At 47.4% G+C, this 72,089-nt stretch overlaps 1 long non-coding RNA gene across 1 annotated transcript; it reads right to left on the bottom strand.

The window, feature by feature from the left end:
• Nucleotides 1-38,711: 38,711 nt before the first annotated feature.
• On the bottom strand, nt 38,712-39,827 carry LOC144766972 (uncharacterized). Its single transcript, XR_013598007.1, has 3 exons — nt 39,654-39,827; nt 39,166-39,550; nt 38,712-38,893 (listed from the first exon to the last, which is right to left on the bottom strand). It is a non-coding gene; the product is annotated as an uncharacterized LOC144766972 (long non-coding RNA).
• Between the last annotated feature and the right edge of the window lie 32,262 nt (nt 39,828-72,089).

The raw sequence follows: 72,089 nt of genomic DNA, 5'->3' as shown, positions 1-72,089 counted from the left end.
TTGTAAATGCGGCGCACCATGGGTGGCGGAGCTGTGGCGCACTGTGGCGCACATTAACTGGCGCATCCCTGGGGATGCGCCAGTTAACATAAATCTGCCCCAGAATGCTTTACAACAAAAATGAGTGTGGACGGTGTTTATCATAACGGACTATGTTTATGTTCACTACTCATTTAGCACCCAGAAGAACACTGAAAGGTTGGAGGTAGGATTAATTTACGGCTATGGAAGGCTGGGAATGGAAATGTCTTGTTCTACCTCAAATTATGCTAAGTATTTATTCACATTGTAAAGATTTTCCTGACATAATAAAAACACTCAAGTCGACTAGCCTTGACAAGCAAAGAGAGTGGTACCCCTCTGTTACTGGATGTACAGTGTCATAATTATATTAAAAAGAAAGCCTTTCCAGAGAGATTTTACCTGTGCTTCTGGTACTTAGAAAAAAACTAGACGTGGGAAGTGAAGAAGGCGCTATATACTGGCCTGTCATCTCTCAGTAATAGAGACTGGAACCCATACTATGTTGAGTACAGGGATTGGAGGGCATTATGTCTGGGAGACAGAGTCTCGAGAGCATTGTGTATTGAATGCAGGAATTAGAGCGGATTATGCCTGGAGAACAGAGACAGGAGAACATTGCTTGATGATTTCAGGAATTGGGGTGCATTTTGTAACTGGTAGAGATTCTGAGGCCCCCACATTAATGCTAGAGTGCGAGGCACGTTGCCACTTCAGAGTGGCCATTGTACTGTAGCGAGCAAAACTGCCAGGAATACATCAGGCTACATAAGGAAGTGGTATTTATACTAAAGTCACACGGAGTAGGTACAGTTTAACCCTTCCACTCCCAGATCATCCAGAGGGTTTTCCACAAAATGAACCTTTGTCAGCTTTTAAGTTTAAAAGAGGTTTTATTTGCAAATAATTACGATACAATATAATATGAACAAGATAAAACCGTACATATAAATTATCATATTAAGAAAAATCTGTCAGAGAAAAGGGGGAGGGAAAAAGGAGGAAAAAGACAATCATCAAGTTCTAAAAATACTAATAAACACATTTGCCCTATCTAATCTGTGGTTGTAACAGGCCGCATACCACCATGCTCGATAAGATATGTTTGCAGAATTCTTCCATTGCCTGGTGATTTGTTGGAAAGCAATGGCTAGAAGGAGATCTATTATGGAGAAACTAGTTAACTGGGAATCCCAAGCATCAGATAAACTCCCTATGAAAATGTTAATAAAAGTAAGGGGATTTTGCGTATGAAATATAGTATTTATTTTTTGCCACACCTGTGTTCAAAAAGTATAAACAAATTGGTCACTTCTCTAACTATTTCTAAGAAAACCCTGTCTGGTGCTGTGAAGGACTTTAGTCTCGGAAGGACCATTAGCTCAGTATCATCAACGAGTCTGACTGGTGCCTTCCTGAGCCATAAGTCCACATACAGCTTTGAACAAGAAATAGATGTAATTCAACCCACTTTAGCGAAGAAGCTGTACTTACAGTTTAGATTTGGAACGCTGCCCCTTTACTCTATGACAGATAGGTGGACGGGGGCCCAGTTCATTTATGCCCCGGCTGTAGAACTGAAAATTAAACCACTTTGCATGTTACTCTTTTCTGCCCAGCCTATTCACATATACGAAAAAAGTGGATAATACAATTATGTAATAATTTGGGTATTAGGGACTACCAAACCTTCTTTAGGAGCTTGAAGTCTGACACGAGTCCTTTGATAGTGTCTGCTATAACTAAATTTCTGTTTTCTATGTGGTCTATCCGAAGGAAATTACTTAATTAATAGGGCACTTTATGTTTTTATCTGAGGAGATGTGAGAACTATGTTGGATCAACAAATGCTATCTTAACTTTTTTTAACAAAATCATTTTAAAAATATTTAAATATTTTAACGGTTTTAACAATTTGCCTTCTCCCCTCCGATTGCATATGATGTATATTAATTTTTATATTTATAAATGAACTGTGGAAAATGAAAATGTATATTTTATGTACTTTTATGGTTAAAACTAACCGAAATAAAGTTTATTGAATGAATGAATAAACAAATTGGCAATCAAATAACATATGTTTTAAATCAGCTTTGTTAGAAGAGCAAGACCAACAGGAAGGAGGAAAAGATTTATTTATTTTATGTAATGAGACAGAAGTGAACATGATTCTATTGTAAATATAGACTAGAGTGTGGGTGGTATTGGATGCTCTGGAAGATTGTCTTATTTTCAACAAAATCTTGTTCCAAATGTGGATAGGAAAAGTAATTTGGAGATCAGTTTCCCAGAGTAATTCTAATTCTGTTTTCTCTCTAGTGGATGGCTGAGGGAGAAAATGTTTATATAGTTAGGAAGCAGAAGGGGTAGATTCCAAAAGTGTAATTAAATTAGATGATAGGGGATCAGAAGATACATGGGAGGGTATGAAAGTATTATAAGTATCTTGAAATTCTTGGGATTTAAGAATTGAATTTAGTTTCCCAGGACGAAGGCAATAAGAATTTTGCTTGAGCAGTAGCAAATGAAATGCAAAGATTCTCATGAAAAATGTTGAGAAACACAATGAAGGCCCTTGGCATGCCAGTCCTTCCACAAGATAGTTTTATTATTAATTTGAATATAGTGGTTGTACCAAATGGAGGAATATAAGAATTGACCCTTAAGGGTTTCATGACCAATGAAAATAGGTTGAAGACTTTTTTTAATATTATAAAAGATAGGAAGAGACAAAGATAAATGTCTACAGGTAAAGGATAAGAATTCTTTAAAGGAGAACGGATGAAAAGAGATATTTTCAATATTGAGCCATAAAGGTAAATCCGAGGCATCATCCTCCTGTAATAGAAAGGCAGATTGTTTGAGGAAAAATGCTGTATGGTAAGAGTGAAAGTCCAGAAAATTAACACCCCCATAAAGTTGGGTCTTTTAAGTTTTTGAAGAGACATACGTGGTTTTAACCATTCCATAAAAAGTTTGATAAGATGGAATAACTTAATTTATATTGAGAGTGAGGAATATTTATAGGAAGATTAGATATATAAAAGAGAATTATAGGGACCAGCATCATTTTAATCCATCCAAAATACCCCACCAGGACAAGAACAAAGGGTTCCATATGGACTTGAGATTTTTCAAGGTTAGTTGTAATTCTTTTAGATTCAAGGATACAGTTTCTTTAAAAGTAGGAATGAACCATAAGCCATAATATTCAATTTTGTTAGGTTTCCAACTGAAATTCGAAGAGAGATAGTCTGCCTGAAAACATAGTTTATTTAGAGGAAGAATTTCACATTTGTCAAAATTTAGTTTGTATCCTGAAACCAAAGCAAAAAGTTGAACCTCCGATAGGAAGGCAGGAATAGAGGTCTGGGGATGCGAGAGAAAAAGAAGGATATCGTCGGCATAGACAGGGGCCTTTAGACGATTCTCGTCATATTGAAAACCAGAGATTTGGGAAAGTGTACAAATCTTTATCAGAAATGGTTCAAGATCAAGAATGAAAAGGAGAGGAGAAAGGGGAGACCCTTGCCTAACACCCCGATATAAAGAAAATGAAGAAGGCCATTAACTAAAATAGATGACGTGGGAGATGAATATAAAAGAGAAACATATCAATAAAAGTTTACCAAACCCAAACCAGGAAAGAGCAGAGAAAAGAAAAGGCCAACTCACACGATCAAATACCTTTTCAGCATCTAGGGAAATAGCTGATTAGGAATGATTATAAGATTTGGATTTACGAAGAACATTAGTAATCTAATATTATCATCAATATGACGACCCTTAATGAACCCACATTGTTCGCCTCCAATTAATTGAGGTAACAAAGATACCAAGATGGGGGCTAATAGTTTTGCAAAAATTTATAATCCAAATTGATCAAAGAAATGGGTTTATAATTTTCACACAGTGAGGGATCTTTATTTTCTTTGGGAATGAGGCAAATTAGAGCGTCTTGGAAAGAGCCACCGGAAGATTTAGAGGATATGATGAAAAGAAAAAGTTGATGGAGCTTAGGAAGAAGTAACTGAGAAAGGTGAGAGTAAAAGTCCATGGTAAACCCATAAGGGCCTGGTGCCTTACCATGCTTAATAATACGGATTGCATTAAGGATATCCTGTGATTGAATTTCTTTATCTAATGAGGAAAAGTCTACATTAAGATGAGAAGGAGGATCAATGGAAAATAAATATTGACAAATATTATCTGGCGACAAAGAAGCATCAGGTGTATAAAGATCTTGATAAAAATTGTACATTCAGCCAGAATGTCATCATTTTTATAAAGCATACGATTAGATGAAGTAAGAATCAAATTGATTTTGGAGCGTTCTTAAGTAAATATGAATTTGCATTATCATTGGACAATGTATTAAATGTGAATTTTAGTTTAATAAGATCTTCCAGAGAGGACTTAGGCTTTGTACGATAATAGGAATGCTCTAGTTGTTTAATACGTGTAGTGAGAAATTTTAAAGTATCTAAAGAGGATTTTTTTTGCAGGATACATAAGAAATAATGAAATCTCTCAAAGTAGCTTTAAACACATCCCATATGATTTGTGGAGAAATATGTGAAGATCCATTTTCAAGAAAAAAGGTCTTAGCAAAAGGGTAAAATTATGATCTAATAAAAGGGAGCTGTTAAATCTCCAACGTCTAGTACCATGAGATGGAGGAAATAGGTCAAAATTTTAAAATACCGGAGCATGATCCGAAATAAGTATAGGTCCAATCTCAGATTGAGTGATGTGTTGTGTAAGGGATTGAGAAAGGAATAAATAAACTAATCTGGATTGAGAACAATGTACCCGGGAAAAGAAAGTATATTCTAAAAGGGTGGGGTTACGAAGTCTCCATGCATCCACTAAAGATTGTTGTGCAATGGTAGAAGTAAATTGAGTGTGCATCAGCGGGGGGATGAATTTAGTTTTGGAATTACGATCGAGTATAGGATTAATCACCATGTTACAATCACCACCCACCAGTAGATAAACATCTTTATAAGTCATTAATTTGGATAAAATTGTGAGCCAGAAGGCGTTATTGGGGGAAGTAGAGCATAAAGATTAAAAAGCGTAATGGGAATTTTGTTAACTAAATGGGAAACTGACACTCATCTACCTAGATGATCAGAGTCTTGTGAGAGCACTTGAACATCTAAGCGTTGGTCACATAGGATAGCTACACCTTTGCGTTTTCAATTACACTAGGGAGCAAAAAAAATGGTTAACCTATTTTTGTTAAATTTTGGCAACTTCTTTGACTACAATATGGATTTTTGAAGCAAAACAATATCACATTTTGAATTAGAAAGATAAGTTAATACTCTCTGACATTTTATAGGTGAACCTAAACCTTTAACATTCCATGAGACAATTCGCAAAGTCATCTAAATTAGAATAAACATGTGAAACAAATTAAGTTGAAAAATAGAAAAAGTGAATAGTAATAATAACAAGACAGAAAATAAAAGAAACATATAGTAAAGAATGAAAAAAGTAAAAAAAAAACTGGAATATATAGGAAATATAGGATACAATGTGACTATAAAGAAGACAACTAATAAAATGAAGTATAAAGGAGAAAGGGAGATGTAGTCTCCATAATATGAAAGAGAAAAAGATTGTCGGGAGAAGAGAAAGTAAAAGAAAATGAGAAAGAAAGAGAGAAAAAGAGAAAGGGAGAAAGGGAGAGGAGAGGAAACAAACATTACATATATGTAAGACAAAACAAAAACATCAAAAAAGACATACGTAAAATGAGAGTGGTGAAACCCAATAAGGAAGGTGACACAGCTGACCAGACACCTCGGGGCAAGATCAGTGGGGAAGACACTCCATCCAAACGAGAATCGCTAATCACAAGGATCAAATAAACAGGATGCCATACCTAGTATTAATAGAAGAAACAAAAGAACAAGGAACTATGAAAAAACAAGTATAAACTCGAACAATTAATAACAATTTCAGAGGAAAAGCAGTATAGATAGCAATGTAAAAGACAGAAAATTATGCATTATTGCATCAAATGTTGGAAATTCTAGAAGCGTCCATGTCTTCCTCTCTACTATTGTCAATGAAGCGTTGCAGCAAAGCCGGATCCTCAAAGTTCGTCTTTTATTTTTGTAAGTTACTTTGAACAGGCATGGGTTAAAAAGGCCAAATCTAGCATTAAGATTTCGCAATGCAGGTCTCATATCTAAGATTTTTTTCCTTTTGTCTGCTGTTTCCTTCGCATAATCCTGAGAAAAGAAGAGGTTAGGACCCTACCAGGATGTTCGGCCTTTCATTTTTGCTGCCTGCAATACTTTTAGTAAGTCACTATATTCTGAAAAGTACATAATAACACCTCTTGGCTTTGTAGAAGGAGTTGGAAAACGTGAAGAGATTTGAAAAATGCTATAGGATCTCAACCTTCTTGCCCCTCTACCAGACCATATAGTCGCACATTTCTATGTCTATTGCGGTTTTCAATTTGTTTTTTAAGGGGTGAAATTTCCGTTTGCATTGTGAGGATCCGGTCCACCACAGTTTGAAGAGAGTCAACGCGTTGTTCCACTTGTACAACTTTGTTTTCTATGTGTGACCATATATCCTCCAAAGCATGTAGACGATTATTGGTTTCTTCCATGTGAGGACGAAGAGCACACATTTCTTCCAAAAGTAAGTCTAGAGCTGTGGGAGGAGCAGAAATGGCAGGAGATGGAGGATCTTTTTTAACACGCTTGCCAGATGAGAGGTTGGAGGAGACTGATGATTTGAGCGAAGGTTTTGTCATTGGAAGAGGAATATTGGAAGACAATGAAGAAGCACCCACTGGGAGGGATACATTATTGCTAGAACTCTATTCCATGTTGGACTGAAGAATATTGAAAGGAATATAGTCTTCAAGAGGATCTGACAAAGCAGACAATTGTGTGGAACGCCTCACTGGTTTTGTTCTCCCTATAAAATATATAGCTTGTACAGACAACAAGGGTGAATAGAGATATTGTGAAAGATTAGTAGACTTGTGAGAGAGAGAAAAATACTTTATAAGGTATACTTTTATGGCAAAAAAGACAAAAGTTTGAAAAACACCTCCTACACATAATGTGAACCAGTGAAAGTCATTGAAAAATTCACATGGATATTACGTCAAGGAGATATGTTAATAGAAAAAATGACAACATTATTTGAGAGGAGTACTTCAACAAAAATAGCAATGTTGCAGAGAGAGCAAAAATTCAGACAGGAAAAACAACATGGTGGACGCGGTACCTGTGAAGGGATACTCGTCGCATAACCTCACTTGGAATCAAGCCACGCCTGGATGAAAGATAATTGCCAAATCCAAGTATTTCTTAGGCCTCTTCAAAATATTACTTGCAAGGTGAGTGACCATTTTTAGAAAAACAAATCTCCATAAGAATAAACTGCCATATTGATGTTTGTAACCTTCAAGAGGTTACAGGTACATGACGAGGTACAAAGACTGAGACTATTAGCAGCACAATTCGATTCATACTACTTTTGACAGCATTGAGAGAGTGAGCAATAGAGTGAGTAATAGAAATAGCAATGTTGCGGTGAGAGCCGAGACTCCATCAAGAAATACAAAATGGCAGGAGCGAGTGCCGTGAAGAAACCACGCCGCACATTTAAAAAAAGGGGAGTCATAAGGCTGCTCACCGATCAGCAAACTTCAGTGCATTGTAGACAGGCAAGATTCACGGGTTGAAGGGTGTCAAATTAGTGGCAAAATATGCAGATAACAGGAACGGAGGTCAAAAACCCTCCCGAGTTACCGCGGAGCATCAGCCGAGAGCAGCCATCTTCTCCTGACTTCAAGCCACACCCCCCAACCTTTGTCAGCTTTGATACATAAGAAGTGAGCTCAGGGACCGAGGTGCTGGAGGGTGGTGGTGGGTGTTGCAGATCAACCACAGAGTACTAACAAAATACATGTATCTGCAGAGGTGTGTTAGTACATAAATTCCAAATGAATAAATATTGACTGTATAATGACGTGAATGATTTCCATATAAAAAGAGTCTGATACACTTTAAAGAGATGTTTTATTTAGCTTGGCCAAACTAGACCCAGACTCCATCTTGAATCCAAAACATGACCATGAATTCTCACTGACTCCACACGTAGTAAGATGTGTACTGAAATATTAATAAATGTAAAACGTTTTGTAACTCTGCTTGCTCTCTGTGAATGCTCTCTGCTTCCACCTCAAAAGTTGCTATTTCTTCTGTTCTTCTTGCCTGACTTCAGTGGGACTATATATTTCATACGTTTGTTATTTTTTATACGTAACTAGGTTGGTACTTTCCCATCTGGCAACATTAGGTCAGAAGCGGAGTAATTATTATTTATTTAGGGGATGGTTGTAGGATGGTGCTAGGTAATTATACATTTTACTCTGTATTGTGATTCGCCGAGCCTATGTAACATTTAGCTTACCGTATGGTGACTGTTTTCACTGTGTATTTTCTCATAAAAGAGGGCTCATTTTGGAGGTGAGCCAGTGTTGCTTTACTGAACCTTACACAGCACACTCATGTGTAATTATTGCATACTCTGGACTTTGAGCATGTTAAAGATTCTACTTTAGATACACCCTAGGTCTCTTGTTGCATCTAATAGCTTCAATGCTACCTCCATCTGGTATTGGAAACTGATTTCAACAATTTTGTGGAGCCTTTTTCTAATTCCCAATACATTATTTTTTTATGCATTTTGACTGATTTGAGAGTAACCATATTTTACCTTCTGTAATGAACTTTAATTATTTAATAAACCTTCATCTTTCACTTGTTTCAAGAAGGCTTATTTAATTGACTAAGTTACTTGATTTCCTGACTGCAAAAGGGCACATTTCCACATATGTTCTTGAGGACACACCGCCCAAGATCCTGAGTAGGCTCTTTATCTCCAGATTAACTGATCAGTTTAATGTGCTTGTTATGAGTAAAGTGAATGTGTGCTGAGCTTAGCTTTGTGTCACAAAGAGAGATTATGCCTCAGTGGCTGAAGATAGGATTCCTACTCTGTTCCTTGTAGTAAACAGTTCTACAGATAACAAGTACTTTTTATACAGAAATAAGCAAAGTATATTGAATACGAAATCCATAAATTCAATGAGACCATCCTTAGCTTCGAGGGTAAGACTGATATTCTATAAAAACCCAAGTTTCAACTCAACAACAGAACAAACTATTTTGAACAGAAAATTTGTTCTTGAGAGTTCAGCTTAGGAGCATATTGAATTGGCAGTGTGCACCTGACACAAACCACAGCATCAGCACGACTGGACTGGGAACTGAAACCAGCCCTGGAAATCAGCTTGACCGGCCCCAAGGGGCAGGGGGCGGAGACAGGGTGTGATTGGCAAACACCACTCCCGCTGCCGCTTTTGTTACAGGCAGCCTATATTCCAGCACTGCTGCAAAACCGGTCACCTGTAAAAAAAAATGGCCCCTGTAGTCCAAAACCGGCTCCCAGACTTCTGGCCCACCAGGGAAACGCCTGTTGCCCGCTATGGTCATTACGACCCTGAGTGTCAGTCATAATGGCATGAGCAAGTCACCCTAATCAGTTGGTTTGAGACTTTCTGGTGGCTAATGGCATTTTCATAGGGAGCTGATGAAGATCTTCTCACCTAAGGAGAGTGAGAGGAGTGAAGGTAACTATCACTTCCCCTATAGGTATAAACATGACAAGAAATGGTATCATAATAAAAGAAATCATAATGTGAACTGTTCTCCAATAAGACAGTTTTATTTGGGGAGCTGGAGAGTGATGGCCGCTCCCTGACTTGGCTCCGCACCTCGTCAGCCATCCTGCCCCATTCAGCCAGTAGTGGAGAGTACCAATACTGGTGCATTTAGGCTAGGTCAGTTCTGGCGCTGCAGTGGGGGGTCCTTTAGGACTCGTCTGTGTCCGAGGCCTGTACGTAGCATTGTTGACCCAGGCTCTCCTTAGGGCCTGGAAAACCACCTCCCTTTCGGAGTATAGCTCCTGTGCTTTCGCCGGTACCATTGCAACAAACTGACATAGACCTGCCTCCTCACTGACCAAGGCTCCTAGGCCCTGGCAGCAACCTCCCTTTCGGAGTACATCTCCAAGACTTTCGTCAGTCTCGTTGTGGCTCCCAGGGAAATCAGTGGGTACTGCGCGGACCAGTCTTACATGGACCCGCCCACCCGCTGATTGGGCCTTGCCAGCGTGGTAACACTACCAGGGGTGAAATGCACATCCTGGCAGTAGCAGAATGACTGGAGTACAGAAGCCTCAACAGACATGGCCTGGGCCCAGCACAAGATGATGCATTAAACCTGGGGTAAGCATTCCATCCATCTTTTTGCACCAACATTCTGCCTCCCCTGGTCCAGCATCCCATGCTACAGATGGAGAAAGGATCTCGTTGATGAGTTGCCCACAGGGGAACCCTCCCTGCCTACATTTTAGCTTGCATCGACTAATTTGGAAACTTCTTCCCTGTTCCTGCTTTTGACTGTTACTGCGAGGGGAGCTGCCTCACACTCCTCTTATTTCTTAAAAGTGGAACCTGCTCAATGGCTACTGCCCCTCTCTGGGGTCTGCATCTCTGCCCAGGGGGTCTTCCAGACACATTAGTCCACCAGAGTTCTGTAGGGCATGCCTGAGCTCTTGACCAGCTTGGGGACTGCTGTTGGGGCACCCTGGCACGTAAGGAGTTTGCCTCGCTGGCACTTTGCTCACTCATGGCAGTGGCTGATGAACCATGCCAGGAAAGATCCACCCACCTTCCTAATCGGATCAATGGGGCACCATCCTAGATCTGTCATTGCAAAATCAGTGGGTTTTATCTCCTTCTATTCTTGGCCACTTTCCTGGACTATGCACTGCACTGGGTACCTTAGCCCTTTGATCTGCTTGCACTATTCTACTACACTTTATTCTGCTTGTTGACTTGTCGACCTCTTACCTCCAGCAGCTTTTCTCAAAAGCAGTGTGATGCTCCCAACAGGACCTGAAGGAGCCCCCCTGCAATGCCGGCAGCATCAGGGTCATACATTGCTGTAATCCATAAGGAGATCTCGTCAATTGGGGCCACCCTCACAGCAATGGACACCAAAATGTCTGCTCTTACATCGAAGGTTGTCGATCCAACAAGATATGTCAGCTATCCACATGTGACTGGATGGAGTGGACGACTGCCTGTATGCCTTTGAGACCCAGTATGACTGTCTACCAGACTGGGGACACAAATTTAAGTTTCTACATCAGAAAGTAATGGACTTAGAGGACAGAGCATGGAGAGATACCTTTTGGACTATGGAGTCCCGAAGGCTGCGGAAAAATCTGACATGATAACTTACCTGATTTCAATGCTCCCTGACCTTCTCTATCTGCTCCTCCTGGAGGCACTCAAATTACAGTGGGCACTTCGAGTCCAATCCCACTGTGCCTCCGATACAAATATTCCCACCCATTCATTGTGCACTGGCCCACTAATGCACCAGATCGATCCTGCAGGTGGCCACATGGGTGAAAGATCGCCTCCTAATTGACAGCAACAGGCTCTTGATTTCAGCGTACTACTCAGCAGCAACCAATGCTCAGTGCAGAAGGTTCATGGCGCTTCTCCCTGATGGCCAGGATCTCAATATGGTCTGCTAGATCCAGTCAGGATGAGAGTGACAGTGCATGGGTGGACCTGGGACTTGTCTGATCCTTGTGACTTAGGAGTATTCCTGTATTCTCTGGGGGAGTCTGAACAGGACACACCTCATTGACCTTGAAATGAAATGAAATGAAAAATTATATTTATATAGCGCTAAAACTACCCGGAGGCCTCGCAGCGCTTTGTATTGATTGTTTAAAGTGGGCTGCCAGAGAGGTTAATGAGTTTTAGTGTACAGGTGGATTTTCAGCGCTTTCCTGAAAGCCATCCTGTTTGGATTCCCTCTAAGGGCGAGGGGAAGAGAGTTCCAGAGCTTAACAGCCGTGTGGGAAAAAGAGCGACCACCCCACCTAGCTTTGTTGATTTTTGTTGTGGTTGCTAGATGCCGTGATCCGGAGCGGAGAGCTCTGGAGGGAACATAAGGCAGAACCAAGGGGAACAGGATGGCAGGGCCAGTTCGGTGGAAGGATTTGTGGACAATGCACATCGCCTTGAACTGAGCTCTAGCGGCGACCGGAAGCCAATGAAGATTGTTTAAGGCATGCTTAGCTGACTGCCAACGAGGGATATTGTACAGTAGGCGGGCGGCACAGTTTTGAGTAACCTGGAGCCTGCGGGTCACAGCTACCGGAGCTCCCAGATATAACGCGTTTCCATAATCCAGGCGAGAGAGGATCAGGGCCTGGACCATGATTCTCCTCGCCTGGAAAGGGAGCAGAGGGAGCACTTTACGAAGCATCTTCATAAGCCCCACGCATGTAGCCGCTGTTTTGGTGGCTTGAGCCGAGAAGTCAAGTGACTTGTCGAGCCAAATGCCCAGGCTCTTTATCTGGGCTTGGGGGAGGGGGGGGCACCCAGGCAGGTGGGCCAAATAGAGGCCAGAGACGTCAATGGAGAGTTGCCCAGTAGCATAACCTCCGTCTTCTCTCCGTTGAGTTTGAGGCAGGAAAGCCTCCAGACAGGGACCTAAGGTGTTGGACGACCCTTCCGTGTGGTCTAAAGAGACCACCAGTTGGGTATCGTCCGCGTAGGTGATAATACGCACACCAAAGGGTTGGACAATCCCTGCTAGAGGCTGCATGTAAATGTTAAAAAGCGTGGGGCTCAGGGACGAGCCCTGAGGCACCCCGCAGCTAAGTGGATGTTTGATGGAAGCTGCCTCACCCTAAAACACCTGGAAGAAACGCTCATCCAGGAAGGAGGACAGCCATTCCAGTGCCGTGCCCGACACACCCAGACCCAATAAACGATGTAATAAAATGGTATGGTTAACAGTGTCGAACGCGGCGCTGAGGTCGAGTAAGATGATGGCTGCCTTTCCTCCCCGGTCCAGCACGGCTCGAGTTTCCTCCGTCACCGCAATGAGAGCAGTTTCGGTCCCGTGCTGGGGGCGGAACCCTGTCTGAGAGGCACAGAGGAGACCCGCTGATTCCAGATAGTCTACTAAGATGGTATTGATGTGCCTCTCGAGCAGTTTACTCATCCAGGGCAGTAAGGAGATTGGGCGGAAGTTGGCCAAGTTGTTCTGGTCCAGGGAGGGCTTTTTTAACAAAGCCTTGACCATCGCGCACTTCCAAGAGGCAGGGACAGAGTTGGTGGTGATGGAAGCATTAAGGGCATTCAAAATGGCCGGGCGAATAGCGTCCAAGGCCTTGGTAAGAATCCGTGGAGGAGCTGGGTCATTGGGGGATCCCGAGGTGACTTTAGGGATAATTTTGTCAACTGTAGTGGAGTCTAACAGAGGAAATCTGTCCAGCGTGCGAGGGGCAGTGGGGGCAGTCTCCAAGGAGGTGGTGAATTCCTCAGCCTCATTACCCCCAGAAAATGAGGAATAGATGGTTTGAATCTTCTGAAAGAAGTAAGAGGCTAGGTCATCACAGCGGGATTGGGTGCCCGTAGGGGACAAACGCTCGGGGCGGGAGAAATTAAGGATTTGGCTATTTTAAAAATTTCTTTGGGCGAGTTAGCGGCTAAATTGATTTTTGAGTCATAGAAGAGAGCTTGCGCAGATTGCACCTTTAAAGACTACACTCAACAGGATTAGTTACTCCCCTTTTGAAGTCCCCCTGGTACCAGTCACTGCACCTGCATATGGGTGGGACCCTCAGGGGGAATCAGACAGAGCCGGGCTTCATCAGGTGGGGGACAGAGACAGGGACAAATAGTGGTCCCCACTGAATCAACCTGTCTGGGCAACCAGAGAGACTGTAGAGAACAGAAAGTATCCTTTCTTTTTGTATGTCTCAGATGGAAATTTGTTTTGGGTGTTTGCCTGTTTGCGGTTAATTGCCACTTGAGCCCCTAGTTGGGACATTCCTTTTCTCCCCGCCACTCTCTTCCTGAGGCTTACCTGTCCTGAGGAATGAGCTGTGCCCATCAGCTACCCCCACTGCCTCTTGTATTTGCCTTGATTCCTATACTTTCCCCACATTTTCCATGAGCTGTTTGTCTCATAACCCGGGGACTGAGGGCATGAGGGGTGTAAAGGTTCTTCCTCTTCTTCCGCATAGGTGCTTCCCCCCACCAGCCAAATGCCAGATAGCCCCCGACTCTCCTGAACCAGCTGCCACCTTTCTCCCTTCCTCTCCCTCTATCTTCTACCCACAATATAGATGGGCTTTTCACACACATTTCCATACTTGGCGGATGTAGTGCACTCTCCTTCCTTTGTATTCCTTCCTTCCCCTGTGTTTGCCTCCCCTTCTCTTCCCTTCCCACTCTCACATTTGCACCCCGAATGCCTCTGTAGCACACGCTCTTGGTAGGTTCCCTTCTACTTCGGTGACCGTCGCCTAACTCCTTGCACCAGTCCTGAAGATGTCTTCGCCCCTGACAATAGTGTCTCTGAACGTTAATAGCTTGGCTCATTATATCAAGCACAACAGACTCCTACACTACCTACACACTAAACGTACAGGCATGACCTTTCTGCAGGATATGCCCCCTGGTAAATCCTCCAGGTTTGGACTGGACTGGGTGGTCATAGTCATTAGTAGTAGCAGGTCACAACACTGGGGACCCCTCCACTATGATGGGCTGCTCCAAGAAATACAGAGTAGCGATACTGATAGGGCAGAAATTACCTTGTTGTGTTCTTCAGACATAAATGGACATAGAGAGCAGGTGGGTGTTTGCTAAAATATATTTACTAGAGCGCACTGTGATTGTGGGCTCATTTCACGGCCCATTGCGATAAAACCCATTTCCTTGCTCGCCTTTCACTGCAGCTGCTGACGTTTGAAAGATTGGCGGTTTTGCCGGGGGTGACTGGAATCTTGCCCGGGACCCAGCCTTGGATAAAACAGGGCAGGTGAAAGCCCACGACAGGCGCTTTAGGGCATTACTATGCAACCTCCTTAGAGACCACGCCCTTTTTGAGGTATGGCACCTACTTCATCATCGTACTAACAGGGACTGCACCATTCTCTCCTGGCCCCATGGGACCCAGCATTGACTATTTCATGCACTGTGGGAGTTTAGTCTCACATTGTGATATCCTGGAAGGGGGTATAACCAATTGCAAATTAAAACTACTCACTCCACCCTTTGCCCCAAATGCCGTGCCGATGCTCATTTTCCACACTTAACCTAGTGCAATACTGGTCCGCTATCTTTTCCCTCCTTTCCACTCTGATTACACCTGATCCTTTGATGGCATTGCTGAGGTACACCCATGATATCCCAAGGTCCGCTTGCAGGTTCACCTCTGTGACTCTTCTCCTTGCAAAACGTGAACTGGTGCTGCACTGGAGTAGTGGGAGCGTCCCCACTGAATCTACATGGTTCAAAAGTATGTCGCAATGTGACAAAATCAGTGAAGACTACAACTACAACCCCTCCCCTCTAGGCCTTAAGATGTTTAGCAATCCTTGAGAGATTATCTGCTTTTCCTGGTCTCAGATGCCCCCAGTTAAACAGCATAATATTAATATACTGTATGTCTGTTCATTGAGCATTTTTTATTTCATATTATCTGTGCCACCCTACATCTGTATTGCGCCATGAGACCTCTTGGTTATCCCTTTTTCTTCTTCAATGTTGTTTCAATGCTCAATATCATTTGTATATTTGCTGTACCATGTCGACAACCCATACTTTTTCAGTGCAATGTTTTTTTGTGCATATTTTTGTCTTATTATAAAATCTTAATAAGGATTGACCCTGAGCAGCAGATAAACGGGCTGCATAAATCTGGAGACTACAGGTGATAGACGAGGATCTGTAGAACGTTGAGAAGGTATCCATCATGGACCACATTCAGCTTACAGATGGACAACATTCCTGTGAAACATTGGAAACTGCTTCAAAGCCGGTTTAATAATGTTGTGGATTGGAAAGTTTGCTTAGCTGCACACATACTTGGAAATGCCACTATGGTGATAAGACTAGGACGGCCCCGTAAGGAAAGAAACATTAGGCATTATCAATGTCATACATCATCCTAACTATGAATTGTCATTGGAGTCCTTAAAGCAGAAAAAAAGAGTTTGGTGTGGAGTAAGTTGTTGAGAGGGTAGAATTCACATTCACAGCACATGGGAAGCTATGGCATTCTTGCATTTAGTTGTACATGTGCAAAGTGGTGGAGACGTTGCTCGTTCATCTTACACAGTAAGAGTAAATACTTGTGCATAGGAAAGTTGATCAGAAAACATATTTGCATAAAGAGAAAGCAAATAACGGAAAAATCAGAGGATTGGGGAAGAGTGAGTAGTTCGGGCAGAGGTTGGCAGACCTTCAGGGAATTTTAGCACATGGAAAGTTGCTGCATAGGCGGGAGTGAAAACGGTTTTGGGCCTGGTTCTGCATAGACCAGAAAAGTTGAAGGTGTAGAAGGGTCTACTAGACCACCAGGCTACAGTGTAGGCTTCACAATTTCTTGCTACTTGTTTGACAGATAAAAAAAAGCTTTCACAAGGGCAGCACTGTCATTAATCAGTAAATAGATGACTCACAGTTGTTGTTATGCACATTTTGTGCTAATCAGTAATTTTGAAATAAACAGCTACCCTCTGCTGTGTACCATTTTCAAATCCTGATGCTTCTGTTAGCTATTAATGATCAAAAATGTCACAGGACAGAAGTGGTGTTAAAGGGGGATAGGAGAACAAAAACAACTTGGCTTGCTGTGGCTGACTCAGTTGGCCATCAGTAGAATTGTACATTTTAGTTGGCAATGAAGGCGAGTATTCTAGCCGATAGAACAGATTTAAGGTTTTCAGCAGTGGGTTCAGAAGCAGGAATAGAGTGTCCAGGAAGCTGCTGGTGCTGGAAGCAAAGGCTTAGACATAAAAGATTGTGGACATAGTAGAAGGTATGAGTTAGAAGGGGTGTAATAAGAATTGAAACTGTGGACCGAGTAAGAATGGGAATGACACAGAGGGAGTGTAAGCAGTAATGTAGAGATAAAGGAGACACTACTGGAGGTATCAAGAGAAGGTGGTAAGCTCATGAGTGATTCGGGATATGGGGAGGTTGGTTTAAGAGAAACAGTAAATGGATGCAAAGGGACTAAAGAGTATGTATGGAGGGAGATAATACAATAGGATAAGGATGGTGAGGGTAGCAGACAAAAATAGAGTAGGGGTCAAAACGTAGAGGGTTCGTTAGGGGAGGGTTGAAGATGGGAAGAAGAAGCAGGTGAAAGGGGGTGAAGAGAGGAGTAAGGATTTGAGTAGAGTAAGGAACGTGAGATGGAGTATGGGCCAGTGAAAAGTAGAATCAGAAAGAATATTCAAAGGTACAAGGACATGAAAGAAGAGAGCAACTTTAATGGATGAAAGGTTAGGAAAAGAAGGTTATGGAGAGCAATACAGGTGGAAGCATAGAGTTTGGCAGGCACTTCGTGAGCAGGACATGGAGGGGGGAGGATGTAGCCTTCCGGCTAGAGTGGTCGACCTTGAAGCTGGGGAACCGGGTTTGAGTCTCTGCAACAATGCTTAGCATCCTGTGATTCTGGGCAAATCACATATTCTCCCCGTGCCTAACAAAAAATGAATATTTCCCTGTGTAATGAAACTGGTGGTATGTAAAGTGCTCTGATACCCGATGTCTTGGGTCTGGTTCGCGCTATATAAAACTCCTTTTTTTTAAAACCATAAGCCCAGAAAGAGGAAGGAGAAACAGAGAATCCAGCAGGAGTGGTATGACAAAAGTATCAGGAGAAAAGTAACAGGAGTGTTAGTGGGTACAGCTGAGGGTCATTGGCTAAATGGCTAAATGGAGATAGAAAAAGGAGGAATAAGGTGAGCACATAATATACAGGTCTTGGGTCAGATGAGAGTGAACTGACAAGCAAAGGGTTCTGGTCATAGAGCAGGATAGGTTCTCATAAGGATGGTAGCAGGTCAAAAGGACCTTTTCCAGTATCAGACACTTGGAAAGAACAAGGAGTGAACTTTTTATTTGCCAGGCAAGCAGTGAGGGAATCCACCATGATTAGGAAACAAAAGAGGGATGCAGACAAAGGAAAACCTGACTTACTGGTGCTCTTGAGAGGAAACTTCATTATCTGATTTTCTCTAATGTTACACTCCTACCTAGGGAGGGATACTTGGTGAACCTAGAAAATAAACTCCCAGAAAATAGGTGAAGAGATCCTGCTTGAATAGAATGTCAAGACTCACCACTAGAATGCATTCCAGATTGTACTGGAAGAGAGCCTTACCTGTTTATTGTGTGCTGGAAGAGAGCCTTGTATATTTACTGGTCCACAGAAATAAGTAAAGAAAATTCAGAAAATGTGTGAGAGCAATAGGACTGGGAACCAGTGATGCGTATGTGAAAATACCTTCGGGGCACAACGAGAAGAACTCTGCCAGATGTTAAACTAACATTTATTTGCAATGTTGGTGGGATGCAAAAAAGAGATCTAAGGAGCCCTGTAAGACCAAATTATGATAAGAAGGATCTGTGCACAGTAGTAAAGAACTTAGCTGGCAATGAAGCACTGCGTAGTGTAGAGTGGCATCAGAATGCATGTTCAACCAACAGCGCAGCAGATGCTGAGGTTGCCATTCTAAGGTAAGATGTGACAAGCACATGCTATTCAATTCTGATTACAAGCAATTTGGACAAGAGAGACAAGGGCTCAAAAAGACATACAGTGAGGGGAAAGGCAATATTTGGACATATCAACAAGCCACAAAACGACAGAAAAGAGGAGGGGATCAATCCCAATCCTGTAAAAAGAAGCTAGAGGACATTTTGGGGGACATTGGGGACTATGAAGGGGTACAGTTACGCCTAATAAACCTGCATAGAGGCCCTGTACAATCTTTTTAGTGATGTAATTTGAAAATGGCAAGAAGGTTCATTGTTGGATTTGTTTCCCAAAAAGTAACCAGGCAAATTTTGCTTGATATGTAATTTGTCCCAACCCAAAGGGAAAGGATCAAATCATCACTCAGTGAAGGGGCACTGCTCTTGGCTTTATCCCACCTTGTCAGTAAATGTTGCAGAATAAGGTCCTGATTGCAAACGTTACCTATTGTTGGCCTATTTATTTGGGCTACCTTCTTTACCACACATGTTTTTGCTTCCTTTTGTTAGTACACAGCTCTGGGCTGCCTATGGTTGGTACATAACCATTTCCTAATTGAAAGGTTGCAGCTGTGCTTTAACCCAAAGTGGTTCTTTTTTATGACAATATTAAGAAAATATTACATACTTTTTGTATACATGTGTATGTGGGTTGAGTGTGTGTGCTGGTAGATTGAGTTAGAGACTACAATAGTATAGTAACACCTACATAAACTAGTTGCAGCAAAGGTTTTAGAGCAAGTGTCATTTGATAGTCAACTCGTTATGAGTCAAATGGCCCGTGAGGGTTTGGGAAGGAGTGTAGTCGGGTGATAATAACTAAATGGGCCAGCATGAGAAAAATGCGAGGCAGGTGTTGTATCCCTTATGCTGGTGAAGTACATAGTCATTCCAACAGCGGCCGGGTGTACTTTAAAAGGAAATATTGAACTTCAAGTACTGCACTCCTTCGAGCAACTGTTTCCTTCAGAGAAATGTGAGTACTCTTCCCATTAAATGTATTGCAGCAGTGCCGAGAAGTTCAGGTACTCCCCTTTCAAAATGTACAAGTGCTGGTACTCATTACTGGGCGGTACCTGCCCATTTAAAGCTATGGTTCCCGCCCCACTTTGCATCACCACTAAAACTTTCTGCTCTATCAGCAGAGCTGTCCTTTTCAGACTTCACTCCTCCCACCTAATAATCAATGTATATGAGGAATTTTAAATAGTGATCCCAGTGTTTTGCTAAAGAAAATCTCTTGTTAATTTCAGTAGGAGCAAATATGGCAGTGGTTTAGGTAATCTCACACCTTTGTTTTTTCTCTTTATTCATGAGAGGAGGAAGTAAACATTTGAATGCTGTGTGTGTTACTTCTTGTTCCAACTCTGTGTCATCAAGGCGGAGACAGAGTTGTGTAATTTCAATGATCTAAAAAAAAGTAATTTAAAAATTAATTCAGCTCTTTGAATAGTAGCATGTCAATACTGAAGACATACATATCGACCAACAAAACTTTCAACCACAGAATATCAACTGTTTCTGTATCATCAGGGTACGTGCACACAGGTAAGTATATATTTACTATTCTTAACCCTACATAGACCTACCTTGACAATAAGTATCATCATGGTAGATAGATGTAGAGATATGAATAGTTAAATGGTAGTTGATACCCAGCAGTGGATACTTTGTATTTGTAAAATACTTGATTTTCTAGAAATACACTGTTAAAACTATGACACTGAATAAGAGAAAGAAGCTCCCCAGAGAAATTTGGAAATGTAATTCCAAGTAAATATCTAACCAGTAAGATGTGCTATACTACAAAAATATATTTTTAGTATTCTTTGCTTTTTAAACATATCTTTTGTTCACATAAATGTATTAATGGGTGGATACGTTTTCACCAATTTGTTTAAATGCTGCAAAAGTAAGCATTTATCAAAATATATATTATGTGCTCAGAAATTGAGCTGATTATGTTCATCAAAATAAAGCATCTGTATTTCGGAAATGAGAAAGGTGGCTATAATGGTCAGCAGCAGATGATTTTTTTAGTTCTCACTGCCAATTTCTACTAGGCTCCCTGAAGTACCATCTCGCCAGCAATTTAGGATCAATCCCTCTTTTCCTTGTTCCAAAATCACAGTAAGGTGGAATATTTAAAGGCATTGTGTGTGGACATATTGAGGTTAATACTATCAACCTACATATATAGCAACTCTACAATATCTCCTATAAGCATCTTATCAAAGTGAGCATGTCCAAGGAAGTATACATTTACTATACTTAACTCCACCTCTACATAGCTAGGCGATATGTTGGTAGTCAATATTTAAATTCAATATTAGTGGAGGTCAATATAAACATGCTGATATTGCAGAGTCTTTTTAATAATTTATGGGGCTCTGGGCAAAGGCATGTTTTGGGGCTATCCTGTTCAAAACAAAACACATTTGCAGTGTGTACTTACATCCGAATATTACCCATGCCCAAACCATGATAACAGCATGCTAAATTTCAGTACTAGAGTTAATTGAGGTCCAACTCACATGTCATACGCTCTGTGAATGGATCTGTCACAGAAGGTCATTCAGTAAATTTTTGTTTTGAGACTGAAGAGTACGCTCTCAGGAAACATAGATCTTAATAAGGGTTCTTCATGCAGATAAGGTATCCATCAGGTTACGCAAATCTTGCAGCCTCTGCAATGATTTCCACCAAGATCTTAGAGGCTCAGACTATAAAGCTACCTCTTTGTTTGAGGAATGTAAAGACACAGTATTCAGTCAGCAGAGCTAACCTGAGTTAGACAGATACCAGAGACAGATGTTACAGGTTATGGGAGGAAATCTTTCCATTCAGGCTAAAGTTTTTGCATGGCAAGGCCTTGGACAGAAACCCAGTGAATAAAGTATGTAACTGGGGCATTCTCTATGATACGATAGTAATCTTTGATGTAATTAACATAATATAGGGGTCTTTAAAACTGCATTCCATGTAATTCATCTGCTAAAGGGGAATCTGCCATTTCTTCACCTCTATCATAAAATATTGGTTTTCCGCCTGGATTATTGTAACAATTGACATTCAAACCTCCTTATTCTCCAGAGAGTTCAAAACTATACAGCCCACTTGCTGTTTGTTCTGTAACAACATGTTCACATCACTCCGGCCCTGGAATTAGGGTATTGGCTTACAGTAAAACAAGTTTAAATATCAAAACTCTCTTTCAAGTACATTAGGTACTCTATTGTCAGTCATTGAACTATGGAACTAAGTGGGTTCTTTGGTTGAACTCTTTGTGATCTGAGCTGATTCTCCCTGTGAAACTTTCTATCACTCCATCTTAAACTAGAAAATGACTTTACCATGTTTAGAAGATGTTCACTTATTTCCTTGGCATTTGGACAATTCAACCCTCTTCAAGTCATGCCTCCTTTGTTGTTGCTTGTAGTCCTGAATAGCCAGATACCTAAGAACAGCCTTGGCCTTGTGAAATTTTGTCTTGTAAGGCTTTGTCACTATCTGCGTCATATTCAACGGTGGGCATCCTCGTTAAATTCAACACTTACTGGATCAAATACCTGGCTCATCAAAGGCAAATAACTAGTCCCCTATCCATGTATCTTTATGTATACCCATGCTCTACATATTTGTAAAACCACTTGTGGGTGGTAAATATAACTTTAAAAATGAATACACTTTAATGAGCAACGGAGAATTAATCAAATCACAGATTTCACAACTTGGGTTCCGGAATGTAAAGCTATCTCTTCGGTTATACGTATCGTACAGGATCATTCAGCGGTTTTTAGGTCACAATATTCTTATGGACTAAGGTCTCTAAACTACAGCTCGAGTTAGCCTTTGTCCAGGCTATTGATACTGACTTGAGCACTATCCCATTAACTAAAGGCATCTTTCAGAAAATCTATCCTTAAGAGTACAACGATCATAAAGCCTAAGATTTTGGAGAGAGGAGATACCCATGAAGTTATAAAAATATCACTGTTTAAGATGTCCAGAAACAAAGATATAGCTTAAGTAACAAATCCTGCAGGTGCAGGCAGCAACCTTCAGGTTACAGAAATATGACAGTTTCAGTACTTGGAGCAGACCTTTGTGCTACAGATATGCACAAGATCTGACAGCAGAAACAAGCTTTCCCGCTCTCTACACAGTTCACTCATGCATTGGACTGCAAGCTAATCCCAGAATTATACAGATTGTACAGTCTAGGTCCTATAAAGAAGAATTTGACGTCAGATTACACAGTTCTTTCAGCCTTGTAATCGCTATGCTGTCACTTAGATTTCTGAACTTGTAGAATGTCAGGCCTATGACAAAAGATCACTCAGGTTTGAGAGAATTTACTTGCTCAGTCATCTTTGGATTTCACAGTGTCCAAGTTCAGGCCTCTGACAATCTTCAAGGTTATATAGCTTGCTCTTGATCATGCATCTGTCAAATTTTAAAGCCCCGGGCATGAGACTGCTGAGCTAGACGTAAGGCCCGAGACACTTCCATGCACAGATGTCTGACAAAAAAGTGATTCTTTAGGTTACACAGATCATATAGGTTGAGGTCTGGGGTCAACGTGCTATCCTTCCAATTACAGCAATCCTACAGACTCGAATAAATGAAAACAAGGCTATTGTTCTGGTGACACAAATCCTACTAGCCTAGACGTCTGGCAACAAAGTTAGCCCTTAGTTTACAATACTGTTGCAGGCTCAGATCCCCGAGAGAAAAGCAAACCCTTCGGTAACACAGTTACACATGAAAAGGGGGGGCCCTTGGCCCCCTGCCCGCATGGCGGCGCGGCGACCGCCTCCCCCTTAGTGCCTCTCGATGGTGGGGCGGGCCCTCATGGGCGCGCCCCGCCACCAATTGGCCGGCGACCTCCCTGACCCGGATACCAGGGTAGGATGTCCGGGTCATGGGGGGGGCGTGCTGCTGGAGAGGCTGGGCGGGGGCGTTGCCATCCCCACCCGGCCCCTTGTGAATAAAGAGGCGGGGAGCGCCCGGGAGACCCTCTTGTTCCCTGGACGCTCCCCCACAGCGTGTTGTGCCCCGCGCTCGGGGCTTCTTTGTTACTTTGTCTCCTTTTGTTTTTCAGGTCGGCGGACCCGAGAGCTGTTGGATCAGAGGGAGAAGACGTCGTCCTTACGTCTTGAAACGAGTCGGCGTCGATCAGGGTGCAAGTTGTAGGAGAGCTGAAGAGTGCGGAGCTCGGTGGAAGGTTGCGCATCGGTGGGGACACGTGCAGCACCGCGTGGTTTGCGGTGGGGGCTCGTATCGAGGTATTTCCTTGCGGGGCGGGAACGGGTTGTCGGGACACGCGTAGCCAGTGCAAAGTTTGATTTAAGCCCGATTAGCGGGTTAGGGGACGGCGCGCTGATTTCTCGTCTGATCCACTGCTAGTAGGACCTGCCTCACGCGGGTTTTCTGATTGTCACCGCTGTACAGCACGTTAAACCCCGCCGCATCCACTCCTCACGCGGGCGTTTTTTGTTGATATATTTTCCTTGTTTCCCTCACTGTGCAGTTCACGGATTTGGCCGGTTGTTCGAGTGAGCTGTTTAGATAGCGAAGCAGTCTCAACCAAGGCAACACGTGGATGGGAGACCAGGGGAGAAGGGTGCATTGAATTGTTGAATTCGAGTAATTTTAAATAACATTTCAGGGTGATGCACATTGTTTGAGTGTACAATTGTGGGTTTCAATTTACATTGAGAGGTGCATTTAAATGTTGAATTCGAGTAATCTGAATTACCATAAGGGCTGATTCATGTTGCTGCACATGGTTTGAGTAAACAATTGTGGGTGTCAGTTTACATTGAGGGGCCTGTATAGATAGTAACCAAGGGTGCTTTCAGGTTCATGGTTGTGGCACATAGGCAGAGAGAGGCTGAAAGGTGGTGATCAAAGGTAGTACAACAATATTTTATATAAAGGTTTCTCCAACCTCATACTCTCAGGCATTAACACATTCTCTATTGCAGGCAATTAAAAGAAAACATTGCTACAATTTTTGACTGATCAGCTCGAGGGCGTGGAGGGGGTCGCAATACCGGCGCGGAACACGCGGAATTGGTCGGTAAGGGGAGAACGGGGGGCTAGCATTTCATCGCTCCTGGTTGCCGCCGGGTGGGTTTACACTAGGTTTACTCACCCCTGACATAGCCGGACAAGCCGGTGGTGTTGCGGTTGCCGTTGCATGGTGCGTTCAGCCCCCTGGACATCCTCCATCTGGTAAAGGTACAAAGTGCACGTACGCTCAAATTGTATCACTGAGAGTGTAGGCAGCGGTTGGTGGGTTTTGAACATGCCAGGGCCAAAGGGTGGTAAAGGAGGGTCCAAGATGGAGGTTATGATGCAGGCCATGATGCGGGAGATGAACCACATGAACAAGCGATTGGGGAAACTTGATGAATTAGAGGCCCGCATCAATGAAAGGTTTGATGATGCCCCTGGCCCATCTGGTAGGCCTATTCGCCAGAGGGCGGCCCCCTTGCCAAGAGGGGATTTTGTTACCCCGCCTATAAGGGCTAAGGCCAAGAAACCCAGGTACACTGCCCCTGCCTCTGAGCCTGTAGTTCCTGTACCTATCACACCTGTAGCGGTGGTTCTGGCCCCTCTTACACCAGCGCCTGTAATTCCAGCTCCTGCGGCACCAGCTCCTGCCATCCCGCTGGGCCCCCCACCTGCGGGGCCTGCCCCCTCACCTGTGGTCCCGATCCCGGTTACAGGTTTGCCGCAACCGGCACCCGCCTTGCCTTCTACACCTGTACCACTGGGCATGCCCCCAGTGGCACCTGCAGTCCCAGCAGGTAACCTAGACTCAATGCCTCCTGAATTGGTATCTCAGATAACGGCCTTGATGCCATGGCTGCAGAAGGGGGGGGCTTTTCCTGCTTCTTCAGATCAAGTTCGTGGAAAAGATTAAATCGGCAGCAGTGGCCGACAGTGTTGCAGTGCCCTCATCTTCTTCCCTCGCAGGTTCCAGTCCCGCACAGCCGAATGGAGCTAGTGGGCAGCCGGCCCAGGTGCCCGGAAATGGTAAGGAGGTGGCACTGCCTCTCTTGGGGGATGGTTCTATACCTTCCAGGAGTGAGAATTTAGCACAACATGTGTCGCAGACTGTGAAGGAGATGATTTGGGCTGATAAATATGTGTACATTTTTTCATTGTTGCTGGATAATAGGGAGATGGAGCATGCGAAGACACTGAAAGAGTGGATGCATCCAAGTGAATGGAGGGCACAGTGTTCTAGATTTAGGGTGGATGAAACGCTGCTTAACTGGATCAGGGCTTTTGCAGTATTCACGGCTATCAAGGCCGAACGACCTCCTAATGTCCAGGCGCCATTGGCGTGCTACCAGAGCAGGATTGTGGGGTGGAGTGAACAGTACTCTGGGTATGCGTGGAAAGGGTACGATGTAAATTTCAGGAAAGCTTTAGAATTTAATCCATCATTGGCATGGGATAGGGTTGACTCAATGTCATGGCATCAGCAGTTCTCAGATAGTTCACCCCCCCTCAGTCCACCAGTGCGGTCAGGGTGTTCTCCGCCAGACCTCAACAGCCCTTTCGGTCCCCCCAAGCGAGTGAGGTACCCGGGAAGTATAGAGCCGGCGGGTCAGAGAAAAAAGGGGTGTGCTGGGATTTTAATAGGCGCACCTGCACAAGGGCCCCGGGTACCTGTAGATTTAGACATGCATGTGCGTCCTGTGGTCACCCCTCACACCCAGAATCATCTTGCAGGTCCAAGCACGGGAACACTGGTCAGAGGGGAAGAGGGAAGCCAGTGTAATACAAACCAGTTGGGTACCCCTACGCCTGTAGATGTCTTAGCAATGATCCCATGGTTAAATAGATATCCGGACCACACAGCAGCCACTCTACTCCAGGAAGGTTTCTCCCAAGGCTTTAGGATCCCGGCGAGGGGATACACAGGCAGCGCTTATTGCAAGAACCAATTGTCAGTGAAACACAACCCCTTAGTGGTGGCGGCAAAAATTGGCAAGGAATTATCTCTAGGCAGGATAGCTGGCCCCTTCCGGGAGGTGCCTGTTCCCAATTTTGTGTGTTCACCACTAGGAGTAGTTCCCAAAAAAGAGAAAGGTCAGTTCAGACTGATCCACAACCTGTCGGCGCCTAGAGGCAAATCTTTGAATGATGCCATTGAGGAGGGGATTTGTAGTGTAAAGTATGCCTCTTTTGACCAGGCGGTTGACTTGTTGCATGCCATGGGGCCGGGGGCACTGATGGCAAAGTCAGACATTGAATCAGCTTTCCGTCTCCTCCCGGTTCATCCGGCTGATCATCATCTCCTAGGTTTCACTTTTAGGGACAGGTTTTACATGGATAAATGCATGCCCATGGGCTGTTCCATATCATGTGCATACTTTGAGATGTTTAGCTCATTTCTAGAATGGGTCATGAGACAGGCGACGGGCCACCAGCAGGTCATGCATTACCTAGATGATTTTCTCTTCTTAGGTGCGGCGGGCTCTCAGGAGTGTGCTTGGGCATTGCAGGAATTTTGCGTGCTCATGCGGGCTTTTGGGGTCCCGCTTGCGCCAGGGAAGACTGTTGGCCCGTCCACCTGCTTGGAATTTCTTGGTATGGAGATTGACTCAGTGGAGGGATGTTTCAGATTGCCCAGGGACAAAGTGTCCAAATTTAGAACAGCGCTACGTCAATGCCTACTCAAAGACAAGGTTTCCTTGCAACAACTACAGGAAGTGGTGGGGCAACTGAACTTCGCACTGCGGGTCATCCCTATGGCACGCCCGTTCTCGCGCTCCATTGCCCAAGGAATGAAAGGATTGCGGGAGAAACATCACCGCTCTAGGTTGTCGTCTGAGGTTCGCCAGGATATGCTTATATGGATGGCATTCTTGGAGGATTTCAATGGCAGGGTAGTGTGGCCCGGTCCTCCCGCAACATCAGCAGAGTTGGGTCTATGGACAGACGCTGCTGGTAGTATGGGCTTTGGCGCGATCCTGGGGAACAGGTGGGTCGCCCAGCGTTGGCCGGAAGAATGGAGAACATGGGGTCTGACCACCAACATTGGCTTCCTTGAACTCTTCCCAATCTGGGTGGCATTGAAGGTCTGGCCCGAACACTTATGTAATCAATCAGTGGTGTTCTGGTCAGACAACATGACAGTAGTGGACTGTATAAACCAACAGGGGGCACGCTGTCCTTTCATACTGCGCCTGATAAAGGAGATTGTGTTGCAGTGCCTAAAATGGAATGTAGTTTTCAAGGCCAAGCATGTCCCTGGCATTCTCAATAATGCAGCTGACTCCCTCTCTCGCTTTAAAATGCAGGTTTTCAGGGAACATCTTCCTGCAGCAGACCCCTCGCCAGCGCACTTCCCAGCAGTACATTGGCAGATTGGTGCCCCAGATTACAGGACCTCGTGGTTGCTAGCTTAGCCCCCAGGACCAAGACGGCTTACGAAGGGGCGTTTTTGTCTTACTGTACTTTCTTGGGGCAGGAATGGGAGGTTCTATGGGCTCAGGAGGACGGCTTTGCGGCCTATTTAGAATGGATGCATAGGGAAGGACGTTCAGTAGCAGCTGCGAGCAGGCATAGGGCGGCGGTCTCCTTCTTTGCACAGGCTAAGGCGAGATCCCACTAACACCTTTATGGTGCGCAAGGCCTTGAGGGGTTGGCGCCGTTTACAAGGTCACCCAGCAGATAAGAGAAGGCCCATCGGGCTAGCACGGCTGACGGCTTTACTGGTCGCACTTGACAGTGTCTGTAGCTCGGAGTGGGAGGTACTTCTTTTCAAAGCTGCATTTTCCTTGGCATTCTATGTGGCTCTGAGAATTGTCGAGCTGGTGGCGGCGTCCAAGACTGATCTGCAGGGCGGCCTACAAGGGGCTTGTGTAAGGATCAGGGAGGATACCATGTGGGTGACCATTCAGAAATCGAAACCTGACCAGGAGTCACGGGGTCATACCATAGTGCTCCACCGGGCCCTTGCCAATCCTTGCTGCCCTGTGGCGCATGTGGAAGTGTTCCATGGGCGGCGGGGGGCGCGGCGGGAGGTGCACTGTTGTGTCACGCCGACGGTACGCCCTTGACTAGGTACCAGTTCAGAAGAGTATTGGGGCTGACGGTCAGACAGGCAGGTCTTGACCCCCAGGAATTTGGCACTCACTCCTTTAGAATTGGGGCAGCAACTGAGGCAGTAGCAAGGGGCCTCCCAGTAGAGAATGTGAAGAAAATTGGGAGATGGTCCTCTGAATGTTACAAACGATATGTGCGAATTGACATGTTGTGACAAGATGGTGCTCACGCCTGGTTTGTTTCTGGTTTTTTGCAGTTTCTCAGACCTGTCACGCAGGGGAGGAACTCGTCGCCGGGCAGCAACGATCTACACTATCGCGGAATAAGCATCGGGATCAAAACAAGAAAATGGTTTGGATTGTGGGTCACTCCTATGTGAGACGTGCCGAAGGTGTTTTTCTTTCAGGAGACCGTAAGAAAAGGGCTGCGCAACAGGGGTTTAACATCTCGTTCTTCGGGAGAGGGGGTTTATGTCTCAACCAGTTTAGGGACTTCTTCCAGGGACTATTAGCTCAACAGCCCGTCCCCCCGTCAGTGGTGATACTTCACCTGGGGGAGAATGATTTGGCCAAACTGGGGAGACGCATCCTTATTGAAGAGATTATCTCCACTGCGGGGTGGGTGGCCAGGACCTGCCCGGGTTGCACTGTAGTATGGTCGCAACTTATCCCTCGATGGCAGTGGCGAGTGGGGGACTCGGTCAGGGCGTTGAATCACTCGGTAAAGAGGATCAACACACAGTTGGACAAACTATTTCGAGCCCCCCGGTTGCAGACGATTCCACATGGGTGTATCTGGGGCGAACAGTACTACCTGGGGGATGGAGTTCACTTGAATGAGGCGGGGAATGTCTTGTGGTCTAACAATCTCTGGGCCTGGTTGGAGGGATTTGCCAAACAAGTGCGCTCCTGAATTAGATCTAGATGGGGGGAGGCCAGATCGTCGGTTAACAATGCTGGCCTGTGGCGGTAAGGTCATGACCGGTGAGCACCTATTTTTAAGGTCTGAGGGGGCGGGCATCATCCTATGGAGGTTCCCGCCCAGGGGGAGGGGCCATTGGCCACTCCTAGAACTTCAGGGGCAAGGTAACTGATGCTTCAAAGGGGCGCGGGTTGGAGTAGTCACGCTTTCCTTAGGCTGGTAGCCACCCCGCGCGCGCATACTCATGACGTCACCGGATGGCGCAGAGTAAGGGCCCTCCTTTAGTGGGTAAATGGAGTTCACGGCGTAGACCGGGTAATTACCGGGCCCGGCTGCGCATGCGCACATCTCTAGGTGAGGCGCAGCTAGTAGGACCTGACACCGGTTAGCGACCTTGCCATATGGCCAGAAATGTAGGATACAAAAATCAAGATGAGGATGTTAGATTCGGTTAGGAAACAACCTGTATTAGAGTTTTTGTTAAGGTTAGCCTCTCAAACTTGATATTGTATCTATTGTCCTGCTGATTTTTGTATAAATTGTTGACCATGCAATTAAAAACCTTTTTAATTTCATATCTTAATAAATACGGCCGGGGGGTCTAGCCCCCGCCTTCCAAAGATAACCAGGCCTCATGTTCATGTTTCTGGGGTTGGTGTGGTCGGATGGGGGGGGGCGGCAGCCAGTCGCTGACCATGTTGGTTTTTATTAGCTCTTCATAGAGCTGTGATTGCAGGGTGTTCTGGCGTCAATCGTTTTGATAGAAAAACTACCCAGAGCAACAAGGTTGTTAAAGGAAGGAGTCTAAAACAGAAGAACTAGATTACTCACATCTTTGTGAATAAGATAACACTGAAAATTAGGGTAGACAGATTTCTCTGACATCCACACTATCCCTCAAATTACAGGAACGTTACAGGCCCACGACTGGGGAATCCTTTGGGTTACTAATCCAAAAATATTTAATTCCCTGGAAAACAGATTTTCTATCTTACTGTCTCAAGATCAGTGTGTAGAGCACCTTTCCTAGCAAATTACTTTTTTCTGCTATTTTGCAGATTGGCTCACTACAAGTCCTGTGTGCACACCAAGGAAACACACAACCAGTGACCGTATTGAGATTGGTGGCTCTGTCACACTTTACTTTAGATATTCTGTTAATGTTTGTATGTTTTAGTGTATTGGCGCTATATTAGGCAACGATAGGGAATAAGTAGGTGACCTATCAAAAGAAACCACCTCATCCTGATAAATGCCTGCGACCCATATTCACCAACAAACAGGTTAACAAAATGACTTGCCAAGGATTTGTATATTACATGCGGACTTCATTTAAGGTATTAAAATCGTACTTCTGGCTGCCAATATTAAAAGCGAGGCTATGCTTTACTGTGACATGCAGAAAATGTGCAAATGTACTAATTTGAATAAAATGGTTTCTAGGTCGAGTAGAGTCAACTTAGCAAGCATAGTAAGGCTAAATTGCCCTACAAAAACGACATTTGCCTTTAATTGCTAAATATTTCAACGCACTTTGTGAAATACAGTTGCAAGTGAACATTAAAGTTAAAGCAACATAAATACACCATTATGTTTTTACAGCGGTGTCCAACATGAATCCAAAATATAACACAACCTTTTAAAGAGCTCTGGATGAAACCCATCACGCTCACTAATAACCAGGTTTTCAGTGAGGAGGGGCCCAATGATGAAGTATGCCACCTTGGTGGGTGGGGGCATTCATCTTTTTAAAGAAACTAATACCCTAAACTTATTACCTTATTATATAACTTATATATATTATATAACTTATTACCTTATTATGAGCCCAATGTTGAAGCACGCGACATTGTTGGGGGAGTGCCTTCATGTTTTGTGAGCAAAAAAAACGGAAACTATCACATAGATAACACCCTAGATCTAAATTTTAGAAACCCAACTCAGGGGCGCCCTTAGGCATGTGCAAGCTGTGCAAGGGCCACCAAACCCCAGGGGCCACCATGCCAATATATATCCTTAATATAATAATCCTCTGAGGATGGATACATATTTGCGTGGCGGCCCCTGGCAGGGATTTGGCAGCCTCCGGCTCTGTTCCACTACCAAACACCCTGATCCCCCCTTTTCACTGGCCTCTTCACTCCGCCCTCACTCTTCCGGGGCCCCCTACCTACGCTCCCTGCCCAGGGACACCATGAGCCTAGAGCCACCCCTGCACAACTTGTTACTTAATTAACATCAAGGACAAGATACTTGTTTGTGAACATTGGTTAAGGGAGGGTTTGTTGGGTCCCCTTATCCTCAGTCTCCCGTTTGAGTGAAAAAAGTTATAAAACATGTCATAATGAGACTGCCTAACATGCAAAACAATCTAACAATATACTTTTGAAGTAGTTTGCATTCTGTGGGAGCACTGCAAGCATTGATAAATGTCAGTATTGGGGCAGAACAGACACTTCCTTTTAGGGGCACCCCTGCTTTGGAGTGGAGGAGAGTCACCCCACTTAGCATTCTCCCCAAAAACCCCAGTGGTGAATAATAAAATGGAAATTTATTACCATTTTATTTTTCATCCCCGTCCCAAGCCGAGTGTCAGGACTGGGCGTGCCGCTGCTAATTGACGGCAGCAGGGAGGAGGGTGGGCTGGCTAATGCACTGTTTAAATTGTGAGCAGTACCAGGATTGGGCAAGGGAGTTCTAGCATCTGGTTACAGAATTCAAATTCAAAATTCGCTTTATTCGGTTTTGATTTTTGAATTATAAAACCATAAAAGCACAGTACACTGTATACATTAGACTTACTGTAAAACACTCAATTTGAATGTATTATTAGAAAAAAGTAACAAACACGACAAAATATCATCAATTTCCTTACTTCACATATACCATGATAAAACATTACTCAATATGGGACTCAATTATTACACATGGATATACAAATAAGTCAATATATTAAAATTCAAAGTTGATTCCTAAGTTTCATTACAGCTTTTAAAAATAGTGCAATATTTCTTGTGTAGCATTCATTGTTCAATAGCTGCAATGCAAGATAGGCAGGGAGACAATGACTCAGGCCCCACATTTTTTTAAATGGGTAGGATCCACCTTTTTCTTTGATCCCAATAATATTTACAGAATAAAATGACATGAATTGTCGATTGGGATGAGGATCCATCACAGGGGAAAAGTGCTAAATTTTTGGACCAGTCATTTATTGTAGGAAACTATACTAGTCGGTGAAAGAGGTCTAGTCTAAGGAGTATAAGTACAAATCTTTTGTGCCCAGTTCCATGGTAAGTAAATATGGTTGCATTGCAGTAGAAGAAATGATCATTTGATTTAAGTGAACTGTTGACTTATGAGCCTCACTGGCATATCTAAGTTCTTCCAGGTGTAACATGCATTGTTTTTTAAAAACTTTCCTTGAGATAATACTCATCTTTGATGGATTGTGAAAAAGTTCTGACTGTCCTAGGTCTGTCATGAAGTCTTCAATAAACTTCAGCCACCTAATAGCTAGGGCTTGCTCCAGTTTAAGGGAATCTCTTAGGACCTTTTGATTAAAAGTTGTTTTTGTTGAGGTCCAAATTCGATGCCACAATAAAGCTGGCTGCACACCTTATTTTAACTGTAATGTATTGTAACCCCAGCTCGGTGTGGCAAATATAGGTTGACGTTGACTGGGGACAGCCAATAAATAGCGGATAAAAGAATTTTCCATTTTCTGTATGGCAGTTACATTGCAATATCCCCAGATCCCAGCTCCATATATTACTGCACTGACACATTTAGCTTGATAAATCTTGATCAGTTCCATTGGGGGCCTTTTACCTAACTTCTGTGCAAAATTTACAAGGGCTGTTGTAGTTCTCATAAATAACATTTTTTTGCCCTTATGGCCTGTTGCCAAGTACCCTTAATATCTACGAGAATACCTAAGTATGGGTATGTTTTTATGCTTTCGAGTTTCTTATTCTTGATAAAGATAGTCCTTTGTTTTCTACTAGCCATCCTGCAATTCATTATGTAAGTTTTGGTAAAATTAATCTTTAAATCAAGGCTTTCCATATGCTCATTGTATTTATTAAGAGCCAGCTGTAACTCTAATGGTGTTTAGGCCATTATAACTGCATCGTCTGAATAGAGTAGGACGAGTATAGATCGATTTTGTACTTGCAATAGGTCCTGAAAGCATTACCTGTTCAAGGCCGTTAGTATACAAGGTAAACAAGAAGGGTGCCAGGACACAGCCCTCTCTACTGCGAATGGAGCGGTATATTTCCCATTTGGTCCATACCGTACCCTAGCTCTAGCATACAAATATAGTTCTCTTACAATTTGGATTAAGGGTAGTTCGACTCCCATCGCTTCAAGGGACTTCCACAATTTATTGTGGCATACACAATTGAATGCAGTGGAGAAATCTACAAATGCTAGGTACAATTTTCCTTTTTTCGCTTTAGTGTATTTTTCCATTAAGATTGTTAAATTGAGGCCCTGTTCTATTGTTCCTAGGTCTTCCCTAAATCCAAATTGCAAGTCTGATAATACATCCTTTTCTTCAGCCCATTACTGAAGACAGTTTAGAATATTGCGACCCAGCACTTTTCCCACCGAGTCCAGTAAAGAAATCAGCTGATAGCATGTTGGATTTTTTCTCGCTCCTTTCTTGAAGATTGGTACCATTAGTGACTCAGACCAAGTTCCTATGAGTCCTACTTTACAAGCTGCCATATATTTGTAGAGACGGATATATCCACACTTAGGGGAAAGTGATCACTTAACAAATTCTTGTGGGTTTTGAAGCTTAGAACCCTAGAAGCAGACTTAGGGGTCGATTAGGATGGCGGACGGAAACGTGTACCGTCCGCCGCGGAAGGTGGCAAGATACTCCGGACCTGTCCGCGGAAAAACCGCAACAGCAATTAGGATAAAACATGCAAAAAACGCCGACCGCGGCGTACGGAGCACTCCAATCCCCGTCCGCGGCGGTCGGAGTACACCTGAGTCCGCGGCAGGCGGACGGAACAGTAAAAACACCGACCGCCGCGTACGCACATGACCGCGAATACATCCACCACCCCCGCTATACCTGCGCAATGTCCGTGTCCGCAATTAGGATAACTCCGCAAGTACCCCGGTAGTCACCGCCATCCACGTCCGCAGCGGTACCAATGCACCGAGAATCCGTGCACCACAGCGGAACGACAACACAAACAACATCCCTACTGTCAAACCAATGCCATACATTGGCACGGAAGTTTATCACCAAACACACGAAAAAAAACGCCCACCCACCGAAAACATCCAAACCAATCACAACACACAATGATCCACCGCCAAGCACCACACAATCCACACCTGCCAACACTCCCACCTAGCACCTGACTGCCAATAACCATTCAGACACGGTCTAGACACACACCATAAAAGAACTCCCACCCACTCCACAAATCCTCTGCATCACAGCATAGCTGCTAGCAGGACACACCACTGAACTGAGCCCAAAGAGAAATAGCATTCACACAACCCACACCCAAACACACCCACCACACAAACACCCACCACACCATTCTTACACACCACACACCTGCACCACCCCATCCACGCAAACCCACACCCCGAGCACCACACACCATGGCACCAAAAAAAAAACCAAAATTCACTGACACGGAGTTGAAGGTTATGGTCGATGAGATCATCCGTGTGGAACCCCACTTATTCGGGGCCCTAGTGCAGCAGACCAGCATAGCCAGGAGAAACAGCATGTGGGACCGGATAGTCACCAGGGTGAATGCCTCCGGGAGCGTCCCGAGGACGAAGCAGGACATCCAGAGGCGGTGGCACGATCTAAAGACCCGCGTCAAAGCCATACGAGCCAAGAACTATCTCCGGGCTAATCATACAGGCGGTGGAACCCCTCCGGAGCCCTTACCCTACACCGAGTGGGAGGACAAGGTGATGACCATCATCCACCCTGAGAGCCTTGATGGACTTCCTGAGGGAGAAGAGGCTGGTAAGTACAAACCAAGCACCACGAGCACTACTACATGGTGTGCCTCACACAACTGTGAAGACACATCTCCCAGACCCCAACCCATGCATGCAGTCCACATACTCACCAACGTCGAAATCACTCCAACAGGCCCCCATGTCCATAGGGATGGCGGTGGTGGTGGTGGTGGGTGGTGGTGGGTGTGAGGGGATGGAACCACAACTCCCAACAGGCCCCCATGTCCATAGGGATGGCGGTGGTGGTGGTGGGTGTGAGGGGATGGAACCACAACTCCCAACAGGCCCCCATGTCCATAGGGATGGCGGTGGTGGTGGTGGGTGTGAGGGGATGGAACCACAACTCCCAACAGGCCCCCATGTCCATAGGGATGGCGGTGGTGGTGGTGGGTGTGAGGGGATGGAACCACAACTCCCAACAGGCCCCCATGTCCATAGGGATGGCGGTGGTGGGTGTGAGGGGATGGAACCACAACTCCCAACAGGCCCCCATGTCCATAGGGATGGCGGTGGTGGTGGTGGGTGTGAGGGGATGGAACCACAACTCCCAACAGGCCCCCATGTCCATAGGGATGGCGGTGGTGGTGGTGGGTGTGAGGGGATGGAACCACAACTCCCAACAGGCCCCCATGTCCATAGGGATGGCGGTGGTGGTGGTGGGTGTGAGGGGATGGAACCACAACTCCCAACAGGCCCCCATGTCCATAGGGATGGCGGTGGCGGTGGTGGGTGTGAGGGGATGGAACCACAACTCCCAACAGGCCCCCATGTCCATAGGGATGGCGGTGGTGGTGGTGGGTGTGAGGGGATGGAACCACAACTCCCAACAGGCCCCCATGTCCATAGGGATGGCGGTGGTGGTGGTGGTGGGTGGTGGTGGGTGTGAGGGGATGGAACCACAACTCCCAACAGGCCCCCATGTCCATAGGGATGGCGGTGGTGGTGGTGGGTGTGAGGGGATGGAACCACAACTCCCAACAGGCCCCCATGTCCATAGGGATGGCGGTGGTGGTGGTGGGTGTGAGGGGATGGAACCACAACTCCCAACAGGCCCCCATGTCCATAGGGATGGCGGTGGTGGTGGTGGGTGTGAGGGGATGGAACCACAACTCCCAACAGGCCCCCATGTCCATAGGGATGGCGGTGGTGGTGGTGGGTGTGAGGGGATGGAACCACAACTCCCAACAGGCCCCCATGTCCATAGGGATGGCGGTGGTGGTGGTGGGTGTGAGGGGATGGAACCACAACTCCCAACAGGCCCCCATGTCCATAGGGATGGCGGTGGCGGTGGTGGGTGTGAGGGGATGGAACCACAACTCCCAACAGGCCCCCATGTCCATAGGGATGGCGGTGGTGGTGGTGGTGGGTGGTGGTGGGTGTGAGGGGATGGAACTACAACTCCCAACAGGCCCCCATGTCCATAGGGATGGCGGTGGTGGTGGTGGTGGGTGGTGGTGGGTGTGAGGGGATGGAACCACAACTCCCAACAGGCCCCCATGTCCATAGGGATGGCGGTGGTGGTGGTGGTGGGTGGTGGTGGGTGTGAGGGGATGGAACCACAACTCCCAACAGGCCCCCATGTCCATAGGGATGGCGGTGGTGGTGGTGGGTGTGAGGGGATGGAACCACAACTCCCAACAGGCCCCCATGTCCATAGGGATGGCGGTGGTGGTGGTGGTGGGTGGTGGTGGGTGTGAGGGGATGGAACCACAACTCCCAACAGGCCCCCATGTCCATAGGGATGGCGGTGGTGGTGGTGGTGGGTGGTGGTGGGTGTGAGGGGATGGAACCACAACTCCCAACAGGCCCCCATGTCCATAGGGATGGCGGTGGTGGTGGTGGGTGTGAGGGGATGGAACCACAACTCCCAACAGGCCCCCATGTCCATAGGGATGGCGGTGGTGGTGGTGGGTGTGAGGGGATGGAACCACAACTCCCAACAGGCCCCCATGTCCATAGGGATGGCGGTGGTGGTGGTGGTGGGTGGGGTGAGTACCAGTGCAGACAGAATCGGCCAAAAAAGTGAAAACAACCTGTCAAGTCCACATTACTCATCCTCACATTTTGGTATTGCAGGTCATCCTCATCTGACAGCTGGAAGCAACACCCGCCCTCCAGACTCGCCAATCACAGACGTCTCAGGGGACGATTGGCCAGCCACCTCCGGGGCAGAGGATGATCCCGGCACAAGCAGCCAGCCAGGGCCATCTGGCTCCCAGGTCACCCCTGCACCAACAACTACGGCCTCTGCCATTGTGACAACACCGGCCACTGTGACCTGCACAGCCACCATCAGCACCACCTCCACCACCACCACCACTACTACCACCACTCCTGCCCCTGCCACCCTGCCCAACCCAACGGCCAACGCCGTGCCAGCGCCATCCCAGCCACGCAGGGAGAGTGTGAGGCAAGGCAGAGATGCAAGGCCAGATCCGGCAGGCAGGAGCATACGCCAAAGAACACGGGAGGATACCAACACACCCAATCCAGTGCAACAGTCATTGGAGGCACTGGGCAGGGTGGAGGTGAGCTACCAACGTGGTCAGGCACAGGCAGACCGGGCCCACCAGGACTTTGTAGATAACACTGCAATGTTGGGGGCCATTGAGAGGCGGCTTGGCCAACTAGTGGACATCTTCACCAGGACAATCAGGCCACAAACAACGCCACCGCCACCGCCACCGCCACCGCCACCGCCACCTGCGGCGGATGTGGTACCCGATGCCCCAGCGCAACCAGCTGACACCGTACCGGCACTAAGACGGAGGGGCCGACCGAGGCTGGAAGTGGGCGACAGCAGTGTGGAAGCAGCTGCCACACGCTCCAAGAGGAACAGAAAATGACTGTACCTGTACTTGCGCATGCCATTCACCCTGCCAACTATCCGGTCCCACCTGCCACAGGCCTGCTGTACTAGGCAGACACCACCCTATGTGGTGTCCGCACGGACATTTCATCTGCCATAACCTTCTACTCTCACTCCCCCACCCCTTCACTCATTTGTAAATATGCACCTACACCCATGCACATTTTGTAAATAAAAGCCACTTACTCACTCAATCATGTGTTGTCTCCATGTTTATTCACATGAATGCATCAGAAACAGATGTTACTAGGTACAGGTATCCAACTGGTACAGAATCATGGCGCTGCGGGAGTGACCTAGGGAAAATAGAAACCGCAAAGACACGTCAGGAAACAAGATCACACTCATCAGAACACACTGCAGTGCAACATTTAACAACCCACACGCATCACAACAGTAATGGATGAGACGACACACATCATGGAGACGTGCATTAGCCACAATTTAGCACACACACACACATGCATGCATCACATAGCAGAACACAGAGATGAAGCACACCACTATGCCACAACACCAGCACACATTCACAGGGCATACCCAAGCAGCACAAGAGGAGCACACTCACAATCAAGGGAAGTAGCGATCAATGATCTGGCGCCTCTGGTCCACACCTTCCTCCTCACCACTATCCTCATCAGTTGACATGGCTGGGTCGGGAGGGCGAGGAACTTGCAGTTCATCAGGGTCCAAGAGCAGTTCAATGTTATAGCGCACAGCCAGGTTGTGAAGCATGCAGCACGCTATCACGATCTTGCATACTTTGCCTGGTGAGTAAGGCAGGGCCCCTCCAGTCTTATCCAGGCACCGAAACCTTGACTTGAGCAGGCCAAATGTCCGTTCTACCACTCGACGTGTCCTACCATGGGCATCATTGTATCTCATTTCTCCTGGTGTAGTGGGATTGCGTAAGGGACTGAGCAGCCAAGGCCTGTTTGGGTAAGCCGAGTCGCCTGTGTTGGTGGAAGAGAGAGAGAGAGAGAGAAACATCACAACCTGCATTGTGGGGCACACCATGCCACACAGATATCACTCCTGTCACCACAGCATACTCACCAACAAGCCACGCTTGTGCTGGACGAAGATTAGCCATCAGTTGGGGGACCATGCTGCTCCGCATGATGTGGGCGTCATGTGCAGAGCCAGGGAATCTTGCACACACATGTGAGATGATGTTGTCGGCCTGGCACACCACCTGCACGTTCAGGGAATGGAAGTGTTTCCGATTCCTATACACCTGCTCACGTGCCCGTGGTGCAATGAGCGCGATATGCGTGCCATCAATGGAACCCACAACGTGTGGTATACGACCCAGGGCATAGAAGCCAGCTTTGACCGCTGGCAAGTCCGCCGCCTGAGGGAAATGTATATAGTCATGCTTGTACAGCATCATGGCTGTCAGTACATCCCGGAGTACCGTGCTGAACATGGCCTGTGACATTCCCCCGGCATCTCCAACTGTGTACTGGAATGTGCCTGTTGCGAAGAAATGGAGTGCCGCCATCACCTTTTGCGTGGGTGTCATGGAACCTGGATATGTTCTTCGCGGCTGCAGGTGAGGAGACAATAGGGTCACAAGTTCCAACAATCGACGGCGATCCAGCCTGAATTTCCGGATCACCTCCTCGTCCACCATATCCTCCAGCACAGTGTATGGGCGAAGGACATTTGGAGCCCTCCTGTGTGGGAGTAGATGGAATGGAAGTCAATTAACATACAACGCACGTGTGTGCACCTCAATCACATGTCAACGCCCTCTACCAACATGTAGTATCCAGTGTATGCTTGTCATATGTGTGACTCCTCTGATTGTCAGGACAACATGGACCGACGTAGCTACAATGTGCATCCACTAGCAATATGATGTTTAGCAACATGTGCAATGCACAGTGTCTCACCTCAACATCACTGCCAACCAGACATGTGACATGACCCACATGTGTAGGCCCAACATCACATGCACACATGCAAGTACATGCACACATACAAAATTAAACACCCCCCCACCCCCCCATATCATGATGCACCAATGGCAACACCAGGAATGGTGGGCATACGGACATCACATGCATGGGGACACAATAGGCAACACACATGTACAGTACACAACAGAACCCCCACCATAGTCATCATCTGACACATACCACTCACTGACAACTGATTCACAGGTGCCCATACATACGGGATCTACTGTGTACATGTGAGGTACGACAAAATTGTGTAGGGTACTACCCGATGTGGACATGCACACGTGATGGACACTTGTGGCTCACCGATGGCCATGGTATGGACACACATGGGATGGAGCATGACATGTGTAGCCACGCAATCACGCACACAACCGTGAGCAGGCAGCTGCAGACAATGGTACAAGGTGCATCATCGGCTAAGATGCAAACATTGATCACGCCATGGCGGTGCACTGCATCCGCTGTTTACGTCTGGGCATACGCGGGCCGCCTTCGACATTCACACTGTCTGCACGTGCACAGACCGTCACGCCCACACACCGGCAAGTGCATGTGTAAGGTTCCGGGACGGATGGTCGATTTGCAACAATGTTGTATCACTGGCGCCTCCATGGCGGTGCACGTACACAGCGGGGGAGGTGCAGGCCTATACACCCTGTAGATGTACTCAATGGACATGCCAGTTCATGACCCCCCTTACAGTCACCTTGCATCATCCACCGTACACCGGCCGGAGCGGCCGGCCCATGAACAACCGCCGTGCCAGGCCCTGCCCAGGACCGCCGTGCCGGCCATGGCAACAACCGCCATTGCACGGCCCTTCCACTACCGCCGTGCCAGGCCCTGCCCAGGACCGCCGTGCCGGCCATGGCAACAACCGCCATTGCACGGCCCTTCCACTACCGCCGTGCCAGGCCCTGCCCAGGACCGCCGTGCCGGCCATGGCAACAACCGCCATTGCACGGCCCTTCCACTACCGGCGTTCCCTGGCGGTCCGTGCAATGGCGGTTGTTGCCATGGCCGGCACGGCGGTCCTGGGCAGGGCCTGGCACGGCGGTTGTTCATGGGCCGGCCGCTCCGGCCGGTGTACGGTGGATGATGCAAGGTGACTGTAAGGGGGGTCATGAACTGGCATGTCCATTGAGTACATCTACAGGGTGTATAGGCCTGCACCTCCCCCGCTGTGTACGTGCACCGCCATGGAGGCGCCAGTGATAGTACATTGTTGCAACTGAAGCATCCGTGCCTGAGGCTTGCACGTGCGGTTGCCGATGTGTGCCCGTGACGGTCCCTGCACATGCAGCCAATGGGAAGAGGGACGCTGGCCGCATACGGCCAATCGCAAGTAGCGGAAGCTGTGCACCGCAACAACAGGGCCAGTCATTGGCCCAATTCACGATCACGCTTCCAGGGCTGACCAATTGCTGGCGACGTATGCCACTGACACGTGCTGAGGGCCCTATATATGTGTGTTGGCCAAAATGAAACTTCCTACCCTGGGGACCATTGCTGCCTGTGACCATCACCTCGACCTGCTGCTGCTGCTGAGCTGACCACCGACTGCTGCCTGTGACCATCACCTCGACCTGCTGCTGCTGCTGAGCTGACCACCGACTGCTGCCTGTGACCATCACCTCGACCTGCTGCTGCTGCTGAGCTGACCACCGACTGCTGCCTGTGACCATCACCTCGACCTGCTGCTGCTGCTGAGCTGACCACCGACTGCTGCCTGTGACCATCACCTCGACCTGCTGCTGCTGCTGAGCTGACCACCGACTGCTGCCTGTGACCATCACCTCGACCTGCTGCTGCTGCTGAGCTGACCACCGACTGCTGCCTGTGACCATCACCTCGTCCTGCTGCTGCTGCTGAGCTGATCACCGACTGCTGCTCTAGTGCCATACTCCGTGATCTTGCCATGTCGTCAGGCAAAGAGATCCGGTCTCGACCCTTCACCGCCGCGGAGCTTGATGTCCTCGTGGACGGTGTACTCCGCAACTATGGACGCCTCTACGGCGCACCGGGACGGGTGGTAAGTGCAGTGTGGGACATGTTGGTGTGCATGAGGGGGCCAAATGATCAGGCCTATTTCTATCTTAGCTGTGTAGTGTGGGCTAGACATATGTTCCTGATTGTGCATGGCTGCTGACAGTAACGTCTTGCCCCTATGTGTGTGACAGGCCACCTGTCCACTGACTTACACCCTTTTGTCTCCCATCATGGTAGGTCAAGCTGCACCTTCGCAAGGACCTGTGGAGGAGCATAGCACGTGAAGTACGGGCATTGGGGGTGTGCAACAGACGACATACACACTGCCACAAACGCTGGGACGACATTTCCAGGCTGAGCAAGAATGTAGCGGAAGTAACACTGGGCCTGATTCCAAGGACGCCCCGTCTGGCCCGACGCTCCATGACCCCTCTCATGCACCGTATCATTGCAGTGACGCATCCTGAACTGGCCGAACGTCTGAGTGCCGATCGACAGCAAACTAGCGGTGAGCATACTGTCTGTGTAGGAAACTTGTGAGTGCTATGCATGTATCGGTGCACAGACACACTATTGAGTTCCGTGTTGCGTATGTATGCCTGTGATGCCTTTTTGGTCCCATTGGGTGGTACTCATTTGACATCCAGGTCCGCCATGTTGACACGCCACTTGCTTAGTAGTTGAGTGTAAAAGCACATCCCCTAGTGGTCCATGGCCCCATGGCAGAAAATGTGAGGATGACTGGTAGGGGTGGGCCATGTGCAGGATGAGGGCTCCTAAACGTTTGTCTGCTATGTGATTTGGCTATCCTGTTCCTTCTGTACGTGAGTGTGCCCATGACTCACACATCTTTTCTGTGCATTTCAGCTTTGACAGAGGACACTCAGCCACAGACGGTGGAGAGTAGCCGAGGAAATGAGTCCGGCTCAGACTTCGCACACACGCAGACTGACACGGAGGAGGCCAGCGCCGGAGAGGGGGACAGGACCGTCCCTGAGGACTCGCATGTGGAGACACCATCGTCCTCCTCGTCGGACACTCTGGGTGAGCCTGCACTGTTGTCACAGACTGGGAGTGGGCACTCACCACCTTCTGTCGTAAGACAGCACACAGGGCCCACACTTCCGCCAACTGCACCATGTACTGTTCGTGGCCGGAGGAGTAGGGGGAGCAGAGTGGCGTTCGGTGCAGGCACCGCTGCCCCTGCCACGGTGAGCCAAAATGCACTGTGTGCTGAGGCCGTTGATCTGCTGCGACAGCTGTGTGTGGGGCAGACCAATATGACAAATGCTTTCCAGGACCATGATAGGAAGTTGGGGCAGGTGGTGGCATTCATGGAAGGGATGCATGGCGATCTTGCAGGTCTACACAGGACAGTGCAGTCATTGGCAAGCAGTGTGTCGTCTGCAATAGTACAGTCGAACGAACAGGGTGCTACTTCTGTTTCACCATCTACACCGCTGGATGTCTCGGGGGGTAGTGAATATTCTGAGCAGGACTCAAATACAGCTTATTGCACTAGAAGCAGCGTCAGACAGCACGTCAGGGCACGCAGGGCACAGACCCCATCCCCTAGATCAGCTAAATCTGTTCACGTAGACGACGTCAGATGCACTGGAGTACACACACAGGATCCACAAGTGTTGTTGGGGGACATGCCTTCCGGAGCTACACAGGCATTCAACACGAAAGGTACTCCCAAGGCAAGGGATACTCACATGTCCATGGACTGTTCCTTGGACAAGGCCAGTCAGAAGACAAAGGCACCTACTAAGAGCAGGGAGACTCCCAAGAGCAGGCCCACAGCAGAGGTAAGGGAGACTCCCCAGGACAGTGAGAAGACTAAGGCACCTACTAAGAGCAGGGAGACTCCCAAGAGCAGGCCCACAGCAGAGGTAAGGGAGACTCCCAAGGACAGTGTGAAGACTAAGGCACCTACTAAGAGCAGGGAGACTCCCAAGAGCAGGCCCACAGCAGAGGTAAGGGAGACTCCCAAGGACAGTGAGAAGACTAAGGCACCTACTAAGAGCAGGGAGACTCCCAAGAGCAGGCCCACAGCAGAGGTAAGGGAGACTCCCAAGGACAGTGAGAAGACTAAGGCACCTACTAAGAGCAGGGAGACTCCCAAGAGCAGGCCCACAGCAGAGGTAAGGGAGACTCCCAAGGACAGTGAGAAGACTAAGGCACCTACTAAGAGCAGGTAGACTCCCAAGAGCAGGCCCACAGCAGAGGTAAGGGACTCTCCCAAGGACAGGGACACACACAGAGAGCAGGTGTCTGCTGGAGACAGGTGCACCACAGACGACAAGTCTGCTGGCAGGAACAGGGCGGCGAGCAGGGCACAGGCTACATCCAGAGACAACACTCCACCTAAGGATAAGGCACATCCTACGGACAAGGCATCTGGCATGGACAATGGCGCTATCAAGGACAGGCATACTTCACCCCTGGCTGCACTGAGGCTGATGTTTTCTACTAAACGCAACACTGATGTCTCCGCGGCGGAGTCCCCCCATACCTCCACTCCCATCCAGGCCAGTCAGAAGCAGAGGAGGGTGTCCCCTGTTGTTGCATCCCCCATTACACATCATTCCGAGTCCAGGCGGCAGGCACAGAGCAAACGACAAGCAGGCTCCAGCACGGCCCCCGAAACCAGATCCCCGGCTGCAGTTGCTCCACCTATGCTGGGTGGTGATTCTTTGGAGTCCCCACCACTTGGCAGTCCTGTCCTGTCCAGGGTGCACTCACACCACCCTAAGAAACGCAGACACACACCATTGACACCTGCCAACCCCGATTTGGCTCTAGGTGAGCTATCCCCAGCTCCCAGGCCCACCCTGCCTCCTGGCCCATACAGCCCTGTGGCTCATCATTTCAGTTGTCCCAGTGGCGCTGGTGCAGTTGACTCTCATGTATCAGATGGTGGCACAGTGTCAGTTGTGCCCTCTCCTGTTGCAGATCCTGGCAGGGTATGTGGGTCTATGGCTCACGTGTCAGTTAGGAGATCTGTGGCTGTGTTGCACACTCCTGTTTCTGGTGCTGGCAGTCTGTCTGGGTCAGTGGCTCACGTGTCAGTGACTACATCTGTGGCTGTGTCTCACACTCCTGTTGCTGGTGCTGCCAGTGTGTCTGGGTCCGTGGCCCATGTGTGTGTCACTCGGGCTGTGGCTGTGTCTCACACTCCTCTTGCTGGTGCTGCCAGTGTGTCTGGGTCCGTGGCCCATGTGTGTGTCACTCGGGCTGTGGCTGTGTCTCACACTCCTGTTGCTGGTGCTGCCAGTGTGTCTGGGTCCGTGGCCCATGTGTGTGTCACTCGGGCTGTGGCTGTGTCTCACACTCCTGTTGCTGGTGCTGCCAGTGTGTCCGAGGCAGGTAGTTCACGCAATCCCCCTGATTCTGTGATGTGAGGTGCTGTACACTTCACTCAAATGTTAGTTCACATGGTGTGTCCATTGAGAACTGCGTGGCACTCTTGTAGTCCCTGTGACGGTTTGGTAGGGACACGTAGTTGTGCTGCCTATGATGTACCTGTTCTGTACTGCACAATGCCCTGTTGATGCTCTGATACTGCATTCTGCCCTCTCGTTTACTGCCAATGATGTACCTGCTCTGTACTGCACAATGCCCTGTTGATGCTCTGATACTGCATTCTGCCCTCTCGTTTACTGCCTATGATGTACCTGCTCTGTACTGCACAATGCCCTGTTGATGCTCTGATACTGCATTCTGCCCTCTCGTTTACTGCCTATGATGTACCTGCTCTGTACTGCACAATGCCCTGTTGATGCTCTGATACTGCATTCTGCCCTCTCGTTTACTGCCTATGATGTACCTGCTCTGTACTGCACAATGCCCTGTTGATGCTCTGATACTGCATTCTGCCCCTCTCACGTGCTGCCTGTGATGGACCTGTTCTGTGCAATGGACTGTTGATGCACTTTGCCCCTCTCACGTGCTGCCTGTGATGGACCTGTTCTGTGCAATGGACTGTTGATGCACTTAGCCCCTCTCACGTGCTGCCTGTGATGGACCTGTTCTGTGCAATGGACTGTTGATGCACTTAGCCCCTCTCACGTGCTGCCTCTGATGGACCTGCTCTGTACTGTACAATGCCCTGTTGATGCTCTGATACTGCATTCTGCCCCTCTCATGTGCTGCCAATGATGGACCTGTTCTGTGCAATGGACTGTTGATGCACTTAGCCCCTCTCACGTGCTGCCTGTGATGGACCTGTTCTGTGCAATGGACTGTTGATGCACTTTGCCCCTCTCACGTGCTGCCTGTGATGGACCTGTTCTGTGCAATGGACTGTTGATGCACTTAGCCCCTCTCACGTGCTGCCTGTGATGGACCTGTTCTGTGCAATGGACTGTTGATGCACTTAGCCCCTCTCACGTGCTGCCTCTGATGGACCTGCTCTGTACTGTACAATGCCCTGTTGATGCTCTGATACTGCATTCTGCCCCTCTCATGTGCTGCCAATGATGGACCTGTTCTGTGCAATGGACTGTTGATGCACTTTGCCCCTCTCACGTGCTGCCTGTGATGGACCTGTTCTGTGCAATGGACTGTTGATGCACTTAGCCCCTCTCACGTGCTGCCTGTGATGGACCTGTTCTGTGCAATGCCCTGTTGATGCTCTGATACTGCATTCTGCCCTCTCGTTTACTGCCTATGATGTACCTGCTCTGTACTGCACAATGCCCTGTTGATGCTCTGATACTGCATTCTGCCCTCTCGTTTACTGCCTATGATGTACCTGCTCTGTACTGCACAATGCCCTGTTGATGCTCTGATACTGCATTCTGCCCTCTCGTTTACTGCCTATGATGTACCTGCTCTGTACTGCACAATGCCCTGTTGATGCTCTGATACTGCATTCTGCCCTCTCGTTTACTGCCTATGATGTACCTGCTCTGTACTGCACAATGCCCTGTTGATGCTCTGATACTGCATTCTGCCCTCTCGTTTACTGCCTATGATGTACCTGCTCTGTACTGCACAATGCCCTGTTGATGCTCTGATACTGCATTCTGCCCTCTCGTTTACTGCCTATGATGTACCTGCTCTGTACTGCACAATGCCCTGTTGATGCTCTGATACTGCATTCTGCCCTCTCGTTGACTGCCAATGATGTAGCTGCTGTGGTGCCCACTTGCCCATGCTCACGCATACACTGTGATTTAACCCCTATTTTGTACAATAAAGGTAGTCTATCAGGTCTCGTGGTCTGTCGTTGTCATTCCTGCTTGCGTACTACTAATGTGTAATTGTATTTGCTTCTCATCAGTGGTTTCGGTAACATGACACTCCCCCTCCCTACGTCACGTCCCTTACTGGTATTCCCCTGCAGACAGCCAATGGTTTGTGCCTTACCTGCGTCGTCGTCCGTGGTGGGCCATGACTAGGACGTGGTGGATCGCGAAGAGCATCGGGAAAGCGTGTAGCGCTGGGTCCATGGTGTTGGTCAGCTTGCGGTGGGTATCTCTGCTATGTCACCTGTCTTCGCAGTGGGGATTCCGCCGTGTTCAGACAGGTTGTTTTTCCGCTGCGGTTTTATGTGTATTTTCCGCCATCTTGATTTGGAGGACGGTCTTCGACGTCAGTCCGTACGGCGTGGCCTCCGGATGTGTTCCGTCCGCCACGCTCTCGTGTGTAGTTCGGCGGCGGAGCGTGCTTTTCCGTCGCGGACGGAAATTTGACACGTTTTCCTATCCTGATATGGCGGACGGAGTATCCGCGGCAGGCGGACACGGAAAAGGCTTTTTCCGCCTACTCCAGGGCCGCGGTGGCTCTTCCGTCCGCCATCCTAATGAGCCCCTTATTTGGGATTATTATGAAATCAATAATTGTACTCAACCCTCTCCCATGAAACGTTTGAGTAAATGGAATAGGTGGCGAGCTCGGTACATTTGCAAAACCCATATCCTGAAAAATAGAATCTCATTTACAGCATCACCCTATGGGCTATGCAGAAAATGAGGGAGGTTACACTCTTTTTCATCTACTAATCCACATAATACATCATCACTGTGTGGACACAGGGCAGTGTTACAGTCACCCCCCAACAAATAATACATTGTCCCTACTATTGTTCTGAAAATTCTGCATTGCATTTCTGAGCTGTTTTAAAATGTCTATTACGCTTTCCATCTGAGCAAAATTAACCAAGATAACAGTATCTTGTTTATCTGTTTTCATGACCAGTATTTGATAATTAGGTTCTGAGATGGTCAACCATAATTTATTTATCCTTAACAAGTTTGATACATATATACACAACCCCCCCTTTGGCCTCCCACTTGTCGATGGTGAGGCTGGTGAATTAAAAAGAATTGTAGTCTTCAATGTGCATTTCTTCCAGGGACCATGTTTCCTGTAAGCAAAGGATGTCGAATTTGCTCACAAACTTAAACCAGTGATGATTTTCTAATTTGGGTCGTAGTCCAGCTACATTCCAGAAAAGTACAGTGATGCTACTTTTACTGCCTCTTGCCTGGATTTGGTTGTCACTGCGTAGGGATACATGTAAATTAGGGAAAGACAGTCTGTTTTGTTCTACATTTTGTGAAAGCTCCAGCACTTCAGTACTATTGGTATTATTTGTTCTATGTGTAACACTCTGATACTCAGGGCTTAGTTGTTCCAATGGGGCAGCACTGTAATTATTCTCACCGATCTTATCCGTTTCTGAAATAGACTCAAGAAAAGGGCTATTAGTGGTAAAAGCTGGACTATGAACTATTTCATCAGTCCTGTCTAATTCTTGGTGACTCTGGGGGGGGCGTTTGCAGAGTTGTCAGTGGAACAGATCTTCAGTCAATCTATCTTTTCTAAAGAGGTCAGTGTGTGTATCGATTTTTCCCCATACTATTATAAGGGTATTCATTACTTGCTCTATTCACTCGGTCTATGCCACCCCTCTCTCATCACATTTACAGGTTTATAGAAATAGCCTAAGGGGAGAATATTTATATCAGCTGTGTTTAGAAACCCATTTCCCCTCTTCCATAAGATCTTTTTAACTAGGTTGGGGGGTTTGAACGTTAATACTATGCAATTACCCGGGAGGATCCTTTGTTCTTTTCCTACCCAGTTTACCCTCCTAGCCATTTTAAACTCCATGAAGAGTTGGTGGGTTAGGCCCACTCTTCTACTATAGTACAGTGATTCTTGTGTTTGATTTGAAAACTGTGATTTTGTTTTTAACTTTTTCAATTGTGCATTAAATGTGATTTTAAAATTATGAACCATGTATAATATTATGTTGACCAAATACAGATGTATTTTTAACTGTTTGACATGTCCCTTTTTGTACTAAATAAGAATAAATACAGATACTATACATCTGAAAGTAGTTGTTTTAATTTTAATTTTAATTTTAATTTGAATACTTGTCACCCAAAAATACTACTGATAGCTTGCTTATGTACCATATATAGACCAATGTGACTTCAATTGTGCAAGGTCATTGAATCTAGACCAGGAGTACTCGGAGATATACAGAACACTCAAATTGAGGGGCAGGCCTTTTTAGGCTTGCCAATAGAAGGGACACCCCATATCTTTCTGTTCCACTCTTCTACTTAGCCAATGAAGCACTCTATTTCTTAGGCTTTCCCATGATTCATTTTCTTCTGATCTCAACTTGGGTGTATTGGTTAGTATTATTGTGTATGGTGTACAAGCTGGTGGTAAGTCTATAGATGTAGTTTTCTTTTGTTGGTAAGAGGGAGTCAATATGGATCTATGGGTTTCCGTAATCACTTCCCTATTACGCTTTTCATGGATAAGACTCCATTGGTGGTCAGCAAGATTATCTTGACTTCTATTTGAAATTACCCGATCTTCAGGTTGGGAGGACTGGCCTTGCTTGTTCTGTATTATACCACCCCCGCTTGTATCACCCTTACCAGCTGCTCTTTCTCCCTGTTTACTTGGTAGATGTTTATTACAGTCTGCTCCAACTAAAAGACCCGTTAACATCTGCTCTATCTTGTTTACTCTTCTCTCAACTTTTGCGATTGAGTCTCTGAAAAACAGGTCTAAATTGTGCATGAGGGTACTTAGGTTTCTAATATCAGCTTCCTTTGAATTTATTTTACTATTTTTCTCTGCCAGAGGTCTTTCTGGGAAAACCTTCAACACCGTAATTTTCCCTCCTACCGATTTTTTTGTGGATTTTACTTTTTGGGGGGTATTAACTATAGTAGGCTTCGCAAGACCTGTTGTCTCAATGCTCTTATCTGTCTGTGGTGGCATCTTTGTCGGCTTTTGTGGGGGCTGACCAAAGGAGTCCTGATCACTTGAAATTATTTGATCTATTGTGTAGTGAACACGGCCATTCTCAGGGAGAGTAGAACTTGAAACCGCTGTATTTATCTTTCCGGTTACTACTTTAGTCTGGGTTTTATTTCCTTCACTAGCACGTTGTGGAGTTACCTCTAAGGACTCCTCTACTGAGGATATTTGCCTCTCAATTGGTCCCATTGCCTCTGTCAGATATGAGAGTAGTGTTTGTTGTACTTCTTCAGTAGCCTTTTTTGTGAGTAGAGGCTGGCTAGTTAGTAATTTTCTTTTCCCCATTTCTAACAGTGCTTTACTATTGGGGTATATTCCCTAATGACACCCTTGGATCAGGTACTAGAAGTCTAAGGGTGAAAATAAACAGTACCAAAATATATCACAACAAGATATTAGATAGCATCTGCTTCTCTCAGTTCCATAAATGTTTGTTACAAAGGCATAACAGTACCTCTCAGCCTCTTAAATATTAATTGTCGAATGACCTCTCAGGTCCAGGACACACGTCCATGAGAGGTCAAAGATCAGAGGGAAAGGGCCTGGCTTCAAGTGACCTCTGACGGGCTCAGACAGGCACGTCTTTGCCCGGTCGCGTCCCCGCGCACGTCCCGCGTCTCTTCTAGCGTGCCTGCGCTCGTGGCTCCTCCCGCAGGGGCCGGCAATCAGGGACCAGGGCAAAAGTTGCAGTGCAGTTCAGCAGAGAAAAGGCTCCCGCTATGCCGGATCTCCCGCGTCTCTTCTAGTGCTCCTGCACTCGTGACTCCTCCCGGAGGGACCGTTAGTCAGGGACCTGGGCAAAAGTGGCAGTGCAGTTCAGCAGAGAAAAGGCTCCCGCTACGCCGGTTCTCCTGCATCTCTACTACCACTCCTGCACTTGTGACTCTCCCGCAGGGGCCGGCATTCAGGGACCTGATAAAAGGTTTTAGCATCCAGTTACAGTAAAGAAGAGGTCAGGAGCGAGGATGTTGCATCAGGTAAGTTTTGTTTATTTATTTTTTTATAATATTTTCCGCAAGCATGCCCTCGCACCCCCTCCTCATGGATGCCAGCACCCACTGCTGACTTTTTAGAAAAGAGATACACCATGGTGAATGTCACTTTTTGTAGTGGACTATTGATACATGTTACATAGTTGCCCATTCAGCTGTGCAAGCTTTACTAATACACACAGAACATACAGAACAGAGAAAATAGATCTGCAGGCAATGCACATACCATGGACGTTGATTCATCAAAACGCCTGGGGTAGCAGAAGTGACACCACACACCCTTGACCTTAATGAAATCACAGGACGTGACATCATTATGATCTTTGACCTTGGATATTCACAGGAAGTGAGGCCACTACCTTTAGGGTACTTATATGGTATTTTTGTAAACAATGGGATTCTATCAATGTGAGTGGTGATTAATTTTATATGATTTTGTATATTTTCTAAACTCGCGAATACACTGCAATGTGAAAATTAGGCCTCTCTGCGGGTGGCAGAATGAGGGCACTGTGTTTTTTAAAATACCCCTCACACACTATGAATCCCATAGTGTCATTCTCCCATCATTGGGGTCTTCCCGTCCCTCTACGGGGCGGGGCGTGCTTCAACCTACGAGTGACGTGGGAGCACTTATATTTTTTGACAATAGGCTATGTGATGTGATGAGGATAGTGGTATGTGTTAGGGAGTGTAGGGACCTATTTACGTGAATGGTAGTGTAAAAAAAGTAAAAATTCCCTGGCTAGTCGAAAAAATTTATTTTAACCCCTTCGGGGCTAATGACGAGCTGGGCTCGTCATCGCGCTTACCTGTCCTGCGCGGATGACAAGGCCAGCTCGTCATCAGCCCCACCCTCGGGGGAAGCGCTGGCGCTCCCCCCGAGGCTCTCTGATCCTCGTTGTTTTGCTGGGGGCGGCAGTGGAAGAGCTTCCGCTGCCGCCCCCGCCCCCCCCATGGTAATCCCTGATGACGTCAGCGCGCACAGCGCGCGCTGACATCATCAGGGATTCCCAGCGCTCAGGAAGCCATTTGCTTCCTGACCGCGCTGGAAGAAGGTAGGTTTCTCGAGGCTGGCGGGGGTTTGGGGGCAGCGAAGAGGCATCAGGGGAGAGGAAAGAGATTTTCCTTTCCCCTGATGTCTCTTTGCAGGGCATTTCTGCCTCACGATCGCGCACAGCGTCGCGATTGTGCGGCGGAAATGCCCCCACTAGACACCAGGGATATACTTTTAGTTTTTAGGAAGTGACCCCTTGGGCAAGGGTCGCTTCCAGGCTGGCTGGCAATATGTTTTCGTTTTTCTGCCCCCCCTGGGGGGAAATCGGCCCGTTTTTTCGGCCGTTTTGCCCCCAGGGGGGGCAGAAATTCCCCACTAGCACCAGGGATATTGATTTTTGCCAAGATGGCGGCCATTGATTTTGTTTACGTTTTTCTGTCCCCCCGGGGGGCAAATCGGCCCGGTTTTTTTTGCCGTTTTGCCCCCAGGGGGGACAGAAAATGCCCACTAGACACCAGGGATGTAATTTTAGTTTTTAGGAAGCGACCCCTTGGGCAAGGGTCGCTTCCAGGCGGGGTCTGAGTATGTTTTCGTTTTTTTCTGCCCCCCCTGGGGGAAATCGGCCCGTTTTTCGGCCGTTTTGCCCCCAGCGGGGGCAGAAATTACCCACTAGAACCAGGGATTTTTGTTGGGGCAATGTGTTTGTTTTGGGAAGCGACCCCTTGGGTAAGGGTCGCTTCCAGGTGGACATGATTGTGTTTTTGTTTTTCTGTCCACCCTGGGGGCAAATCGGCCTGTTTTTTTTGCCGTTTTGCCCCCAGGGGGGGCGGAAAATGCCCACTAACACAAAGTTTTTAGGAAGCGACCCCTTGGGCATGTTTGCTGGTGGTGTGTGTGGGGAGTGGTACTTGGCTGGATGGTGTGCGTGGAGCGGTGCTTGGCTGGCGGTGTGTGTGGAGTGGTACTTGGCTGTCGGTGTGCGCTGAGTGGTGTTTGGCTGGCGGTGTGCGTGGAGGGGTACTTGGCTATCTATGCACGGAGTGGTGCTTGGCTGGCGCTGTGTGTGGAGTGGCGCTTGGCTGGTGGTGTGTGTAGAGTGGTACTTGGCTGTCTGTGCACGGAGTGGTGCTTGGCTGGCGGTGTGTGTGGAGTGGCGCTTGGCTGGTGGTGCGCGTGGAGTGCTACTTTGCTGTCTGTGCACGGAGTGCTGCTTGGCTGGTGGTGTGTGTGGAGTGGCGCTTGGCTGGTGGTGTGCGTGGAGTGCCACTTTGCTGTCTGTGCACGGAGTGCTGCTTGGCTGGCGGTGTGTGTGGAGTGGCGCTTGGCTGGTGGTGTGCGTGGAGTGCTACTTTGCTGTCTGTGCACGGAGTGCTGCTTGGCTGGCGGTGTGTGTGGAGTGGCGCTTGGCTGGTGGTGTGCGTGGAGTGCTACTTTGCTGTCTGTGCACGGAGTGCTGCTTGGCTGGCGGTGTGTGTGGAGTGGCGCTTGGCTGGCGGTGTGTGTGGAGTGGCGCTTGGCTGGATGGTGCTTGGCTGGCGGTGAGTGGTGCTTGGCTGGTGGTGCTTGTGGAGTGGCGCTTGGCAGGTGGTGTGCGTGGAGTGCTACTTTGCTGTCTGTGCACGGAGTGGTGCTTGGCTGGCGGTGTGTGTGGAGTGGCGCTTGGCTGGTGGTGTTCGTGGAGTGGTACTTGGCTGTCTGTGCATGGAGTGGTGTTTGGCTGATGGTGTGTGTGGAGTGGTGCTTGGCTGGCGGTGTGTGTGGAGTGGTGCTTGGCTGGCGGTGTGTGTGGAGTGGTGCTTGGCTGGCGGTGTGTGTGGAGTGGTGCTTGGCTGGCGGTGTGCACTGAGTGGTGTTTGGCTGGCGGTGTGCGTGGAGGGGTACTTGGCTATCTATGCACGGAGTGGTGCTTGGCTGGCTGTGTGTGTGGAGTGGCGCTTGGCTGGTGGTGTGTGTAGAGTGGTACTTGGCTGTCTGTGCACGGAGTGGTGCTTGGCTGGCGGTGTGTGTGGAGTGGCGCTTGGCTGGTGGTGTGCGTGGAGTGCTACTTTGCTGTCTGTGCACGGAGTGCTGCTTGGCTGGTGGTGTGTGTGGAGTGGCGCTTGGCTGGTGGTGTGCGTGGAGTGCCACTTTGCTGTCTGTGCACGGAGTGCTGCTTGGCTGGCGGTGTGTGTGGAGTGGCGCTTGGCTGGTGGTGTGCGTGGAGTGCTACTTTGCTGTCTGTGCACGGAGTGCTGCTTGGCTGGCGGTGTGTGTGGAGTGGCGCTTGGCTGGTGGTGTGCGTGGAGTGCTACTTTGCTGTCTGTGCACGGAGTGCTGCTTGGCTGGCGGTGTGTGTGGAGTGGCGCTTGGCTGGCGGTGTGTGTGGAGTGGCGCTTGGCTGGATGGTGCTTGGCTGGCGGTGAGTGGTGCTTGGCTGGTGGTGCTTGTGGAGTGGCGCTTGGCAGGTGGTGTGCGTGGAGTGCTACTTGGCTGTCTGTGCACGGAGTGGTGCTTGGCTGGCGGTGTGTGTGGAGTGGCGCTTGGCTGTTAGTGTGCGTGGAGTGCTACTTTGCTGTCTGTGCACGGAGTGCTGCTTGGCTGGCGGTGTGTGTGGAGTGGCGCTTGGCTGGTGGTGTGCGTGGAGTGCTACTTTGCTGTCTGTGCACGGAGTGCTGCTTGGCTGGCGGTGTGTGTGGAGTGGCGCTTGGCTGGTGGTGTGCGTGGAGTGCTACTTTGCTGTCTGTGCACGGAGTGCTGCTTGGCTGGCGGTGTGTGTGGAGTGGCGCTTGGCTGGTGGTGTGCGTGGAGTGCTACTTTGCGGTCTGTGCACGGAGTGCTGCTTGGCTGGCGGTGTGTGTGGAGTGGCGCTTGGCTGGTGGTGTGCGTGGAGTGCTACTTTGCTGTCTGTGCACGGAGTGCTGCTTGGCTGGCGGTGTGTGTGGAGTGGCGCTTGGCTGGTGGTGTGCGTGGAGTGCTACTTTGCTGTCTGTGCACGGAGTGCTGCTTGGCTGGCGGTGTGTGTGGAGTGGCGCTTGGCTGGTGGTGTGCGTGGAGTGCTACTTTGCTGTCTGCACGGAGTGCTGCTTGGCTGGCGGTGTGTGTGGAGTGCTGCTTGGCTGGCGGTGTGTGTGGAGTGGCGCTTGGCTGGTGGTGTGCGTGGAGTGCTACTTTGCTGTCTGTGCACGGAGTGCTGCTTGGCTGGCGGTGTGTGTGGAGTGGCGCTTGGCTGGTGGTGTGCGTGGAGTGCTACTTTGCTGTCTGTGCACGGAGTGCTGCTTGGCTGGCGGTGTGTGTGGAGTGGCGCTTGGCTGGTGGTGTGTGTGGAGTGCTACTTTGTTGTCTGTGCACGGAGTGCTGCTTGGCTGGCGGTGTGTGTGGAGTGGCGCTTGGCTGGTGGTGTGCGTGGAGTGCTACTTTGCTGTCTGCACGGAGTGCTGCTTGGCTGGCGGTGTGTGTGGAGTGCTGCTTGGCTGGCAGTGTGTGTGGAGTGGCGCTTGGCTGGTGGTGTGCGTGGAGTGCTACTTTGCTGTCTGTGCACGGAGTGCTGCTTGGCTGGCGGTGTGTGTGGAGTGGCGCTTGGCTGGTGGTGTGCGTGGAGTGCTACTTTGCTGTCTGTGCACGGAGTGCTGCTTGGCTGGAGGTGTGTGTTGAGTGACGCTTGGCTGGTGGTGTGCGTGGAGTGCTACTTTGCTGTCTGTGCACGGAGTGCTGCTTGGCTGGCGGTGTGTGTGGAGTGGCGCTTGGCTGGTGGTGTGCTGGAGTGCTACTTTGCTGTCTGTGCACGGAGTGCTGCTTGGCTGGCGGTGTGTGTGGAGTGGTGTTTGGCTGGCGGTGTGTGGGGAGTGGTGTTTGGCTGGCGGTGTGTGGGGAGTGGTACTTGGCTGGATGGTGTGCGTGGAGTGGTACTTGGCTGTCGGTGTGCGCTGAGTGGGGTTTGGCTGGCGGTGTGCATGGTCTGGTGCTTGGATGGTGGTGTGGGTGGACTGGAACTCTGCTGGCGGTGTGTGAGTAGTTACTTTCTGTTGGTCACTACACACACTGCTAGTTGAGTGACACTCTACGCAGTCCATCATTTTCTGTAGTTGCTATGTCAGATATGTGGGCGTGTGAAAGTGATGGGCGGCTGGCGGTGTGAATGTTTTGTATGTGTCACACGTACAAAAGGTGTATGAATGTCCTTACTGCCCCTGTGTGATATGGGTACTGGTAGTAGCAAAAGACTGACTGGCACCAAAGTGGTCAGGCACTTTAAAAAAATTCAAAAAATTATCCAGTGTCTTGATGTTAAACCTCATCTAATCTCATTTGGTCTAAGCCCTAATTGATGGCCCATCTGGCCGAATTTTAATTTGGGGGGCAAATTTGTGTGTTGTTTTTTTAATTGTTATATTGTTTGTGAAATGTGGTAGTAATTTTTTTTTCTTCTCTATTTTTGTCTTGTTCCAGGCTTTTGCTGTTTGGATTGTTGTAGGTTGCGTGTCTGTTTGCAGCTTGTGTAGTTGCTTGTGCTTGGTAAGTGAATGTATTTTGTACTACTTCTCCTTGATGTTTGTCTTTTTGAAAAAGGTTGTACTTCTAGCAGTTTGTGTGGCTCTGTGTTTTTTTTTTCAGCATTAGTGTTTGATGTGCACTTTGTTTTCTAATGTCATTTCTTTTTTTCTTTCTAGTGGGATTTCATTTCTTTTCGCTGTGTCTCAACAGAGTAGGTGCTGGTGAGTGTAGCTATATTTTGTAAGAGTGAAATTGTTTTGGATTGTATTTATCTTTTAGTGAAAGCCTTACCTTGTTTACTTCTTACTTTGCACAGTGTAGGTTGTTGTTCACTTGTGTGTGCAGTCTTCTTGCTTTGTAAGGATAATGGCTAGTCGCAGGATTACTGCTCAGCAGGTTCTTGGTTTGCTTTTTGAGTCTTCCTCGGACCATGGTTCAGAGTCTGAGTCCGATTCGGACTCCCAGGAAGCGGCAGAAGATTCAGGCAGTGAGTTTTCTCTTCGCATGGAATCATCATCATCGGATGATGACTCTTCTTCTAGTGCTGATGAAGGGCCTATGGTACAGGAGGACATTGTGTTGCCGGTAGTGGGCCAAGAGGCACCTGTGCTGCTGCCTAGGGCCGCAAGGTTTCCTTTATTTTTACGTCGGCAAGAGGCATGTGGGCTGGAGCCTGCACCCAAAAGGCTTCACATTGCTGTGGTGCGCAAAGGGGCATCTGGTGCTTTTCGTCTTCCTGCTCGTGTAGTGCAGCAAGAGGCATCTGGGGCTGTTAGGCTTCCCATTGGTGTAGAGCGGCAAGAGGCATCTGGGCCTGCTGGGTTTCCCGGTGGTGTAGTGCAGCAAGAAGCATCTCAGGCTGCTGGGCTTCCCGTTGGTGTAGTGCAGGAAGAGCCCTCTGGGGATGCTACGTCTTCTGTTGGTGTTGTGCAGCCAGAAGTATCTGTGGCTGTTAGGCTTCCCATTGGAGAACAGGAGCAAGATGTTTCGGTGCTGCAGGCTGGGGTGGCTGCTCCCCCCGTTGATAGGGATGGCCTCTGGGTTCCCCCTGGCTTGGTGCAGCCGGCATTGCCAGAGTTCACTGGTGTTCCTGGGTGTAGAGTGAATACAGAGAATTTTCTGCCAATTAATTTTTTTCAGTTGTTTTTTGACGATGTGTTTTTGCAAGAGATTGTTGAGCAAACCAATTTATATGCAGAACAATATTTGAGGGCCAACAGTGCCAGCCTTAAGCCCTATTGTAGAGCAATCCGGTGGACTCCCACCAATGTTGAAGAGATGAAGAAGTTTCTGGGATTAACTTTTTTGATGGGCTTGATAAGGAAGTCATCAATTACTTCATATTGGTCCACTAGTCCCTTGATGGTAACAGCTATATTTCCAGCAGTCATAAGTCGTGATCGGTATACGCTTCTTCTTCGGATGATGCATTTTGCTGATAATAGTTTAGCGTTGTCACGCGATCACCCTGATTGTGACCGTTTGTTTAAAATTCGGCCTGTCCTTGATCACTTTGTTGATTGTTTTTCTGAGATTTTTGTCCCTGGTAAAGAAATTGCAGTGGATGAGTCTTTGGTGTTGTTCAAGGGCCGCTTGGTTTTTAGGCAATACATTCCTAGTAAGAGGTCACGCTATGGAATCAAACTGTATATGCTGTGTGACAGTGAGACTGGATATGTCTACAATTTCAGGGTGTACACTGGTAAGGAGTCCCGCATTAACCCTCCTGGTTGTCCTTCTACTTTTGGAGTAACTGAGAAAATTGTGTGGGAACTAGGTAGAGGATTATTTAACAAAGGCCATCATTTATATGTAGATAACTTCTACACTGGTGTGCAGTTGTTCAAGGAGTTGGCCAAAGTGGGCACTGTTGCTTGTGGCACAATGCGCAGTAACCGTAAAGGTTTCCCAAAGGAACTTGTTTGCAAAAGGCTTGTGCGGGGACAGTCTACGGCATTGCGATGTGGGGAGCTTTTAGCTGTGAAGTATTCAGACAAGAGAGATGTGTACATGCTGACTACTATCCACGATGAAAGTACTGTACCTGTGCCTGTTTGGGGTCAGGGTGCTGAAGTGCGCAAACCTGTGTGCATTCTAGCTTACAATAAGTTCATGGGTGGTGTTGACAGAGTAGATCAGAGGTTGGAACCTTATGCTGCTCTTCGAAAGGCTTACGTTTGGTACAAGAAGTTGGCTATCCATCTGTTCCACTTGGCATCATTTAATGCTTTCGTTGTGTACCAGAAGTCTTGTCCTGGGACGAAGATGACTTTTCTTAAGTTTCAGGAGTCTATAATAGGCAGCCTTGTACTTGTGCAGCAGGCAAGTGTTCCTAGATTTGGAGTGGTGGAGGAAGTGGCTAGATTGCAAGATCGCCACTTTCCTGAATCTATTCCTTCCACTACTGCTAGAGACTTTCCGACTAGAAGATGCAGAGTCTGTTGGCGAAGAGGCGTGCGGAAGGAGTCTCGTATATACTGTCCTGACTGTCCTTCTAAGCCTGCATTGTGTATGTCAGCTTGTTTTAAATCGTACCACACGCAAAAGAACTATTGGGAGTTTGATTGAGCTGTAAAGTGAATTGCTTGGTCTGCATTCTGTAAAACATTTTTAGTTTGTTTCAAGGATTGGCATTAGTGCAAAGTTTTTATTTTAAGAATTTGTGTTACCTGATTTGTAGGTATTTCCATTTGTTTAGTGTCATTTTCAAAAAAAGAATTCTAAATGTGTTTGTGGTGTGTGCCGGCTGGTGCTTGGCTGGCGGTGTGTGTGGAGTTGCGCTTGGCTGGCGGTGTGTGTGGAGTGGTGCTTGGCTGGCGGTGTGTGTGGAGTGGTGCTTGGCTGGCGGTGTGTGTGGAGTGGTGCTTGGCTGTCTGTGCACGGAGTGGTGCTTTGCTGGCGGTGTGTGTGGAGTGGCGCTTGGCTGGTGGTGTTCGTGGAGTGGTACTTGGCTGTCTGTGCATGGAGTGGTGTTTGGCTGATGGTGTGTGTGGAGTGGTGCTTGGCTGGCGGTGTGTGTGGAGTGGTGCTTGGCTGGCGGTGTGTGTGGAGTGGTGCTTGGCTGGCGGTGTGTGTGGAGTGGTGCTTGGCTGGCGGTGTGTGTGGAGTGGTGCTTGGCTGGCGGTGTGTGTGGAGTGCTGCTTGGCTGGCGGTGTGTGTGGAGTGGTGCTTGGCTGGCAGTGTGTGTGGAATGGTGCTTGGCTGGCAGTGTGTGTGGAGTGGCGCTTGGCTGGTGGTGTTTGTGGAGTGGTACTTGGCTGGAGGGTGTGCGTGGAGCGGTGTTTAGCCCTCTGTGCACGGAGTGGTGCTTGGCTGGCGGTGTGCGTGGAGAGGCGCTTGGCTGGTGGTGTGCGCTGAGTGTTTGGCTGGCGGTGTGCATGGTCTGGTGCTTGGCTGGTGGTGTGGGTGGACTGGCGCTCGGCTGGCGGTGTGTGAGTAGTTACTTTCTGTTGGTCACTGCACACACTGCTTGTTGAGTGACACTCCACGCAGTCCATCAATTTGTGTAGTTCCAGTGTCAGAAATGTGGGCGTGTGAAAGTGATGGGCCCTTGAATGGCGCTGTTTGCTGGTGTGAGTGTTGAAATGTGATGGGTCCGCGGCTGGCGGTGTGAATGTTTTGAATGTGTCACACGTACGAAAGGTGTATGAATGGCCTGTAAAGAGGTTGGTGCCTTGACGTGGCTTTACAGCTCACGAGCTGTGAGTCAGTGGTTCAGTTTATCATACTTGCAATTATACACAGTGTATTTCATTTTTGTGAAATTACTTGCGTATACAATTGTATGTACTGAATCATCACTCACCCTCGTGCCAAATCCAACCAGTATGTGTGTGTGCTTGCGGATTAGATGGGTGTGCAGTAATAATTGTTTTTTTTCTCTTTCTGCATTAGGGTGTACCTTGTCCCTTATTGTGATTGTTGTAATGTGTTGCTTTTATTCCAGATGGTGTCAGTGGTCTTGTTTGTATCAGGTATGAAAGGTGCGTGAATGGCCTGTAAAACGGTTGGTGCCTTGTCGTGGCTTTACAGCTCACGAGTTGCGAGTCACTGGTTCGGTTTTTATGCATTTATTTATTGACAGAGCATTTCATTTTTTTGAAATATCTTGTTAATAAAATTTTATATACTGAACCATCACTCGCCCTCGTGCCAAATCCAACCTGTATGTGTGTGTCTTTGAGGAATAGATAGCCGTGCTTGAATGTTTGACTTTTGAGTAACTCTGTTAGGTGAGGTACCCTTTTACTCGGGAGAACAAGGGGAACGCTGGGTGGTAGGACATTTTTGCCGGCACGGCGATCCCACGGCAAAATTTTGGGAAAAGTGCTATTTTTACCTAATTAAGGTTTGCAAGGAGTTCTGGGTAGGAAAACATTGGGGGACCCACGCATGCCATACCTCCCTGGACTCCCCCGGGTGTCTACTTTTCAGAAATGTGTGGGTTTGGTAGGTTTCCCTAGATGGCTGTCTCGCACGGGGCCAGAAACCCAGGTAACCCCTCTTGCAAAAGCTGGAGAATTCATGTCCCCCAGCTTTTGCAAGAGGGGTTACCCGGGTTTTTGGCCCCGTGCGAGACAGCCATCTAGGGAAACCTACCAAACCCACACATTTCTGAAAAGTAGACACCCGGGGGCTTCCAAGGAGGTATGGCTTGCGTGGATCCTCCAACGTTCCTTTACCCAGAATCCCTTGCAAACCTCATTTTTTGCTTGGAAAAAATCATTTTTTTTCACACGTTTTAGTGTGGGAAAGCGTGGCATCACTGGGCTCACACAAATTACCTCCCACCCAGCGTTCCCCAAGGTCTTCCGATAAAAATGGTACCTCACTTGCGTGGGTAGGCATAGCGGCTGCTTTAGGAAAAGGCCCAATTCATACTGTGGAGACGAAAACATTACCTTTAGCCAAATAATCTTATTTTTTGAGGGGGTCACCTGAGCTTTTGGCCCGGGGCTTGGCAGGCATCTTTGGAAACTACCAAACCCAAACAGTTCTGAGAACTAGACACCCGGGGGAGTCCAGGGTGGTATGGCATGCGTGGGTCCCCCAATGTTTTCCTACCCAGAAACCCCTGCAAACCTGAAATTTTGGTCCAAAAACCAACTTTTCCATACTTTTTTGGGTGGGATCTCGCTGCCGGAACAAATGTCCTACCACCCAACGTTTCCCTTGTTCTCCCGAGTAAAATGATACCTCACTTGTGTGGGTGGGCCAAAGGCAAGTGACTTAGGCTGGGGTGCTTAATTTGTAAAACGTAAATATGAGTAAAAACTACTTTTTTCAAAATTCATTTTTGGGGTGTTCTGCTTTGGGGCACCCACACAAGTGAGGTATCCTTTTACTCGGGAGAACAAGGGGAACGCAGGGTGGTACGACTTTTTTGCCGGCACGGCGATCCCACGCCAAAAAGTTTGGAAAAGTGCAATTTTTACCTAATTTTAAGGTTTGCAGAGAGTTCTGGGTAGGAAAACATTGGGGGACCCATGCATGCCATACCTCCCTGGACTCCCCCGGGTATCTAGTTTTCAGAACTGTTTGGGTTTGCTACTTTGCAAAGAATACCACCGAGCCCCGGGCCACAAATTCAGATCCCCCCCCCCCAAAATCAAGGTAGTTTTGCAATAAGGTAATGTAAATTCACCACCGTACGATTTGAACCGTTTCCTGTTGCAGCCACTATGTCTACCCACGCAAGTGAGGTACCGTTTTTTTCGGGAGACGTGGGGGCACGCTGGGTGGGTGGAAATTTGTTGATCCACGCAGATTCCAGAACTTTCCACCACAGAAATGTGAGGAAAAATCTGTTTTTTTGGTCACATTTTTATGTTTTCAAGGAGTTCTGGGTAGGAAAACATTGGGGGACCCACGCATGCCATACCTCCCTGGACTCCCCCGGGTGTCTACTTTTCAGAAATGTGTGGGTTTGGTAGGTTTCCCTAGATGGCTGTCTCGCACGTGGCCAGAAACCCAGGTAGCCCCTCTTGCAAAAGCTGGAGAATTCATGTCCACCAGCTTTTGCAAGAGGGGTTACCCGGGTTTTTGGCCCCGTGCGAGACAGCCATCTAGGGAAACCTACCAAACCCACACATTTCTGAAAAGTAGACACCCGGGGGCTTCCAAGGAGGTATGGCTTGCGTGGATCCTCCAACGTTCCTTTACCCAGAATCCCTTGCAAACCTCATTTTTTGCTTGGAAAAAATCATTTTTTTTCACACGTTTTAGTGTGGGAAAGCGTGGCATCACTGGGCTCACACAAATTACCTCCCACCCAGCGTTCCCCAAGATCTCCCGATAAAAATGGTACCTCACTTGCGTGGGTAGGCATAGCGGCTGCTTTAGGAAAAGGCCCAATTCATACTGTGGAGACGAAAACATTACCTTTAGCCAAATAATCTTATTTTTTGAGGGGGTCACCTGAGCTTTTGGCCCGGGGCTTGGCAGGCATCTTTGGAAACTACCAAACCCAAACAGTTCTGAGAACTAGACACCCGGGGGAGTCCAGGGTGGTATGGCATGCGTGGGTCCCCCAATGTTTTCCTACCCAGAAACCCCTGCAAACCTGAAATTTTGGTCCAAAAACCAACTTTTCCATACTTTTTTGGGTGGGATCTCGCTGCCGGAACAAATGTCCTACCACCCAGCGTTTCCCTTGTTCTCCCGAGTAAAATGATACCTCACTTGTGTGGGTGGGCCAAAGGCAAGTGACTTAGGCTGGGGTGCTTAATTTGTAAAACGTAAATATGAGTAAAAACTACTTTTTTCAAAATTCATTTTTGGGGTGTTCTGCTTTGGGGCACCCACACAAGTGAGGTATCCTTTTACTCGGGAGAACAAGGGGAACGCAGGGTGGTACGACTTTTTTACCGGCACGGCGATCCCACGCCAAAAAGTTTGGAAAAGTGCAATTTTTACCTAATTTTAAGGTTTGCAGAGAGTTCTGGGTAGGAAAACATTGGGGGACCCATGCATGCCATACCTCCCTGGACTCCCCCGGGTGTCTAGTTTTCAGAACTGTTTGGGTTTGCTACTTTGCAAAGAATACCACCGAGCCCCGGGCCACAAATTCAGATCCCCCCCCCAAAATCAAGGTAGTTTTGCAATAAGGTAATGTAAATTCACCACCGTACGATTTGAACCGTTTCCTGTTGCAGCCACTATGTCTACCCACGCAAGTGAGGTACCGTTTTTTTCGGGAGACCTGGGGGCACGCTGGGTGAGTGGAAATTTGTTGATCCACGCAGATTCCAGAACTTTCCACCACAGAAATGTGAGGAAAATGTGTTTTTTTGGTCACATTTTTATGTTTTCAAGGGATTCTGGGTAACAAAACCTGGGGGTAGGCAGACGAGTCACCCCATCCTGAATTCCCCTGGGTGTCTAGTTTTCAAAAATGTATAGGTTTGCTAGGTTTCCCTAGGTGCTGGCAGAGCTACGGCGCAAAAACAAAAGGTAGTCTTTTTGTCCGAATCGTGCTAAATTTCACTGGGAAATTGAGGTGCGACCATGCTGCGTTTTGCGCTGTTTTATGTCGCAGCCACTATGCCTACCCACGCAAGTGAGGTACCATTTTTTTCGGGAGACCTGGGGGCACGCTGGGTGAGTGGAAATTTGTTGATCCACGCAGATTCCAGAACTTTCCACCACAGAAATGTGAGGAAAATGTGTTTTTTTGGTCACATTTTTATGTTTTCAAGGGATTCTGGGTAACAAAACCTGGGGGTAGGCAGACGAGTCACCCCATCCTGAATTCCCCTGGGTGTCTAGTTTTCAAAAACTGTATAGGTTTGCTAGGTTTCCCTAGGTGCTGGCAGAGCTACGGCGCAAAAACAAAAGGTAGTCTTTTTGTCCGAATCGTGCTAAATTTCACTGGGAAATTGAGGTGCGACCATGCTGCGTTTTGCGCTGTTTTATGTCGCAGCCACTATGCCTACCCACGCAAGTAAGGTACCATTTTTTTCGGGAGACCTGGGGGCACGCTGGGTGAGTGGAAATTTGTTGATCCACGCAGATTCCAGAACTTTCCACCACAGAAATGTGAGGAAAATGTGTTTTTTTGGTCAAATATTTATGTTTTCAAGGGATTCTGGGTAACAAAACCTGGGGGTAGGCAGACGAGTCACCCCATCCTGAATTCCCCTGGGTGTCTAGTTTTCAAAAATGTATAGGTTTGCTAGGTTTCCCTAGGTGCTGGCAGAGCTACGGCGCAAAAACAAAAGGTAGTCTTTTTGTCCGAATCGTGCTAAATTTCACTGGGAAATTGAGGTGCGACCATGCTGCATTTTGCGCTGTTTTATGTCGCAGCCACTATGCCTACCCACGCAAGTGAGGTACCATTTTTTTCGGGAGACCTGGGGGCACGCTGGGTGAGTGGAAATTTGTTGATCCACGCAGATTCTAGAACTTTCCACCACAGAAACGTGAGGAAAATGTGTTTTTTTGGTCAAATATTTATGTTTTCAAGGGATTCTGGGTAACAAAACCTGGGGGTAGGCAGACGAGTCACCCCATCCTGAATTCCCCTGGGTGTCTAGTTTTCAAAAATGTATAGGTTTGCTAGGTTTCCTTAGGTGCTGGCAGAGCTACGGCGCAAAAACAAAAGGTAGTCTTTTTGTCCGAATCGTGCAAAATTTCACTGGGAAATTGAGGTGCGACCATGCTGCGTTTTGCGCTGTTTCATGTCGCAGCCACTATGCCTACCCACGCAAGTGAGGTACCATTTTTTTCGGGAGACCTGGGGGCACGCTGGGTGGGTGGAAATTTGTTGATCCACGCAGATTCCAGAACTTTCCACCACAGAAATGTGAGGAAAATGTGTTTTTTTGGTCACATTTATATGTTTGTAAGGGATTCTGGGTAACAAAACCTGGGGGTAGGCAGACGAGTCACCCCATCCTGAATTGCCCTGGGTGTCTAGTTTTCAGAAATGTATAGGTTTGCTAGTTTTCCCTAGGTGCTGGCAGAGCTACGGCGCAAAAACAAAAGGTAGTCTTTTTGTCAGAATCGTGCTAAATTTCACTGGGAAATTGAGGTGCGACCATGCTGCGTTTTGCGCTGTTTTATGTCGCAGCCACTATGCCTACCCACGCAAGTGAGGTACCATTTTTTTCGGGAGACCTGGGGGCACGCTGGGTGAGTGGAAATTTGTTGATCCACGCAGATTCCAGAACTTTCCACCACAGAAATGTGAGGAAAATGTGTTTTTTTGGTCAAATATTTATGTTTTCAAGGGATTCTGGGTAACAAAACCTGGGGGTAGGCAGACGAGTCACCCCATCCTGAATTCCCCTGGGTGTCTAGTTTTCAGAAATGTATAGGTTTGCTAGGTTTCCTTAGGTGCTGGCAGAGCTACGGCGCAAAAACAAAAGGTAGTCTTTTTGTCCGAATCGTGCAAAATTTCACTGGGAAATTGAGGTGCGACCATGCTGCGTTTTGCGCTGTTTCATGTCGCAGCCACTATGCCTACCCACGCAAGTGAGGTACCATTTTTTTCGGGAGACCTGGGGGCACGCTGGGTGGGTGGAAATTTGTTGATCCACGCAGATTCCAGAACTATCCACCACAGAAATGTGAGGAAAATGTGTTTTTTTGGTCACATTTTTATGTTTGTAAGGGATTCTGGGTAACAAAACCTGGGGGTAGGCAGACGAGTCACCCCATCCTGAATTGCCCTGGGTGTCTAGTTTTCAGAAATGTATAGGTTTGCTAGTTTTCCCTAGGTGCTGGCAGAGCTACGGCGCAAAAACAAAAGGTAGTCTTTTTGTCCGAATCGTGCAAAATTTCACTGGGAAATTGAGGTGCGACCATGCTGCGTTTTGCGCTGTTTCATGTCGCAGCCACTATGCCTACCCACGCAAGTGAGGTGCCATTTTTTTCGGGAGACCTCGGGGCACGCTGGGTGGGTGGAAATTTGTTGATCCACGCAGATTCCAGAACTTTCCACCACAGAAATGTGAGGAAAATGTGTTTTTTTGGTCAAATTTTTATGTTTGTAAGGGATTCTGGGTAACAAAACCTGGGGGTAGGCAGACGAGTCACCCCATCCTGAATTGCCCTGGGTGTCTAGTATTTAGAAATGTATAGGTTTGCTAGTTTTCCCTAGGTGCTGGCAGAGCTACGGCGTAAAAACAAAAGGTAGTCTTTTTGTCCGAATCGTGCTAAATTTCACTGGGAAATTGAGGTGCGACCATGCTGCGTTTTGCGCGGTTTCATGTTGCAGCCACTATGCCTACCCACGCAAGTGAGGTACCATTTTTTTCGGGAGACCTGGGGGCACGCTGGGTGGGTGGAAATTTGTTGATCCACGCAGATTCCAGAACTTTCCACCACAGAAATGTGAGGAAAATGTGTTTTTTTGGTCAAATTTTTATGTTTGTAAGGGATTCTGGGTAACAAAACCTGGGGGTAGGCAGACGAGTCACCCCATCCTGAATTGCCCTGGGTGTCTAGTTTTCAGAAATGTATAGGTTTGCTAGGTTTCCCTAGGTGCTGGCAGAGCTACGGCGCAAAAACAAAAAGTAGTCTTTTTGTCTGAATCGTGCTAAATTTCACTGGGAAATTGAGGTGCGATCATGCTGCGTTTTGCGCTGTTTCATGTCGCAGCCACTATGCCTACCCACGCAAGTGAGGTACCATTTTTTTCGGGAGACCTGGGGGCACACTGGATGGATGGAAATTTGTTGATCCACGCAGATTCCAGAACTTTCCACCACAGAAATGTGAGGAAAATGTGTTTTTTTGGTCACATTTTTTTGTTTGAAAGGGGTTCTGGGTAACAAAACCTGGGGGTAGGCAGACGAGTCACCCCATCCTGAATTGCCCTGGGTGTCTAGTTTTCAGAAATGTATAGGTTTGCTAGGTTTCCCTAGGTGCTGGCAGAGCTACGGCGTAAAAACAAAAGGTAGTCTTTTTGTCCGAATCGTGCTAAATTTCACTGGGAAATTGAGGTGCGACCATGCTGCGTTTTGCGCTGTTTCATGTCGCAGCCACTATGCCTACCCACGCAAGTGAGGTACCATTTTTTTTGGGAGACCTGGGGGCACACTGGGTGCATGGAAATTTGTTGATCCACGCAGATTCCAGAACTTTCCACCACAGAAATGTGAGGAAAATGTGTTTTTTTGGTCAAATTGTTTTGTTTGAAAGGGATTCTGGGTAACAAAACCTGGGGGTAGGCAGACGAGTCACCCCATCCTGAATCGCCCTGGGTGTCTAGTTTTCAGAAATGTATAGGTTTGCTAGGTTTCCCTAGGTGCTGGCAGAGCTACGGCGCAAAAACAAAAGGTAGTCTTTTTGTCCGAATCGTGCTAAATTTCACTGGGAAATTGAGGTGCGACCATGCTGCGTTTTGCGCTGTTTCATGTCGCAGCCACTATGCCTACCCACGCAAGTGAGGTACCATTTTTTTCGGGAGACCTGGGGGCACACTGGATGGATGGAAATTTGTTGATCCACGCAGATTCCAGAACTTTCCACCACAGAAATGTGAGGAAAATGTGTTTTTTTGGTCAAATTGTTTTGTTTGAAAGGGATTCTGGGTAACAAAACCTGGGGGTAGGCAGACAAGTCACCCCATCCTGAATTGCCCTGGGTGTCTAGTTTTCAGAAATGTATAGGTTTGCTAGGTTTCCCTAGGTGCTGGCAGAGCTACGGCGCAAAAACAAAAGGTAGTCTTTTTGTCCAAATCGTGCAAAATTTCACTGGGAAATTGAGGTGCGACCATGCTGCGTTTTGCGCTGTTTCATGTCGCAGCCACTATGCCTACCCACGCAAGTGAGGTACCATTTTTTTCGGGAGACCTAGGGGCACGCTGGGTGGGTGGAAATTTGTTGATCCACGCAGATTCCAGAACTTTCCACCACAGAAATGTGAGGAAAATGTGTTTTTTTGGTCAAATATTTATGTTTGCAAGGGATTCTGGGTAACAAAACCTGGGGGTAGGCAGACGAGTCACCCCATCCTGAATTGCCCTGGGTGTCTAGTTTTCAAAAATGTATAGGTTTGCTAGGTTTCCCTAGGTGCTGGTTGAGCTACGGCTCAAAAACAAAAGGTAGTCTCTTTGTCCAAAGAGCTTAAGATTTCACTGGGAAATTGAGGAGCGAGATGTATTTAGAAAATACTGCGCAAATTTTCCAAAAAACACGATCAAGAGAAGAAAAAACAGACGACAGACTATAGACCAGCAGTGTCCCGATGGGCGCCGCCATTTTGGGTCAGCTCTCTAGTCTTTTTTCAGAGGCAATCATGACTAGGCGTTTCTTCCGGTATAAGAACACAAACCGAGGCAGGACTCCGGTCACATCCACGGAGCTGCTGAAGGGTATGGAATAAAGCCAGATTAGGCATGCGGTCACGTAAGTGAGACCCTGACCATGGGTCTTTAAAAACTTGGTCTTGTGATAGCGGAGGGGTGCGTCTCTGACAGTGAGATTCTGCCGCCCAAAAACAGCGTGAGTGACTATGTTTAAACTTTCCTCCATAGTAACCAGTCAACTAATCACCCTAAAACGCAGGCTCATGAGGTCCTATCACTACGCTTCAAATGTATGTATCAATTCGAGCATGCTTGCACATTTGGATGCATTTGCCATCATTTGTTGTCGATCGTTTTTACAATCATTATTTCAACCAGCATGTTTGACTACGGCGCATTTGGGAGCTTATTAGGCTGATGTCTGGGAGGCATTAAGCCATCCTTTGCCGTTTTATTCACGAATAATATATCAACCGGCATATGTGATAAATGACCCACTTATCAGTATGATGAGTGGATGTTTTGTTGTCACGCCGCTAGTGAGACGTTTTTCTTGACTAGACACTTGTCCTGGAACTGCAAGGCCCAAACCCTTGCTTGTTTAAAAACCCACCACCAGATGGGTCGTTTTGGATTGTGAATATGTGTTCGTGTTTGAAGTGTGTATCACGCTTTGTGTTGAAGTTTTCCAAGGGTTCATACCCTTTGGCCATGATGGTGAATGGCAGTTCATCAGGTCATATACATAATTAATGTTGAGAATACTTTGGGATACTAAGCCACATTGTGACTCACGCAAAAATGAGCCATGTATGAATTGTGCTTGACATATTGTAATTCTACAACCATGTACCCTTTTTCTCCCTTTTTTCTTTCCACAGAGACCATATTAGGTTATTTTTCAAGATAATGCCTCACCAAGGGCCAACTCAAGCCCAGAGGCAAAACCTAGCAGCCGATTTTTGCTGTTAAGTTTTAGGGCCATAGGCATTTAACATTTAGTTTAGAATTGAGTATTTTTGTAGGGATCAACAGAGGTCCTGATGAGTAGGCAGGAGGGGTCTGCCTATGAAACATGTCATGTCGACAAAGTAGACCACACTTGTAATTCTACTTACTAACCCCCTTTTAATGTTCCCAGCTTGCGAAGCCATTAAAATAAATTTTTTCGACTAGCCAGGGAATTTTTACTTTTTTTAGACTACCATTCACGTAAATAGGTCCCTACACTCCCTAACACATACCACTATCCTCATCACATCACATAGCCTATTGTCAAAAAATATAAGTGCTCCCGCGTCACTCGTAGGTTGAAGCCCGCCCCGCCCCGTAGAGGGACGGGAAGACCCCAATGATTGGAGAATGACACTATGGTATTCAGAGTGTTTGAGGGGTATTTTAAAAACACACAGTGCCCTCATTCTGCCACCCGCAGAGAGGCCTAATTTTCACATTGCAGTGTATTCACGAGTTTAGAAAATATACAAAATCATATAAAATTAGTCACCACTCACATTGATAGAATCCCATTGTTTACAAGTCTAGTTCAGGAGGGTGATTCTATCATCTCCTCTACACTTCCCCAATTGATTTTTTGTACTTATATGGTAACCTTAGGGAACCCTACTTCTTTCACATTTCATTATATATCAAATTGTGTGATTGTCTGAAGAGAATATAGTGCTGCAGAATACTTAACAGAACTGAGAGCCTAAAGATAAAGTCTGTCCTAGTTGAAGTTTAACATGCTATTTAAGGGGTGGCAGGCGCTTTACAGGTTCGTTAGTTGGGATTCCACAACCAGATTAGCAGGGTAGTAGGGATTGGGGAGGTGGGGCAATGTTAGGGACAGGGCGGTTGTTTTTTATTAATTAAATGCAGACATCTTGATGACACCGTAGTTGGAGGGAAAAGGCTTGACAGCATAATGGGAGGGGCCGGGGTGGGAGCCAACACCCTATCACAGCCTTCCAGATCTGAATAGGGAGGACACTAAAATTTAGCACCAATGTCGAACCACCGGACACAATAAATGAGGGTCGGGTCATGGAATGTAAGCAGCCTTATTGGTAAGGTGAAGCATACGGTAGCCCTGAAATTCATTAAGAAACATGCACCAGACATCATCCTATTACAAGATACCCATCTCTGTGGGTACCATTGTAAGGCCCTTGATAGATACTGCTATGCCCTGTTGGAACATGCAGGGTATACCACAGGCTCCCGAGGGGTGGGGGGTTAGGGAGAAAGGCATTTCCTTTTATTCCAGGGAAGTCATGGTGAGACTCGTTGGGGAGATATGTGGCCTTGTATGGGCAATTGGAGGGAATGACCATTAAGCTTTGCTCTGTATATGCCACTCCCAGATTGCAGGCCCCCACACTGGATGCACTCGGAAAAGAAAAAAATATAAGGTGGTTATTACATTTTAGAATGATAAAATATTTACATTTTAATGTAATATAATAGTAAACATAATATAATGTAATAGTTTCAGCCTCAATACATAAATATAAAATA

The sequence above is a fragment of the Lissotriton helveticus genome, chromosome 7, assembly GCF_964261635.1.
Source record: "Lissotriton helveticus chromosome 7, aLisHel1.1, whole genome shotgun sequence".
Taxonomy (NCBI): domain Eukaryota; kingdom Metazoa; phylum Chordata; class Amphibia; order Caudata; family Salamandridae; genus Lissotriton; species Lissotriton helveticus.
The sequence above is the reverse complement of the archived record's forward strand: the minus strand, read 5'-3'. Positions and strand labels throughout refer to the sequence as shown.